General features: G+C 46.4%; 1 protein-coding gene across 1 annotated transcript; it reads left to right on the top strand.

Annotated features, from left to right (window-relative positions):
• Positions 1-16,068: 16,068 nt before the first annotated feature.
• On the top strand, positions 16,069-57,071 carry LOC138514729 (vomeronasal type-2 receptor 26-like). The gene is made up of 3 exons (XM_069630125.1): positions 16,069-16,086; positions 24,316-24,439; positions 56,152-57,071. The coding sequence occupies exons 1-3, from the start codon at positions 16,069-16,071 to the stop codon at positions 57,069-57,071; spliced, it is 1,062 nt and encodes a 353-aa protein (XP_069486226.1).
• The last annotated feature ends 15,018 nt before the right edge of the window (positions 57,072-72,089 follow it).

The raw sequence follows: 72,089 nt of genomic DNA, 5'->3' as shown, positions 1-72,089 counted from the left end.
ACGTTGGTACAGGCTGTATAGTGTTCACTAAAAAATACAATAATGCACATGTAAAATGCAGGTTAGCTAGCATATGTCCTATTTTGGGTACTAGACATGCACATTGTGATAATGTGTCGTGGGTGTGTGGTGTGCAGTGACTTTGACATGGCCCATTCACAGCCACCATGACCTCTGACCATTTCAGTACAACTCACACAAATGGAACTTGTGTATGTGCTATTATTGTGTTACAATGCAATAATACTATTATGCCCATGGCACTAAATCATAGATGTGTACTGCGAATCATTTCAAATACCAATCTGAAGCATATGTGACTGTGCACTTCGAACAGGCAAGGGGCCTGGCTAATTGGTGTGCTTGCCAATGGTGGTATGTGGGTGGGGACTTCGGATGCATAAGTATTCTCTGTCTGTGCATCAGGTGGTGTGGGTTTTGTTGACTGTGTTTGTAGTTCTGTTTGTTACTTTGGTGGGATGCATTGTGGTACATGTAGTGCTTTTCGTATTGGTGTACGGAATTGATGTTGTTATGCATGCACAGGATAATTTTCTTCAATTGAGACACACCTGTCAAGGCCTAGCACTCAGGCATACTATTACTGTGTTGCACCTTGATTTCCCCATCTACACTTGTACGTTCAATACACACATGCCATAGTAGGTTTGTCTCCCCTTACCTTTTTTATCATTACTTGTTGTACTGTTGTAGCAATTATTGATCCTTGCTCTAATTCATGGTCTTCTTTCCCCTCTACCCACCCTGTCTGCCCTCTGTGCGCTTTCAGAGTTGTTTGCTAATTGTATAAGAGCATAATAGTTGAACAACAAATAAATTAATGCATACACTGCGCACAGCCACTGCTGGTCGGTGTTATACATGCCCATAATTCAACAGCGCACATGCCATTGTAGTTACACTCACCCAGCAGCCAGGTAGGTTATGTGGCTTTCTGCCACCCCCCCCAATTCAACAGTGCACATGCCCTTGTAGTTACACTCACCCAGCAGCCAGGTAGGCTATGGGGTTTTCTGCCCCTGCACCCCAATTCAACAGTGCACATGCCCTTGTAGTTAAACTCACCCAGCAGCCAGGTAGGTTATGTGGCTTTCTGCCACCCCCCCAATTCAACAGTGCACATGCCCTTGTAGTTACAATCACCCAGCAGCCAGGTAGGCTATGGGGTCTTCTACTCCCCCACCCAATTCATCAGTGCACATGTCCTTGTAGTTATACTCACCCAGCAGCCAGGTACGCTGTCCACTGTGACGTGCCATGTACCCAGGCAGCATGGAGTTGCACAGCACCATGGAGTCATGGGTTGAACCAGTAAATCTGGCACAGCAGTGGTTGATGAGGTGGCGGGCCTCACACGCCATCTGCACGTTCAGTGAGTGATAGAGTTTTCTGTTCCGGTAGACTGCCTCCACAGGATGCCTGGCCACCAGCTCCACATGTGTCCAGTCCAATGCACCTATCATGTTTGGCATGCCTGCAAGAGCATGTAAGGCAATTTTACTGGCATTGACCTGGTCAGCAGTCCTGGGTAAGCTTATGTGGTCTCCAACATGACGCAGGAGTGCATCGATGACCTGAAACAGGACGTGTGAAAAACAGGCTTGCAACATCCCATCCAGTTCACCCACAGTGTGTTGATATGTGTCTGTGGCTAGGAAGTGTAGCACAGACACTACCTTGAGCAAGGGGGCGGGGGTTGCTGTACAGATATGTATCAGACTGACTAGGTCATCATGGATGAGGTCCACTATGATTGTGTTGGTGTCCCTGTCTGGCCAGTACAGGGTGTGGATCTGGCTTTGGCTCAGGTTGAAAGGTGTGACCCTTATGCGCGGAATTGGCTGCATGCAGGCTGCAACCTGATGGACATTGGGGTTTTGCTGGGACATGATGGCCCTTCTATTCCTCAAGTGCCACTGCCACATCCTCTGCCTCCCTGCATCTTCAAGTAGTAGGCCTGCATGCAGGGCCTCCAGCTTCAGTATTGCTACTGCTACTGCTAGCATGGTGGTGTTGGAAAGGGTGTGGCAGTGGTCGTTTTGTGCTGTTGAAGTGCTCATTGCAACCACCTGGGCTGATTATGGATACCTGTGGCATGTTTCTACACACCTGATTCTACTTAACGCCTGGTCTGTGATGCTGTGGTTTTCATGGTGCTACCACCATGTCCATGACGTATTTGCAAGTGCATGGAGCTCGGAATGTGCACTTATAAACACCATGCCGTTATCTGAGGCACGGCCGACGCGTCTCTCCTCAGATTCCAGCCACTGTGTTGGAGGATACGCTGGGTCACTTGCGGTGCCGGTGTTAGGAAATGGTTAAACCGTGGACTGACCTCTCCTCCCAAAAGATGGAACTTGACAAAAAATGCACAGTTCTTTGCAATGCTTAAGTTAAGAACCTTTGGGGTGTTTTTAAGTCAACAGAAACCCTTGAAATCTTCCATAAAGTAGCTGCGATGAAGTCATAGGGCTTCATCACGAGTTGGGCGGTATCCCAGCAGTATTCCCACCGGGATACCACCCATGCTAATAGCACTACCGTCAAGCGGTCCGGCGCTATTAGCGCCGGATCACAGGTTTGGCGGAATGGTAGTTCCCCATTCCCCATTGGGCGCATTCGGGAATTCCCCATTGAACTCAATGGGGAATTTTCTGCTGGATTACCGTCAGCACTATTACAGTGTGGTAATGGGGCAGAAAATCAGCAAATTCCTGGAGGATTCCCCTCTGCTCTGAGCTGGGGGTAAATCCTGCCAAACCTGTGATTTGGCGGACCCTTAAATGCAGTGGTAATAGCATTACTGCCGCATTTAAGGGTTACCGCCAAACTCGTGATGACCCCATAGACTTTCTATTGATTGCACAGTGTGTTAAATATGATTTGAAATTGAGTCTTTGTAGTATTTTTTAAAATGCTGATTTGTATATGCTCCCATAGCACCCATGGAACCATTTCCTCTGGCCATATTGGGATCTCTACATATTAAATTGCTATTTTATCCTCCATGTTATTCTTAGCCTTTAAACACAGGAAGCAGAAAAAATATAGACTGTCTTTTTTACTCACAAACTGACTTCCATATCTTTTCATGGAAGCAGTTTAATCCCAAATTTTTAGTCATGGAAGTATTGTGACCTCCGAACACGTGGAATAATTTTGTGGGTCTGTGGGTGGGGATTTTATGACTCCCAAAACGTTAACTGACACACTGAATTTTCTGAGTTAAAATAAATAAGTAAACAAAAATGACCCTATTACAGATCATACGGTCTCACCTCATATTCTAATGCTGGGGAGGTTGAGCCTCCAGCATAGTGATGACAGTTAACAGTCCTTCATAGGCGGGCCACTGGCACACCAACGAAGGATAAATTGTATTCATAACTGAAACTGTTCATAACATAACTCATTATCTTCATGCACAGAAACCACTGCTGTGTTTTATGCTTTCCTCTGCCCATATATCGATATGTATCCCATGATGTGAGTGAACCATAAAGAAAGTAGTGTAACAACATATGGGTAGAGTGCAGTACATAAATATATCACTTTTTCAATTGTTTGTTCCTCACTGTTAGTGAAGAAAGACACCTTGCCTGCTTATGGAAGTGAATAAAACAGAGGGAGCCACACATGTGATGTCATCAGTGATGTCATGAATGAGATTTGTGATGACATCTTTCATGTCTTGGGTGTTAGTCCTTGCAGTGTACACTGGTGGCATGAGTTATGGTTGCTTAGCTTACCATAACTGTCGAATTTCGCTTTTTTTCTCGGTTTTACTTAACCACAACGTCCCTTTAACAAGGTTTTGTGTTAGTGAATTTCATAGATTTTTTTAAGCACTTTAAGCATAATGTTGCTTTACGGTAGTTTGCTCAGTAAAGAGAAAAGGTTTTTAGTAACATATATAGGCTTAAACTAGCTGGCGTATGTGCAATTACACGGCAAGTATCCGTAGGACTTCATTAGTGTCTGCATGTCCGCATTTTGAAATGCACTTTTAAGTAATTGTGGAAGCACATAGGTCATGCAGTGTATGCTGATAGCACTGCCCCTGTCACCAGCCCTAAGTATTCATGCAGTAGGCTACTGCATTTAAAGTATTGCTGTCCACTTCGTGGGAGGCTCTGCAAACTTAGCAATGTGTGGCTAAAGTACTCCTAACTGTATAACACCCACTGCTAAAGAACAGCAACCTGCACTGTGACGTGGGCATGGTAAATTTGGCATTACCTAGATTTATCTGCTGCTTCCCTTTCCATGACCCGTGAAACTGATACATTGTGTGTGCACTAAGCAGTGAGTCGGAAAGTACGAACAGGTCACCTGCTGATTAGACAGTTGAAGAAAAGATATAGGCTGCAAGTGGGACAGTTTGCAATAAGGCTGCAAAATTGCAAATCTGGTGCACCTTCCGCACACACATACTAGTACATGTAAAGGCAAGTAAGGAAACAGCAGAATATACAGAGTGCAAATAAGCTTACTGGTGGTTGGGAAAGCGCTGTATGTGCATGGGTTGCACAGAATAAATGTTTTTGTGGCAAAGGTAAAGAAGCTATGGTTGGCATTGTTGTGAACATTCTTGTATTCCACAATGTATGTATATCCATGAATGGTACCGCTAACAGTAATGGTGTAGCATAAAGTGTTTGTACTGCATGTGATGACAACTCAAATTGAAGGGCAAATAAGCAGTGGGCCAGCTACTGCCTTTCAAGGAATGATGTTGGGTACTGTCATGTACAGCATTTGCCACACCCGCTGCGGGCAACAAGAGGGGCACTCTTGTAGGGCAGCAGAGCTGTAAAACAACCTTTCCAAAGCATATGCTGCCCTACAGACCTTTACCTGACAAAGGGCATTGTATTGTACATGTAGTGCAATGTGCCACTGTGCACAGGGAAGGTACATGGAAGTGCATTGCAATGGTCGTTACAGGAGCATTACAATGAGTACTGGCTATATAGGTGATGGCCACCCAATAATTCCATCTCCCGGCACGCCCCCTATAATGTCTAGGCAGGTGCTGCCCCTTCCGTACCAGACTTTTCCTGGCTTACCTTCATTTCCATGCATGAGAACATGATAATAAATAAAGATGCACTGGGGAACGAAAAAAGGTAAACAAAGAAAGCACCTTTCACAGATGAACAACGGAATTGCCAATGCACACTTGCAGAGCGGAGGCATGGCATTGGGGAGAACACTGTAGTGCAGTCGTTTAGAAAGGAGTGCGCTATAAAAGGAGGTTTCTTTATGTGTTGCAGAGCGTTTTGAAGACAGTCTCAGTGCAACACTTACTGCAAGATAAAATCACTACTTGCAAGAAAGGCACCAAGGCAATTTAGATGGGGTGTACAGAAATCGAGATAGCTGGCACAGAAAGTTGAACATTGCAGGTAGGGAAAAGTATTCGTGCTGTGAAACGTCATAATGGCATGGGCAAAGTATGCCATTGGCACATGACAAAGAAATGCACAAATACACTTCTTTGCAATGTACTATGCTGTTTCCATTGATGGACCAAATAGAAAATGATGCTGCCATATCGGAAGCTGCATAGTGCGATAGAAAGTTATGCAAGAGATCGGAAAGAAACGCATGAACTGAGAAAATGCCTCCTTCATCGCAAACAGCACTGAAACTCCTGTAACATGCTGTGCAATGTTCCCTGCACGATAAGCAACAGTAATGACGCCATGTTTGTGTATCACACACACAAACCAAAATCAGGCACTTCATTGTACCTAGTCCATAGCAGTACTCTTGTACATCATAGATTGGTAAATGAGTAGCGAGTGCACAGTGTTTTGCATTCACTTTCACTGAATGTATGTCGGCATACACTGAAATCTGCACGCTGTGCCTCGTAAAACACATACCCATAACAGCACCCTCAGCATTTCTGTGAACAAATACACAGTGTAGCTCTGTCAGGCCGTACACACCACACCCACAAACTTGATTGCCCAATCCCATAGCCTCCAAAGGCCCATTTCTATGGGTGCCATATGCAAAACTATCACGAAATTTGCAGCCTTTTTGGGCTGCGCAGGAGTGGGGGAATAACTTTGTACCAGGGGAGCACACGTGGTTGGGTGTGGTGGCTCTGACCTTTGTTTTTTTGTGTTTTTTTTTTTTTTTTATTTTTTTAAAGGTGGTGCTTCCTTAGAAACACTTTCTTAGCGGTTTTCATACGTGAATGTGTGTTTTGAACTGCAGTTCACAATCTTACAGTAGGGTCTTCAGTGCAGTTTGTAGATTGTGCAAGAACATTTCATTCCCACTGGGCGACAAAGACATGTCATTTCCCTTGAAAAGGTGTTTGTATCGGGAACCAGTGTTTTCATTCTCACAGGAGTACATCCCAGCAGCACTCAAGAAGTCACGTATGCTTTTGTTGATGAGACCCCTTCTGACCTCTGGCTGCGGACAGGAAGCATTTGAATAATGTCTGAAGATTCTCAGCAGTATACATGAGAAAAGCATCTTGGCAGTAGGAAAAATGCGCTGCACTGCTTTCATCAAAATAATCAGTTGACTGAACACACGGGAACAAGGCAACAAACCCAAAACAAAGCCTCCAAAATGCACGATCACAACATGTACAGTTGCCGAAGAGGCCACGCGTCGACATTCTAGAAACAGTCCACTGAAACAGCACAATTGCACACCACTCCACAAAATATCCACTCCCTCCAAACCTGAATTACTAGACAAGTCTTCTTGGAGGGCATACTCACACAGAGTAATCACCCACGATGAAAACTTTGCACCTTGCCAAATTTACCAGCCACAGTACACAAAGTTCTGGAAAAGTGAATGCCTCCCTTTCCTGTGACGCACACCCAGAGCACCTGATTGGCCAAAGGCCATAGCCCCATTTCTATTGGCCAACATGGTGAGAAGTGTAAAATATGGCATGTGCCTTCCCCCAATCACTGTGAGGAGGGTGCCCCGGTGAAGCAGGAGGACTTCTTCTCCCTATTGGTGCTCTTTTCTGTAACGTACACCCTGACCACCTCATTGGCCAAAGGGCATAGTCCCATTTCTATTGGCCAGAATGCTCACAAATGCAGAATGTGGCAAGTGCCTTTCTCCAGGTACCACCAGGGCCACGCCCCAGTAAAGCCGGATGAGTCCTTCTTCGTATTGGAGCACGTTCCTCTGATGCACACCCTGAGCAGCAAATGATAGGGCAATCGCTACAGTCTCATTTCCATAGTCCAACATGGTGAGGAACGTCGAATGTGGCACGTGCAAGTCCCCAAATACGTCGAGGGCTGGGCCCGAGAGAAGCAGGAATCCCTCTTCCTATTGCCGCACATCCTAAGCAATTCATTGGACAATCTCCACAGTTCCATTTTCGTGGCACCACCCGCAAAATCCTTGCATGTGACTTTCATGCTGCGTGCAGCCATGGGGGAATAACTTGCATCCAAGGCAGCGGGAGTTCATACTAAGGAGCGACACTTAAAAGAGTCTGTTTTTCTTTTTTTTTTAAATCCTTCTACAAAACACCTTTTTTGTCTGTTTTGAGTAGCTTTTGAGTTTTCTTCTATGCACATTAGTGTAGTAAACTCTTCACTGAATCCTGTAGATGAGCAAATGAAACTGCTTTGCCAATGTAGGAAAACAAAATGCAATTTTCTTGGAAACACTCAGCATGTCCACAAGTAATAAGGTCACTGTTACAGAAGAACATTCCACAAGTGGGCAAATAAGAGTACATGCGTCTGTTAATGTTACACCTTTCTTCGTCTGGCTCGGCACAAAATCCATGAGCAGTAGGCCATGCTCTTCACAGTAATGTAGTTGAGAGAAGGACCTTGGCGGTTGGAAAAACCATCCTCACGACACCCTGCAACCTCCTCAGTCTACGGGACAAATGTAAGGAAGGCAGGTAACCCACATGCATGCTGCTGTAATAAATTACGATAACATCTACTACTGGAAACGTGGCGAGGTCTTTGCAAAGTGCATGCATATCGACGAGATGGCACTCATACACAGCATTCCACAATGCGTCCACTCCTTCCAAACCAAAATTGCCATCCAGGTTTCTTTGCAGAGCACAGTTGTGCACATCTATTGTAAAGGGAGCACCTACAGGCAACACAATACGTTTCGCCATGTCAGTCACTCTCAGTACGCACAGTATAATCTGCAACCGTTTCACCTCCCCTTCCTGTTAACCACACCCACTCTACTTGATTGGCTAATCCCCACACTGCCATGGCAATTGGGCAAGGTGGTGTAAAGGGCAGATTTTGTCAGGTGCACCTCCCAAAGTAGTGCGTGGGCCGCACGCCTGTAAAACTGGAATAGTCCTCCATCCCTTTGCACTATTTTCTCTAGAGCTGTACCTCATTAGGTTATACTGGTAAACAGGCACACACGCACCCAACAATTGCATTAAAGGTGCCTTCATCGAACACTGTCACTGCTGTGCAACAATTGAAATGTACCGTTACACATTCACAGTACAAATGTGCCATTCTTCAAAGCACGTCCACTACAAAGTTCAATGAAAGTATGCATGATTTCTCCATCCGCATACATCCACATGGCCACCCGGAATGTGGTACGTGCCATTCTGAAAGTACCATATACTCCACTACCTTTTCGTGATAGTGAAGGTGGGGTGTGTGGGGGGTGGTAAACAATATGAAAGTTGGCAAGGGATTTAGTCTTCCAGCGTATATGTGTGAAAGTATTTTTTTATGGCCATGCAAGCACATTTTTTCTTTATTTTCTCTTTGTATGCGTTTCGGTTTGCCTGTCCTCACATTTTTACAACATTCTGGTCAATGCTTCTTGCACAATACGAAAGAAAACAGCATTGCCAATGGTGCGCAAATAAATGTCATTTCTACGGAACCACTGCATGTTTTGCGACCTCATGATCTCATAGTGGGTGGAGAACAGGCCAGCAGTCTGCATAAACCGACGCATAAATCTGTTTATAACACACCTTCCGACCGCTGGCTGGGGACAAATTACACCATCATGGACCCACAGTGCTCTTGGTGTGATGCATGAGAAAACCACCTTGGAAGTAGGGAAAATATGCATCACTGCGGTTAGCAACCTCATCAGTAGACGGATGAATTGTCCACACGACATGTATCCCAAATGTGCACTTGCATAGTGCACCACCACACAGTCCACGTTAGTGACGGACGCCACATATTTCCAAAGGTGAACCATCCCGCCAAAACTGTAGTCCCCCTGACAGACCCAGAAAGTGTCCACTCCTTCCAACCCGAAAATTACCAGCAACGCTTCTTTGCATGCAACACCTTTGCAGATGTCGCACAAAGATATCACTGAAGATAAGATGGTTCATCTCTCCATCTCCACCACCCTCACGACACAGTATTGTGATGAAATGGTAACGCCCCTTCTTATGAACTCCTAATTGTCTATTTCCCACAATTCCATTTCCATTTCCGCCCTGCTCATAATGGGAGGATGTGCACGTGCGCTTTCTCATCTATAGTGAGGGCCACGGCCCAATAAAGCTGAGCCAATAGTTCTTCCCTTTGCACGGTCCTTTTTGCAGCATTCCCCAAATTGGGTGTGGTCACATTTCAAAACGCTCATGCATGAATCGCATTCAAAACCTCCGCACTGCATACTGTCATTTCTGTACACCACTCTGTACACCACTCCTTTTTTACCGTTCAACACTCTCAATACACGTTCCGTTTGTTTGCAAAGCCCCTCCACCAGAAATGTCTGCTAAAGAAGGCAGAATTGCAGCATCCACAAACATCCTAACACGCCCCAGCACACCTTTAGGTATGCAGACAAAATTACAACCCTTTCCACACCCACCGCAACACTGCATATCCAAGCAAGCAACCACGTGGGCACCCAACATTATCCACAAATGTTACATACGTAGTGCCAGTTCTACCCATCTCCCTCAAACCATAAAACAACCATGCAGACAAATGTCACACTTATCAGAAGTCACAACCATAGTGCAGCCTGCACCACCCCTACGCACTACCGATCACACGATATTGTGTCACTGCCAACCTAAGCACACCACCTTCACAACATTGGGCCTACTTCAATAAATTTGCACACAGCAGAGTAACCAACCACATATAAGATGCCCTTCAACCATACCCATTTCCATAGTCACATTACATACGCACTGCACCTTGTGGCCACACTACCCAACTTCGCACTGCACCATCTCCTGCCACACACCAAATGTTGTGGCATGTTCCAACTATGACCACAACCATAGAATACACAATTCACGCTTTGCAACTCACTTGGTCTGATGTAGCACGTCAATAAAGTGCCTCATACGTATTTCCCAAACATCGCCACCCTGTGCGCATACACTGCCAAACTTGCAATGCTCCAGTGGGTCTGCTCCTTGCACACATTCCCCCCACCGTAATTGAACAATACATGTCAGCATATCACCAACTACCACTATGCACATATGCACCACTGGCATAAGCATTGCACCCAGTGCCCACACAGCGTGGCTTTTTTCTGCAGCAACTCCAACCACAGAGCACCGCCATGGAGGTATGCAGTAACAAATAGCAACAGTTACCATAATGTATAAACAAGACACTCTCTCTTGCATCCCTGTACACTTTCAATCTCATGGTATTGGTTTACCCACTACCATTCACAAACTGTTGTGCCACTGCCAACCTACCCACAATCTTTTTGCAACAGGGGCCTATAACGGCTAAAATGGCCTCCACACCCATTCCTTACATGTCACCACCCTCTAACATACACATTGAAAAATGCATTAATGGTGTGCGTACCCTCAAGGCCTAGGCTGTTCGGCCATGCATCCAATAGTCTAGGCCTTGAACACACTTACGCCAACCTAATGCCACCATGCATGTCTACATGTCAGCTTCTGCGACAATGCACATAGACACCACTGCCACCAACACTCCTTCCCATCCTATACACCGCCAAGGCACTACACGGCAGCAAATGCCAACAGTTAACATGATGGCCACGTGGGCAGCTACCATTTTGCACAAACATACCATGCTAGGCAACATGTATGTATGTTTATTCTCGCAAGCACTTATGTAACTAAGTAAGCCTTCAGTAACAGTGCTGCAATGCCTAAGGGCTGTTGTGTGCTTTATAAATGGAAATAAATAAATAAAACAGAACTACTGAAAGAAGAAACGCGATGGAGGCAAAATGTAATGAAAAAAGTAGGACAAAGAAACAATTCGAAAAAAAAGAATGGAAGGAAAGTAAAGGCTGGCAAAGGCTTGGGGACCTGGGCTAAGTCCATGTTTCAGGCTCTGGTCACACATTAAAGAAGTAACTCTGTTTAGAGAATGGTAAACTCATTCACGCAGCCTTACACTAGGACAGCGGTGAATGCGCATTGTATAGGAAGGCCTGTATTGCAAAAGTAGCCGAACATTGTGTATAGCAAATATTATAGGCACCTCAGAATGGGGCTAAACAATAGGCACAGGGTGTATGTCGAGAAATATTACTCAGTGATCATATATACTTTATCATCTAATTATCAACATTATGTATAATAGGAATTACGATTACACAAATCAGTGGTACTCATTTTGTTGACTTCGGACCGATGAAAGGCTGGACGGACATACAAGGAATTAAGGCTAATTGCAATCTCTGCAGTGGGTGTATGTATTCGTCCACTGAGCCTTCTAGGCCATTGGAAACAGTTGTTCCTATGGTTTCATGTCAATCCCGGATCTCAAGATTCAATTGTTTTAGAGATCTTCACTGTCTTGGGGGTTGACGATGCCCTTTCATCCTGTAGGTTCTTCGTTATTTGAAAAAGGTCCATGTTAAAAACAAGGCTGGAGAGGAGTTGTCTTTTGATGATGACGGAATCCTACAGAGCAGATATGACATATGGAATTGGGGATCCTTGGATAACAAGACGTTGACGAGGACCAAGGTGGGGTACTTCGATCCTGTAGGAGCTGCTGGAAGACAACTTGTCATTAACAAAAGTGCAATTCTATGGAATGATGCATTTGGGGCGGTAAGAAAAGAGTTTCTGCAGAGGCAAAATAGAGTGTGTGTTTCATAGAAGAGCTGTGGGAGACTAGACTTTCAAGTATATGCCAGTGCAGATGAACAATTGTCTCCATCTGATTGTAACCTTTTGGAGAAATTCTAAGAAATATTACACTGCATCCCCAGTCAGCACAGAGATCAGATACAAATTATGCAAGGTTTTAATATGTGGTTTAATAAGGTACTTAATTTGCCTGCTCAAGACCACCTAGAGATTTCAGAAGGGCTTCCTGCACCAATGAGAGGTACCTACAAAGCCATGCACTACAGCTGTTATAACACCATCTCTAACAGACCAATTGAGCCACAATACTGGAAAATACTGATTATTGGTCTGCTTGGTAGTCACTAGATGCAAAGAAAAAAAAAGAAATGCGCCAACACTGTAGGCCCGTGACATGATTTACACGTTTAAACATCTTCATCTGATGAATTTAATAGAATATACTCCGAATCTGTGGTGGTATTATGTAATATTTGATGCCAGCACATTGCAAGGTGCTGCCCAGAAACCTATATATACCATAAACTTATGTGAAAAGTGGCAGCAACCGTGAAAGAACAACAGTGTGCATGTAGTTGTCCGCACACATCCACAAAAGCAATTATTGTAAAGGTTATTTCGGGTGATGATTGCCATTGCGCATACACAGTGACGCAGGCATTCTTACTGTCATTACGTGACATCACATTCTCATGCATGCAAACTGTCAATTGCACATGGAGCCTTAAGGTTCAGACCTTTGTTAGGAAACAAGGAATCCACGTGACCCTTGCTAACCATCATATTAGCCTATCATGGCGGGAACTCCTCAGAAGCCCAATAGATAGTCAGCGATTGATCCCCTACTAAGCAGACACTGATTCAGACACCTCAGGCTTAGAGTCAGCAAACATGCTGGAAGTGGACAATGGGCCACCAAGGCAAGCCGAGTCAAGCTTCAAGCCAAGCTCCACGTCAAGTCATAACGGTTCCATGTGTTAAAATCGCTGCAAAAATGGCCGTTTACACAAAAAATCATGGCAAAAAGCACAGCTGTGTTTTTGCCACTGCAATCCATGTAAAGGATGCAGGGGAAAACCCCGCAACCCCCAGATCCATTATACCATTTAAGGGGGGCGGGGACACACCTGCAACCCCCGCCCCCCTTAAATGGTACAATGATGTACACCTTTACTGGGTCAAACCAAAGCATTTTTGCCACACATTTTTGCCCCTGCAACATTTTTGCCAGGATTTTATTACTGCATACCGTCATAACTTAGGAGATGGGCGCTGGATATCAGGTCTTGTCATATGAAGGGCATCCAGTTGCCCTGCTTGGAAAGCAGATCAGTATACTTAGCAAGCGAGGGAAGAGCAATGGAGGCAGATGTCATAAATTTCAGAGGACAGAACATCTGTCCCTCCAATTTAATTCTCTTACATCGGCTGGAATATAGTCACATATACACTTGATCTCTGAAAATGTTTCCATTTGCATGTTTGTCTTAACTTAGAACAATGAGATATAGTCCACAAATAAAATACAGTGAGCTAATGTTGATGGGTGTATTGATAATTTTGACTTCAAACTATAAGGGCTGAACTGGAAATCATTGAGATGAATGAAAGATGGGAGACATATAGGAGCCAAAATAGCAGAGAGTGGTCAAACAAATGTCAGTTTACCATTAACTGGGGATGTTGCTTAAAGAAAAACTGCTTCCACACGTTTCGTTCTTCCAAATCGATGCACTCACAATGACTGATATCTGTATTGCAATGTCTAGCAACAAACTTGGTAACAGATTGTAAAGCTGTAGGGATGGTGACTTTTAACAGAGTGCTGCTTTATCCACCAGAGAAGGGGTGCATTAAACGTTTTGAGGAATTTCATGCATTGAACGTCTTCCATTCACAATATAATGGCCTACACAGACACCCAGGTGTGCACAAGTATCTCTCCAGTGCCTTGCCATCTTGAGCGGTCATCATTATCAATTGGGGGCGGGGGGAAGCTGCCTAATGAAATGAATGCCTTTTCCCATAATTGGTGTGGGTAAGAGATGAAAATACTAAAAGCCATTGAATTCTACCATGCATCCAAATCACAGGGATCACACAAAAGTGTTACAGAGGCAATCTACAGAGGTAACAGGAGAAGAAGATCCGAACAATGATTAGCTGAAGACAATAGTTAGATAAAGCATTGCACAACAAAATGGGGCAAAAAAAGAAGCGATCAAAGAGACTATTTAAAGGCTATGCACAGTAATCATGAGACATATAGTAATTCTCCGATTTCAGAGAAAGGGAAAGGTAGCCATCAAATAATTGTATTTGTTTTTTACAGTGAAAATCTAGCTAAGAGGTGCACTGTAAATGTGTTGAGGGTAACATATAGGAAAGCGTGTGGTCACAATTGATAGTAGATATAGAAAGGGGGCTGCTTGTGCTACTGTGAACATTGTTTTAAGAAGTGAAATCTGAAAACAATCTTTTAAAGGTGCCTTTTCCTCCTATGCATCGTATCCCTGGAGCAAGTTACCAATGCAGATTAAACAGGCTTCTGACACGCTACTCGTCAGGAAGGACCTGAAGGTTCTCCTGTTCAAAGGACATCCCACCAATCGCTAATGGCCCCAATAATCCTCACTTCTCTCTCTCTGAAGATCCCCCCCCTCTGTACCCGATACCCATCTCAGCTATCTCTGCTACCCTACATCCTAGCTCTGGGCATTCATAAATGCCATGCACACATGATGATAAATGGGATAAGACAGAGTTAAACCTAAGGAAATATTGGATATCTTTCCAACTTAGACCTCCATGTCAAAGAGAGACCACACCATATATCTCTCCTAGAGCAGCACCACAGGTTACCTTGCAACGTTTGGTTAAGTACCACAAAAAAGGTCACATTATAATTTAAAATAAACTTAAGTATAATGGTAACAGCATAAGAGTTTGACGTGTGGAGAATACCAAGGTTTACATAATTAAGGTTGTCCAATTTCCTGCTCTAAGCAATGACAAAAGAAATGCTTTGCACAAAAATATGCAAACATTTCCGTTCCTTGATTGTGCAGAGATGTGCATAGGTTTTGATCTTGTTCAAGGTGTTTTGGCTTGGGCAACATTTACGAATTTAGCCTGCCAGTCACACGTGATTAACAGTGATTATGCCTCCCCTATGTTGCGATAAAGAATTATACGGAGATACCAGAAGTTGCAATGGTAGCTAGAACAGTAGCAAAAAAGAAGTTCCAGGTAATGCCTCAATACTATGTGAAAGGTACTTTAATAATGCCTTTCAGGAAACTCAATTCCCTTAGGAAATATATATTGTCAAAAAAATGTCCCTTCACTGTAAATTCTGAAACACAGAGAAAACTATTATAGTATAGGGTTTGCTCCTCTTAAAAGAAATAGTAAACAAAGTGCCTAAAGAAGGGTAAAGCATCCACAGCTAACAATGAAAATTAAATTAATGAAAAAGCAAAATATAAAGTAAAACAAAAAACAAAATTATTCAGAAATAGGAAATTGAGAGGTATCAATTGAAAAAGAAATGTGCAGAAATGAAATTATCACATTGAACCGTCAAGCTCACACAAATGTTCAACAACTTGATAATTGTTTTAATTGTTGAAATAGCTACAGCGTCCACGTCACATTTCAACAGACATATGTGGAAGTGATGCAGAGGGTATATGTGTAGTTGGTTTGAGATTAGAATTTAGCTTCATTGTTTTATTTGCCCCAGCAGTTACAATATATCAACTCTCTTGAGACAACACAGAAAGTGAAGGTTGGGAGAATAGCTCAGTGGCAACGCTTTTGCCTTGAAAACAAGACAATGCAGAGCAACACAGGTTTGAATCCTGGTCCCCTGCTTAGAGACTGCTCTCCAGTATTAAGCACTTAATAAAACATTAATTAATTAACTAATTCTATTAAATAGAAGGTATACCAATATGGCTAAAGACATCAAAGTAAGTGCCCACCAGTAGGTGAAATTGAAATGCTATATTTCAAATCATGATTGGTTAATTTGTTAGGAAGTGCATAGCCCATATTCTGGCACAAGGTCTGTTAAGTGATTTCTGAGACATCCTGATAACTTATGGACAGTAATACTGCACACTCACTAAGTGTCAATGACATACTACCCTCTGTGGTGAGTGATTCTGAGCACTTTAGGTCATGTCAATGGCATATTGACTTGTGACCGATGGTCAGTAATTCTGAGAGTTTTAGATAATGTCAATGGCGTCCTTGTCTGTGACTGGGGATCAGTGTCATGACCACTGTGAGGGGGCACAGGTTGTGTTCAAACTAGGTCCCATTTATCTACATGGGCCTTTAAATCCAACATGGAAGCACCCACACAGTCTAGTTCTAAGAACCAAGCCATGCGGTCTAGTATTTTGGGTGTGGCAGGCCTGGAACTACTTTCACTGGTACTACTTTACCTGGGCTATATAAACCACACCCTGACTGCAGAACACGCTTCGAGTTATTCTGCAACCCGCAGCGTGACACTCACCGTGTCCAGCTCTTGGTCTTCAGCATCTTCCTGTAATCCTGCAAGAACAAGAACAAGATTATCCTGCCTTACCTGAGTAAACACCATCCAGCACTCAGCATCTCAACTGGGCTGCAATCTGTGGAAACCGAGAGAAGCACAAACATCACTCACCTGTGAGTACTAGCTTAAGGACTTCCGGCGAACCGTTACCACAGCTGCTGTTCGAACATTGAGACCTGCAATAACGAGAAAGAGAAAAACAATATTAGAACGCGTGCTTCCAAAACATCGAATTCCATCAATCTTACCTGAATTCCATCGCGCTACGCAACGCCTCCATCCGGAGCACCACAGCAACATCTGCAAAGGAACAGAGACATATTCAGGTTCGCTTTCAGTATTAAACAACGGCACAGCATTTACCTTAACGGATTCTGGGGGCCTGTTTTTCATTGTGCTCTCATCCACTCACAGCACCACAGCGGCCTGTGAGGAGAAGAAGAAGAAAACATAGGTTAGGTTTGAAAGACAATAAAGGTGCGGCGCTTTGCACTTTCTCTTACCTAGAAAACGTGCCTCTCCATCCGGCATGCCAGCATCCAGACCTTCGACCTGAAAAGAAGGAGATAAAAACATTAACGAATTCCCACCATAAACATAACAAAGACTTACAATTAACAAACCTACCTTCCTACCAGCAGATTCGTGTTTACAGCAGGCCTGGGCCCAAAGAAGGCGTACTGCATGAGTGAAGTAACTCGGGCAGCTCGCAAACAAACGACAAGCGCCCCTGCACAAGAAATGCAGGACGGATAGCTCACCCTACAAATAACTAAGATTCATTATTCAACACTTGGCAACTACGCATCCAGGGTTACAGATCTCAGAGCCTTCCAGACACCCCCTGGGATATCAGGTGAGCGTAACAGAACTCGAGGCCTTTAAACCTTATCCACCTGGGTGTCATGGAGACATCTGAAACTGATCAGTTAGCCCAGCTTTTGGGACAATTACGCGCTGAAGTACACGCAGCCCGGCAGGAAACCAATGCCTTAAGGCGAGAGTTAATAGTCACAAAAGACTGTACTGATGAACTAAGCAAACAGCTACTACAAACACAGGCGGAGCAGGCTAAATAGCCCGGATTCGCCCCATCCATCACTACACCATCATCATTCAATCCAGTACAGATAACGTTGCCAGGAGCAGTACCCCTGGCACCACCAGAACAGTTTAATGGAGACCCCAGAAGGTACGCAACATTCATGAACCAGTGCCGCCTCCATTTTCTTTGTAGGCCTGCGGCTTTCCCAAATGACCAGGCGAGGGTGGCCTTCGTGTTATCATATTTGAGTGAAAGTGCCGCAGACTGGTCGGTACCTTTAGTGAGCTAGGCTGACCCATTACTGCAGAACTTCAAGGGTTTTCAGGAGTTATTTGCTCGACACTTGCATGGACAAGCTCTTGATAATGAACTCCTGCCCCTCCACCAAGGGAATCAAGATTTGCTGACTTATATTGCCACCTTTAATAGACTGGTTGTAGAAGCGGGTGGCCAGAAGATAAAAGAACCACGTTGTTTCATCAGGGCCTACGAGGAGACCTGAAGGATGTCCTTCCTCAAGTGGTAGACCCACCTAAAGACTGTGCAGAGTTTATCAACCTGGTAGTTCAGTTGGATCACAGATTACAGGATCGAAGAACATACCGAAGTAGACTCGAAAATCGTGCCATGTATGTACGTTCAAAAGATAATGTTCAACATCCATCAGAAAATACACAGAACCCATGCAGATTGGAGGAGTATGACCCCCTTTAACCAAGGGTGAAAGAGAAAAGAGGAGACAGCTACAGTTATGCCTATACTGTGGTAAATCGAGTCACTACCTCAACGAATGCCCAGTGAAACCTCCAAGGAAGGTAGTAGGAGCTACAGAGAAAGAAGATGATGGAAAGGAATCAGAAAACTACCAGGCCCGGCAAGCATACAGGTCTGCTTGTCGAGCGAAAAGGATAAGTCACAGACCTCACATTTCGCCCTACCAGTAACCCTGATCAATCACCAATAACTGTCACGGATGAATACCATAGAGGCATATATAGACAGCGGAGCAGTTGGTAATTACATAGATCGAGATCTGGCAACAGAAATGAGACTTCCCTTATGCACAAAACCAACAACTGAAAAGGTAACTACTGTTGATGGTACAGAAATTGCTTCGGGACCGGTAACCCAATGCACAACAGAATTAACCCTTCTGTGTCAGGATGGACATCAAGAAGCAATCACGTTTAACCTCATCAAAGCTCCTCAGTTCCGGTTGATCTTAGGGATGCCATGGTTAGTAACTCACAATCCCCACATAGACTGGCGTGCAAAGAGACTCACCTTTTCCGATGAATGCGCCTGCGCTTGCTACCCGAAATCTATACCACAGCCAAACCTGAAATCTGTTCAAGGAATAGCATCGGGATTGCGGAACCAATGGACACCTTACCAAAAGAATATCAGGATTATCAAGATGTTTTTCAGAAGGAACAGGCTAACACATTTCCGCCACATAGGCCCTATGACTGTCAGATCGACCTGATACCTGGCGCACAGGTTCCTTGTGGTCGAATTTATGCACTTACGGAAACCGAAAATCTCCACTTGAAGTCTTATCTGGATCAATACCTGGCTAATGGGTTTATCAGACCGTCAAAGTCACCGGCAGGCTCTCCCTTATACTTCGTACCCAAGAAGGAAGGAGATTTTAGGACTTGCAACGATTACCGTGCACTTAATCAAATCACAGTAAAAAAACGCTACCATTTGCCCCTTAGCCCGGAACTGTTGGACCAAGTCAAGGATGCCCAAATCTACACCAAACTAGACCTCAGATGAGCATACCACCTTGTACGTGTTAAGAAAGGGGATGAATGGAAAACCGTGTTTCGCACCAAGTATGGCATGTACGAATATCAGGTAATGCCTTTCATGCTGTGCAACGCTCCTGTAGCGTTCCAATACTTCATGAATGATGTATTACGGGAATTAATCGTTGTCTGTGCCCTGGTCTATATTGATGACATCCTGGTGTATTCCCCCTCCGAAAGAGATCATGTGGAACATGTTCGCTCAATCCTTGCAAAACTTCGCCAGCACAAACTGTACACTAAACTCGAGAAATGCTCCTTCCATGTCAGCGAGTTCTTCGGTTTTGTTCTCTCGCCAAAGGTAGTCAAGATGGATTTACACAAAGTAGATGCCATCCTTAATTTTCTGTTACCTTCTTCACTTAAAGTAACCCAAAGCATGCTCAGCTTTGCAAATTTTTATCGCCGATTTATTCCAGATTTCTCATGGATAGTCCACCCAATCACCTCGTTATTGAGAAAAAACAACAACAAATTCCAATGGACTGAAGAGGCGGAACATGCCTTTCAAGAACTCAAGAAAAGATTCACCTCCACGCCAATTTTACGACATCCTTGCCCTGATCTCCTCTATGTAGTGTACACTGATGCTTCCAGCGTAGCTCTGGGAGCAGTTCTCTCTCAAAAAGATCCAGAGACAGGCCAATTACACCCCGTGGCCTTTCAGTCACGTAAATTCTCACCACCAGAACTTAACTATGCAATTACAGACAAAGAATTGTTGGCAATAAAATCAGCCTTAAAAGCCTGGCGGCAGTACGTATTAGGTGCCAGACATACCATCACAGTAATCACAGATCACCGAAACCTTCAATACCTTAAGTCAGCAAAAGCCCATTCGTCATGACAGTTGCGGTGGGCTCTATTCTTCGCAGAATACGATTATGTAATAACATACCGACCGGGAGTTCAGAATGGGAAGGCCGCTGCCTTGTCTCTCATGGTGTTGAAGAGAAAATTAACAGTACCCTGGACCCTGTTGCCATCATCCCAAGTGATAACCTACTGGGACTCACCATCACATTGACTCTGAATGAACTTCAAGATAAGATTCGAACCTTAATGAACCCTGAGATCTTACAGACTTGAATTCCCAAAATGAACATCACACGGTTCGTGATGGATTACCCTACTTCAGGGAACGTCTATATCTACCAAGTAAAGATCTGCAAGAATTAGTCATGTCTGGTTATCACGATTCCCTGATCGATGGCCATCCCAGAATTGCTAAGGCTCTAGCCAAGGTTAAACAGAATTATTGGTGGCCAACCTGGCGTAAGGACATTGCTCGATTTGTTCTATCCTGTGGGATATGTGCACAGAGTAAATCACAAAGACAGAAACCAGCTGGCCTCCTACAACCACTGGATATTCCACCTGCTCCCTGGCATACTCTTTCTCTTGATTCTATTACGGACGTACCTCCCTGTCAAGGTTTTAATACCATTCTGGTGGTTGTAGACCTGTTCTCTAGAATGGCACATTTCATTCCATTCAAAGGACTTCCTAACGCTACCGGTCTGGCAAAAGCATTTTTTGAACAGATTATAAAACTGCATGGTTTCCCCTCAGTCCTAATCTCAGATCGTGGAAGCCAATTTATATCCAACTTCTGGAGGAAATGTTGTACCATGGCACAAATCGATGTTCGATTATCCACTAGCCATCACCCCCAAACGGATAGACAAACAGAAAGAACAAACCAGACATTAGAACAGTATCTACGTTGCATGCTGCATCAAGTGGAAGAGAATTGGAAAGACTTGTTATGGATAGCGGAATACGCATACAATAACTCAATACACACCAGCACAGGACAAAGCCTGTTCTACACAATATACAGAAGACATCCATGTACCTCTGAACTAGACTCCCCCATGACCTTGGAAATGCCAGCAGTAAAGACTCTACACACAAGCATAACAAAAGCCTACAAAGGGGCAAATGAACATTTACTGCAAGCCAAAGACAGACAAAAGAAATTCTCGGACCGGTATCGAAAGAAAGCTCCCGATTACCAAGTTGGAGACGAAGTCTGGTTGCCATCAAAACATGTGCCCATAAAAGGTACCCAGACATTTCGTCCAAGATATCTAGGACCCTATACCATCGAATTGGTGATAAATCCGGTGGACGTCAAGTTAGCCTTACCACCAAGCATGCATATTCATCCGGTGTTCCATGTGTCACTTGTAAACCTGTACAACCAGGAACCTGAGTCTTAACACCACCAAAACCTGTGCTAGTTGATGGAGAGCCTGAATTTGAAGTTAAAAACATCCTGGATTCGAAACGTACCAGATCTAAGCTGTACTATTTAGTGGACTTGAAAGGGTACAGGCCTCAAGACAGAACTTGGGAACAAAGTGAACATATTCACGCACCACGTCTGATTAAGAGGTTTCACATGGATAACCCCACCAAACCCAGACCGGACAGGAAGGATACAATGAGAGGGGCCTTGGTGGGGAGTCCTGTCATGACCACTGTGAGGGGGCACACGTTGTGCCACAAGCAGGCTCCCACCAGAACCATGAGGGCCTTAAAACCACTGCAAAAGGGCTCCTGGAGCCAGTCCTGGAGGCTTTGGCACCAGGCTCATTTGTAGGAAGGAAGGGCTCTTCAAACTAGGTCCCATTTATGTACATGGACCTTTAAATCCAACATGGAAGCACCCACACAGTCTACTTCTAAGAACCAAGCCATGCGGTCTAGTGTTTTGGGTGTGGCAGGCCTGGAACTACTTTCCTTGGTACTACTTTACCTGGGCCATATAAACCACACCCTGACTGCAGAACATGCTTCGAGTTATTCTGCAACCCACAGCGTGACGCTCACTGTGTCCAGCTCCTGGTCTTCAGCATCTTCCTGTAATCCTGCAAGAGCAAGATTATTCTTCCTTACCTGAGAAAACACCATCCAGCAAGATTATTCTGCCTAACCTGAGAAAACACCATCCAGCACTCAGCATCTCAACTGGGCTGCAATCTGTGGAAACGGAGAGAAGCACAAACATCACTCACCTGTGAGTACTAGCTTAAGGATTTCCGGCGAACCGCTACCACAGCTGCTGTTCGAACATTGCGACCTGCAATAACGAGAAAGGGAAAAACAATATTAGAACGCGTGCTTCCAAAACATCGAATTCTATCAGTCTTACCTTAATTCCATCGCGCTACGCCACGCTTCCATCCAGAGCACCACAGCAACATCTGCAAAGGAAAAGAGACATATTCAGGTTCACTTTCAATATTACACAACCGCACATCGCTGTACTTATCTTAACAGATTCCGGGGGCCTGTTTTTCATCGCGCTCTCATCCACTCGCAGCACCACAGCGGCCTGTGAGGAGAAGAAGAAAACACAGGTTAGCTTTAAAAGACAATAAAGGCGCTGCGCTTCGCGCTTTCTCTTACCTAAAAAACGTGCCTCTCCATCCGTCACACCAGCATCAAGACCTTCGCACCTGAAAAGAAGGAGATAAAGACATTAACAAATTCCCACCATAAACACAACAAAGACTTACAATTAACAAACCTACCTGCCTACCAGCAGATTCGGGGTCACAGCAGGCCTGGGCCCAAGGAAGGTGTATTGCACCAGTGAAGCAACTTGGGCAGCTCGCAAACAAACGATAACCGCCCATGCACAAGAAACGCAGGATGGATAGCTCACCCTAAAAATAACTAAGATTCATTATTCAGCACTGGGCAACTACGCATCCAGGGTTCCAGATCTCATTGTCTTCCAGACGCCCCCGGGGATATCAGGTGAGCGTAACAATCAGTGACTCTGGAAAGTGTAGGTAATGTAAGTGACATTCGAAAGTGAGACTAATGGCGAAAGGAATCCAGTGCTGTAACTAATAGTAGTATCTTCCCCCCTGAGAGAAATTGTCAGAGGCATGTCATGATGTCACTGATCATCAGTAACTCTGCACCCTGAAATTGAAAATTAGCAACATGACGAATGGTGACATGCTATCCTTTGACTCATGATAAATAACATCCTTCCCTTTGACATGTGTTGGGTCATCAGGAGCATCATGTAGTTTGACTGATACTCACATATGTCCTGTCCTTTAATCAATGACCAGTGTCATAATGCACTGTGACAAATGGACAGTGCTAACCTTCCTTTTAACTAGTGATCAATCACATCCTGCCTTGGGGCATATGGTAATTGGCATGTTGTCTTCTACTCATGGTCAGTGACATCCTGCCCTGAATCTAAAGTCAATGATACTCAAACTTTAAACTAATGGTCTGTGATACCCTATCCAAGAATGGGTGCCCGTGGCATCCTGACCTGTAAAATATGGTCAATGATATACTGGCCCATAATGTACTGTCAGTGATAACCTGATTTGTCGTAGAAGTCAGTGACGCCCTGCCTCATGAAAGATGGTCAGGGATAAGCTGTTTTTTCATGGATGTTCATTGACTCCATGTCCCTTCAAGGATGATCAGTGACATCCTGTGTAACTGATGGTAAGTGACATTGTGCCCCATAACTGATGGTCAGTAACACCATTACCTCTGACCTGACTGATATTATCAACATCACAATCAATGATATCTGGGAAATCGCATTATCTTCCTTGTCAGTTAGTTAGTGGCACCTCAGCTAAGACTGATATTTATATTGTGCGCCATAACAGATGGTGCATTCTATCCTGACCTCTCTATGATAAGTAGTGCGCCACCTCACTTCTATCAGAGTAGACAGCTTAACTGCACTTGCTTCACTATTTGTGTATTTTCCACTTAATAGACTCCTCGCTCAACCTGCACAGATGCCTGCCAGTTGGGAAACAGAAAGGTGTGGCAAGAGGGGCGCCCTAAATGCTGCTATGACTGCACGCAATGCCCGCTTGGAGAGATTACCAATCAAACCGGTGGGTACGAAATAATCTGTCACTGTTAATGTTTTGTTTGTTGCTGTTCAATTGCCATCTCTTCTTGAATCATTTTTGTAAGGTTTGGAACTTGTTCATGTATCTTTTACTCTGTTATTCTTTATAGTTAATTGCTCCTGCCTTGGATCTTCCTCTTTCATTTGCTCTCTAAACATTTGGCTCTATTTTTCTCGTTTTCTTTTCATTCATCTTTCACTTAAGGTCTATTTGTCTTTCTTTTTCTTTGTCCTCCCTTTTGACTCTGTACAGCTGTGTATGTCGTACCTCTTATTAGTCTTATCCTTTCGCCTGTTCTTCTTATTCTTGGTCTTATCCTTTCGCCTGCTCTTATTACTGGTCTTATCCTTTCGCCTTTGCTTCTTATTATTGGTCTTATCCTTTCGACCTGTTCTTGTTACTATTGGTCTTATCCTTTTACGTCTTCTTATTATTGGTCTTATCCTTTCGCCTGTTCTTCTTATCATTGGTCCTATCCTTTTGTCTGTTCTTCTTAGTATTGGTCTTATCCTTTCGCCTGTTCTTCTTATTATTGGTCCTATCCTTTTGCCTGTTCTTCTTATTATTGGTCTTATCCTTTCGCCTGTTCTTATTATTGGTCCTATCCTTTTGCCTGTTCTTCTTATTATTGGTCTTATCCTTTCGCCTGTTCTTCTTATTATTGGTCTTATCCTTTCACCTGTTCTTGTTACTATTGGTCTTATCCTTTTACCTCTTCTTATTTTTGGTCTTATCCTTTCGCCTGTTCTTCTTAATATTGGTCTTATCCTTTCACCTGTTCTTGTTACTATTGGTCTTATCCTTTTACCTCTTCTTATTATTGGTCTTATCCTTTCGCCTGTTCTTCTTATTATTGGTCTTATCCTTTCGGCTGTTCTTCTTACTATTGGTCTTATCCTGTTGCCTGTTCTTCTTATTATTGGTTTTATCTTTTCGCTTCCAATCATTGTGTCATGCCATTGCTGTGTTGACCTTGTTTTTCTCTTGTGTTCTATTCCGCTCGCTTTATCTATGTGGACAAAATGAATAAATAGCTACTTGTGCCATACATGTTCAAATTATAACTTGAAGAGCCGTGTTTTCTGCTTTTGGAAGAAGAAACTAGTGTGGCATTAGAAAATACTGTGAAATCTTGAATATGTCTATTTTTTCAGATAAACATTTAAATCTCAAAAATATGCTAGGAGAGTGCTTCTCTGCATGAACATAGAGAAGATTTCATCACAATGATGAGGCCGTCATATAAGTGTGAAATATATCAATGTATTTAAGAAACATATTGCATGTTAAATTTTGGAGGTTTACAAAAAAGGTGGACGAATGGATGACCACCAAACACCTGTTTCCTCTACAGAATACGGTTGTATACTAATGTATTCTGAAGACCCCAGATTCAGAATGAATACAGAATGCATGGCCACTGACTGTATGAAAATAAATGTTCTGCTCTTTGCTGTTCAATGGCTCACACTGTTAAAACAGGGGCAAGTGTGCAAAATGTTACTGCCAGTCAGGTGGCCGAAAAAGTGAAGGAAATGCATGAGAATTTAGAAACAGAGATAGCCAACATCACAGCCAGCATGCAGGAAACTAACGAGTATTGGTACAGATGATATTCTGAGGTACGATCTCTGCTGCAAAACATGGTTGCTCCCCCTTTGTTTGTGACTTAAAGTTGTGCAGAGTATTGCTAGGATGAACCTGCAGATTTAATTGTATTGCATTGTATTCGTCATTTATATAGCGCCTTTTCCCATTCGTATGGCCTCAATCCACTTTGTGGTTGGACGCCCTCAGGGACTGAAGTCCAGGTATGGGAAAGTTCTAAGAGGAGACTTAAGATCTGTGTGTGTATTTGGTCGTAATTAGGATTTAAGAGTGCTGGCTATGCTCCAGTAAGCAGCCCAAAAGGTCAGGTGCACGGGTTGGTACTGAGGGTGGTCATGTCAGAGCTCTAGTGCAGGAGACTCGATTTTTACCCAGCTAGACCAAATTTGCTATAGGTTGTCGCTGTATTAGAATGGCAGAGATGTTGAGGCAAGTCTGTCAGTGCAAAAAGTTATGTGACCAACTAGGCTGAATTTGTCATAGCCATAGCTGCATTCTGGAGTGCATGGATGGAAAGCCATGCCTGCAGCAGATGTCCAGAGAAGTGGGACATTTATACTTACCTTAAACTCAGAAGAAGTTTATCCTCGATGTCGATGTGTCAGATTTCTTTTTTCTTATTTTTGGTACTATGGGCCGGCTACCCCTTTGTCTGCTAGGGTTGTCCTAGAGCATCTTCTAGCAGACATGCTACCATGGAAAGGATGGGATCCTCTGAATGCAATAGGTATGTAAATTAAATAGACATAGCTACTACATGTCTTCCGCATTCTCCAGACGCTAACCAAGTAATCTAATAAACTCGATGTCGAGGAATACTAGCATATAAATAATGTGCGTTCCAATGGTTAACCTAAGCAGTTATAGGTGCAAAGGTGGTCATTCATGGAAGTGAAAAAAACAAAGGGTTACTGCAAATGACATTATTTGAATGTTGTACTATAGAACCTGTTCTCATCTTGTGTTTTTTTTACCATTAATTCATAGCCATGCTTCACGTTACTTTCAGTAAAGAAAATGCTTCATTAGGTATGGTGTGTAAGGGTGTGGAAGGAGGAGACTAACACACACAGGTGGCATGATTGTTAGCAGAAACATTTGTTCATAATAAAAAGAAAAGCAAAAACCCTAAGTAAATCCTCCAGTTTATGGAGGATAACACAGGGGCATCGCACTGGTCTTGGAAGCAAGACCAGGCAGAGCAACAGAGGTTTGAATACCAGATCTGCGATTAGAAACCGAACTCAGGGATAGTATTAGACGTATTATAAGAAATAAAATTGAATAGATAAACTAACCGTCACTATTACTAAAAGGGGTTTCCCTGCCTCAACTAAATACTAAGGAAATGTCAGAATATCCGTAGCTAAAAGTTCCACCGTCGTGTTTCCAAAACCTATTTTCTTCCCTTACATCTCTAACTAACTAAAATGTAAGTGAGTCTTCTTAATGCAGAAGAATGGATCCCTTCTTCAGTGGAGTGGAGAGTGGACTGTGATGCCAGTAAACTGGGAGGGGTTCTCCCTGACTCCCTTCCCAAGGTTGCAGTTCTCGTCAAATGCAGCACACAAAGTCCCGGACGGAAAGTCTTAATTCAAAATCAAAGTCCCTGTTGGAAAAGTACCTTGACACCAAGAGTGTGACTCCTGTCTCCTGGTCGTCTTGCACAATGTTTGCAAACCCCAGGGCGAATGAATCCCTTCCCTGGTTCTCTGTAGGCCTCTCACAATGTCAAGAGAATGACTCCCTTCTCTTGGCTGATGTTATAATCTTCACAAACACGAGGGGGAATGTCCTCCTTCCGCAGGCTCTCTTTATTCATGATCCCGTCCCCTTCAAGTTGCTTATTTTATCTTTTATTGGTTGAACAGCCAGGGAGAAAGATTAGACCCTGGGGAACACCACAGGTAGAGAGTGAGATAGAGGAGAGGAAGGACCCAAGTTGGACCTGGGAGGGGCGGTCCAAGAGGAAAGAGGACAGCCAGGCCGGGGCCTGATCAGTGATACCCAGGTTATCACAGCGCCGGTTGTGCAGGATGGCATGTTTGACTGTGTCAAAAGCAGAAGTGAGATTGAGTAAGATGAGGACAGAGGGGTGATTAGCATCCAGGTTAGAGAGCAGGTCTTCATGGATGTTCAGGAGAGCAGTTTCTGTGCTTCTGGCTGCTCTGAAGCCAGATTGATAGTCATGGAGACAACCAACAGATTCAGTGTGAAGATTAAGCTGGGAGATGGCCAGCTTTTCCAAGAGTTTGCCCAGGAAAAGAGTGATGGAGATCGGCGATAGTTAGCCGGAAAGGAGGGGTTGGCTGAGGGTTTCTTGAGAAGCGGGTGCACAAGAGAGTGCTTCAGCGAGGAAGGGAAGGTTCCAGCCGTGAAAGAGTGGTTGCAGAAGTCAGCCAAGGCCGGAGCGAGGGTGGAAGAACAGGGAAGAACCTGTTTTGATGAGACTTTAATAGATTGGACTCGTCTAGAAACCTTGTCAGAGGTGAACAGCGGAAAGGCAGAGAAGGGAGGAGGAGAGGTGGCCACAGGGATGCTGGAGGGAGAGGCGAGAGTAGAGGGAGAAGGAGGAGAGGACGAGAGGGTGGACAGGATATCCTGAGTTTTAGAGATCAATTGAGAGGCCAGGGCCATGCAGACGGCTTGGGAGGGCACAGAAGAGGTAGAGACTGCAGCAGGATTGGCCAGCACCTTGAAGATTTTAAAAAGTTTGGCTGAGTTGTTAGATGCTGCAGAGACACAGGCTTGGATGTGATCTCTCTTCTTAGTGAGGACAGAGAGTCGTTATTTCCTTTGGAGCAGGCGCCAGGCCAGTTTGTCAGATAATGCACAAGATGCCAGCCATTTCTTCTGAGCCACCCAACACTTGCATTTAAGGGTGATGAGGCCTGAGTTATACCAGGAGTTACACTTGGCTTTGGGCTTCAAGCAGAACCTCATGACAGGGGCAAGTACATCATGATTATCGGAGATAGAAGAGTGGAGCATGAAAAGGGCTGTGTCAGGACGTGAGTCAGCAGAGGTGGAGCAGGGGGAGAGAAAGAGGCAGTGAAAGCCTCAACTGACACACACTTCATGGGTCCGATGATGGAGAAGGTGGGTGGCAGTGTGTGGGTTGACTCCGCCTGAGGGGTAGCGAGAGATGAGAGGAGAAAGTGATCACTCCAGGAGAGAGGAGTGGTGAGAGGGTTAGAGAGAGGGAAGTCTGAAGAGATCAGAACATCCAGAATGTGCCCTGCAGAGTGAGTCAGGCAAGAGTTAAGAATGGAAAGAGAGAGAGATAGTCGCAGAGGTTGTGAAAGGAAGCATCCAGAAGGATATTGAAGTCACCAAGGAGGAGGAGTTGAGTGGTCGAGGCCAGGAAGGAGGAGGAGAGGTCCGCCCACTCGGAGAAGAAGGAGGTGGTCTAACTAGGTGGGTGGTAGATAGAAGCCATGGTGAGAGAATGGCCAGGAGAGAGAGAAAGCCTGCAAACAAGGCATTCAAAAGAGGAGTAGGCCTGCATAGGAATGATAAAGGCAGGAATCCACTCTGGGAAGATCAAGGCTACACCCCCACTGGAACAGTTGGATCTGGGCATGGAGAGGATCTTGTAGCCATCAGGAAGAAGAGTGTTGGAGCTTGTGACAGAGCTGACCATGAACCATGTCTCGGTGAGACCAAGGACATCAAAGTCAAGTTGTTCCAGGAGACGGCAGATGTCAGAGGGGTGTTTGACAGCTGAGCGAGAGTTGAGATTGACAATATGGAGAAGGTTGCCAGCCTTGAAAGACTTACGGGGTGGGGCACAAATCAGAGATACTCCCTGCAGAAGTGTAGAAGGAGCCCGAGGGGGGGCAGAAGAAGAAGGAGGAGAGGGCAAGATAGCTAAGGAGGAGGATGAGGGCGCCAATGAGGTGGCGGAGGGGGGAAAGGTGTTGTAAGGAAGGGGATACCGCATCTCACCCTTCGGTGTCCACTTCCACTCCCCGAAGACCTCCCATCCACACTGGACCACCCCCAGGAACTGGATCCAATAGCGATGGTCGTGTCCTGGCCACCTAATTGATAGATCCCCAGGGACAAGCGGGTGAGACACCTTCAGGTTTCTCACACAGTTAAGACAAACTTTTAAAAAAAAACCTTTGAAAATTATTATTCTCTTTACATAGCATACTGTAGATATGTAAATATTTTGATGTCAATGTTTACACTTTAGCCTCTTCATGTTTTAAAATAAACATGTCATATTCCAACGTGCTCTGTAAACCATTTAAATCATTTTGATCTTTTATTCAATTTGTGCTATTTTACAACGTTCATATGAAAATAACACATATTTACAATTTATCACTGTGTTGCTACTTTGGTTTCAAATTTTTTAATCTATTTTAAAACGTTTATTTTTACAAAGTTTAATAAAAGAACATGATTTGCATATTTTTGTTTCAGTGTTTTTCTTTATGTTCCATTTTACCTTTTCAACTTCTGGAACTGTGTTTAAAACAAATATGTACTTTGTTTATTGCAAATGCATGTATTCACAATGTAACTTTCACAAATATGTTTTACTGGTTTAGCCTATCTTTTGTGTAACAAAATGGATATTATACACAATAATGAAATTTGTATAATCAAAGATAATAAATATCAAGCATAAAGTAAAGTTACTCATATTTACCATACAAAATATCCATTTTTTTTAAAAAAAACATCCTAAGTACACCAGAAAATAGTGGGTACATTTTAGAAATGCCAATGCATAAAATGTAATCTTAGAAATATAAAACATATGTACATTTATTTTAATTTAAAGGATGAACATTACAATTGTATGCAATGCTCAATTAATTTTTTATAAAATATTACAAACCCCACTGACAGCTCAGTTTATTTACTCATGCTCTAATTTTGGTAATTGACCCACAATATACAACTTATTACTATTGTTATGATTACATAGAATGGTCTGAAACCAGTTAAACATATTGCTAGAACGCAATGTTGACAAGAATGCAAATGACAATATTATAATATAGGCTATTTACTATTGAACATCATTTTGGTCATTAAGATATTTATTATTGTATTGAAACATAGACCATTGTTACTTGTTTTCTGAACAATCTTTCCAGCTTTATTTAAATAGTAGTGGCTTAATTATTGATTCCAACATAGCCACCATTTCAAATAGGAGTTATTGCTTACGGCGCTTTGCGTAATGACGCCATTGTGCATTTCGTCTAACGTGATAATGTAATTCCGAAAACAAATACAAGGCCGTCATTGTGTTTTGCGGGTAAGTGTGCAATCAAATTTCAGAACTTTGTTTCTGGACTAGCATATGCAGAGCTTTAGAAGATATCAGGTAAGCCCCTGACCCAGATTTAGCACAAATCAGACATATAGTAAAGCGAAACCTAGAGATTATTTTCTCATTGCTTTTCATACTTTTGCAGATATCAAAATACACAGAAATATCAAGAAACGTATTAGAGAATATTTGAATCTCCCGAAAATACTGGAGATATTGAGAGCAACCTTTTGAACTTCAGACATCTTAAAAGGTAGGGAATCCTAGAAAAACAATCATAGCAACATGTCAATAACTGGCTTCAGAACCTTCTCAGATAGATTCTAATAGTTAAATTGTCATTTGTTATCATGATTTATCAGTGATTTGTTCCTTGAGAGCAATACTGCTGTTAGTATGAATAGAATTGTTTGCCTCGTGAGATATAACACGGATAAACAACTGTTTGATGCATCATAGTGTCCTTCGAAGTTATATATATACAATTTTGATATAAATGACTTAATTTATACTTTATACTCTATTAAATCTCTACAGATCAATAAATCCTCCTGAAGATCCGCCTTTATAGGTGGTGAAACATGTGTAGAGGAATAAACAAATTGATAGGAATAAGCAAATTGATTACATTGATTTAAGCAACTGAAATAATCAAATAAGGTATATTAAAATATCAATCACATCAAATAAAAGTCAAATGAAAAGGAAAACAATTTAAAAGTGTCTGCGGCATCTATTGTAATTTATACATTGTAACGGGTTATTTATAACATGCTTAACATACATAGGTTTCTAAGTGCGGACCCGGGGATTGAACCTGTGTTGCTCAGCGTTTCCAAGACGAGCGCGTTGGCCCTAAGCTATCCTCCCGAGGTCGAGGATATTCAAGTCAACACAAGTTAATTATATCATAGTTAAAAACCATGTTTGATAACCACTTCCCTGTTAAATCTGACCATTTTTGAAGGTTTGTGTCTAAATGAAATATCCTACAATATTACTATTATTGTGTTGTGACGGTGTTAAAGAAAACCTTGACAAAGAACATTATAAAATTAAAAACAGTGATGAATTCAGCATGTAAAAGCAAGTTTAGTCAATCAACAAAAACTACCCAGTGTTTCATTAGAAAAAAGGAGCTTTATTACCATTGTTTATTACAGCTGTTTAACTTTGGTGTACAGAATCTGAATTAAATGAAAACTGGAATAGTTTAGAAGCGGCATTTACGCATCAAGAATAAAAATTACTTGTCCTTCTTTTAAAAAGTATATTAAAATGCTTGATGAAGATATCGAGCTAGCAAAGATTTTAGGAACAGAAGTAGCTAAGGAAATGCAACAACCGACATCTAATCCAAATTCAAATGTAATCTATCCTCTTGGGCAACCACTACAAAAAAATGAAGCACAATTAGCAATGCAAAATGTTCTTGCATCAATGCAACAAGATCGCCAGCAGCTCGATAGTTTACAAGAACGTGTTGCTTAATTAAATGTAGAACAAAAGAAGGTGTTTCATGATTTTGTTGCTCACATTGACTGTGAGCTTTTACATGAAATTAGTCTTTGTGACTGTATGAACATTAAACAAACACTTGTATATATTAGTGGAGAAGCAGGTACTGGAAAAGTGGTTTAATTAAAGAAATATCGAAATTGGATACATTTAATAAACCATTTTTATGTGTTATAACAGCTCTTACTGGTCTGGCAGCTTATAACTTTTGCGGTTTAACACTACCTAAACTGTTTATGTTACCAGTAGAACATGATAAAAATGGACACCATGAAAAACAACATAATCAGCACAAGAGGTAGTAACAGTAAAAAAACAAATGTTTAAAAGCATTGAGGAAGTTAGCATGGTATCTAATATAATGCTTTAATTAATTTTTCTGCATATGAAATTTTAAAACATAATTGGTAAACATGTTATTTCTTTTCAGAGTGTCCGACGTGTGTGGCAAACAGCTATCTTTTTTTTTTTCTTTTTAATTTTTCAGCTGATAATATCAACCTTTCAAATGATCAGACATGAGTTAATAATACAAGTAACAATAAATATTTACAACAAATGTGGTAATCACAGTTCTCATGCTACAACTAAGGAAGCAGTGGAAACGGTGTCCTACAAGTTGAAACAATAACTAAAACAATTCTTGTTTTGTGATTTTAAGAGAATACTATAATAAACTTTAAACGAAACATGTGTTATTATTATCACTTGGCATGGGTAAAAAATGTGTTCAAACAACATATTTTCAGGTTAGATGAAAAGATTAGGAATTTGCAGGCAAAACTCAATCAAGAAAATGAACTAACACAACTTTCATAGCAAGCTTATGACTAGTAAAAATGTGTTGCCATAAACTCTCAAAATCCAATAAACGATGTATGTAGAGTGTATTTTTAAAGTATAGTTGGCGGTTTGTTATCAACGCAGGCAGATCATAATTAGATGTAGCGTTTCTTTTTGTGTCACATTAGAGAAAAATCGACAGTAGTTCTGATCTTTCGATATTTGGCCTCATCTGGCTAGGATGTCATTCGTATGCCATAGATTTAGCCTAAAACGTAGATTGAACTCCGAATTCGGAGTGATGGACATGTAACCAGCATGTCTGCCATTACGCCAAATCTCTTACAACCAAACGTAGCAATATTAAAATCTTTAAAGGCATTACCTTTCCCTTGGTTGCGGATCCAGTCGTGTTCAAATAGTTTAGTCTTAGCAAGGCTTGGATTTGCTAATCGGAGATCTATAGTTATAGATGCATCTAAGAGTGCATTCAAAATATGGGTGCGCCATTTACAAGGAAAATGATATTTGGATTTCAAAAGATGATATGCTGTTATGCTCAAAATGTTGTGTGCATGGAGGCATAACAAACATTTACGCAGCAATAAACAGCTCTCTTTTGATGCTTTGTTTATCACCGGTTTCTTTGGTGGGTGATACAGGAAAGGGAAAGTCTACTCTTCAGTGTGTATGGATCTCATACACACCCTGGAAATAGTGTGCATATTTGGGCAAAGAAGGCAAGAGAATACCCACACTTCAGCGGGAATAGCTCTCCTGCCCTGAGAAATTTTAATTTTAAAGTTGGCAGTCAAGCTCGCCTGCTCACCTGCTGCTGGTTAAATTTGTTGTTAGTTTTGGGGTGAGATTTGCAAAGGGGAGACAGAGTCGTACTCAGCATGACTCCACTTCCCCGACCAAAGATGGTGCTGCAGTGTAGCCACAGATGACCAGGTGTGTTGAGCAAAATAGAGGCAGCCATTTCACAGCCACAACATGTGGAATTATAGCATTTTCCACAAACAATACTACCCAGGAAACTGCACATAGCGCTTCTGAGCAGCTCATTGCTTCCAAAGATCTGTACCGATTGTAGGACACATTTACTACAGGAAAAGTGAGTTAAAAACAGAAAATACTGTATGCGATGTTATGTTTATAGGCGTGTGTATGGTGTGCACATCACCACCATTGTGGTCTTACATAATTGTCTCATTTAATTGGCCTCCCCAAACTACAAATTGGCATACTCATTAATTTATGATGACACATCTGGGGCCAAATTACAGAAGGTTTGCACGGGTGCAAGTGCAAAGTTGCACTGTATTAGCACTAGGGCAAAGTTTGCCCTATTTTTAAAAACAATGGGACACATTAGAAAATCATTGCACCATGACAAGTGCAGATTGGCATGGTAGAAGCACCAGGGCAACCATTTCCCTCAGGCAAAAAAAATACATTTTCACTGCATTATTGAAACAGGGCAAAGTTTGCCCTGGTGCTGATACAGCTAATACAGAATGGTATTAGCAGTAGGGCGGAATAGGGCAGCAAGACTTATCCTTGGCCTCAAGCCCAGGGACCACATCTCTCCAGCCCTAAAATCTCTCTGCTGGCTCCCGGTGGCTGCAAGGATCAATTTCAAGACCCGCTGCATCATCCACAAGGCTTTCTGTTGCCTGAGACCCCCCCTACATCCAACTCACTCTCCCTATATACCTCCTTGCTAGTGCCCTTCGGTGTTCTAGCTCCAACTCTCTGCAGATCAGACACTTCTCCAAGCAGAGAGTGGGGGTAGATCTCTCCCCTCTGCAGGAGCCTCCCTCTGGAATGGTCTCCCTGCCCCTCTCAGGCTTCAGCTAGATCACCTTAAGTTCCAGAAGCTCCTCAAGACCCTCCTTTTCTCTACTTCCTTCCCTCTCCCCCCCTGCTAATCACCACAGTGACTGGCTGCCTGGTTCCCTCTGAGTTCCATAGGGCAACACCCCCCGCCCACTCAACCCCCACTCCTCTCACTTATCATGTGGACCCTCACCCCCTGCACCCAAGCAACCCCTGTCACTTGTCCTTCTGGCCTCTGCTTAGCACTTGCCTAGCCCCTGTTTCCCTCTTGCTCCCCCTCCTTTTTAACTTGCACTCTCTCCTCTTTACCCTGCATTTCACTTCCAACCCTTCGCACAGAGCGGCACTCCCCCCCCTCTCCCTTGCACTTCCTGTTACTGCAGTTGCACAATCTGAATGCAACAAGGTCTAGTAGGATCGTTATTGTTCTCTTTCTCCCTTGTTCCCCACCCACATGTTGTGTCTTGTGGTGCCTTCAAACACCATTTGTTGTATAGGTGCAATACAAATATCCATTAGATAAAAAATAAAAATATATTATTATTATTATGGTTTTTATTGTGCATGGACCTAGCTTTGGAAAGCGACAGAGCGTTTCACAGAGGTTTCCAACAATGCAAATACATAATGGAGCACTTTACAGAGGTGTACAACAGTACAAATGCATAATTGAGTGCTTTTAATAGGTAACAACAGAACAGATATACAGCAGAGGGTAGGATACAGAGGGGCACAAAGGAGGGGTACAGCTGTACCGGGTGGTGTGGAGCAGAGGGACGGGCGGCGTCTAGCGACACAAGGGGCGACGTGATAGCCTAGCTGTTAAGGAGGAGAGATTCCTTGAAGAGTTATTTTCTAAATTGTAGGAGTGTGTGGTGACGGGGAGGAGGTTTCACATTCCTGGGGCGTAGGCAGAGAAGGCTTGTTTTCTGGTCCTTTACTTTTTGCAGGATCGGATTTTAAATCTGCACGTGTCCTGGCTTCTGGTGGTGCGCTGCCCGCCAGAGATGCTGAGTTTCTCTGCATGGTAGCTGGGTGACTTGAGGGTGACATCCTTATAGATGATGCAGCAAGACTTGAAGGTGATTTGCGCGTGCAGTGAGAGCCAGAGAAGGTTGATGAGGGCCGGGGTAATGTGGTCATAACTATGTAGACCCTTGATGAGGCGTGCAGCTGATTGTAGGACCCTCATCAGGGCACAAGGGAGGACGACAGGAGGCCTTCGAGGAGTGCATTGCCCCCATCCAGGTGGGACAGTATTGGGAAGGGGACAGCCCCGTCCCAGCCCTAGGTGCTTTAAAGTGAGGTCAGATGCATTTGAGGCACTGTGATGAATCAGGGGGAGGGAAATCAGTGAGAGGGACGCCTTCCCGTTCAACAGGACCCCATGTGAAAGTAATCAATTATAGTTTAACTACATGGTGTGGCCCAAGGCGCGAGCGGCATCACTATTTTGCATATATATAAGTAAACTTAGGTAGAAGGGAAGGCCTGCATGGTAAATGCGGTATTGCATGCACTAGGCCCAAATCCACAAGGCCACAGAAATCTCCAGTCATGCCCGTGCTCCCATGAAGACAGTTCACACCCCCACCCACCACAACGTCTATTCATTGTTCCATAAGTGTTGCAAAGATGTGTTTTTCACCAGAGAGGCATGTTCCCTACAAGGCCGCGATCATAGTCTAGCACCTGGTGTGCATGTTTTCTCACACTGGCAAAGCATGAACTGCCCCATTCTCGGGTGCCCACGAGTTATAGCCCATATAACTGACTAAACCCTAAAATCCCTGAATTCCATGGCACCAGGTTCCCTTTGGCCACCATCGCAAAGTAACAAGTCCTGAAATGTTCGAAGAGGATGGACACGGCATATCGTTGAAGCGACAATCGTGTGATTTGCATTGCAAGGTGCTGGGAGAGACACATTATAGTTCAAAACGAGGGTGGAGACCTTGGAGCCAGATGGCGTGGAGAGAGTGAGTGAAATGTGTGTGTGAAGGTTAGAGTGCCCCAGAACCTCCTGTGTGTCCGTCCTAAGGCCCAACAAGTCCACAATATGAGCGATAAAACAAAGCATATAGTAGGAGTATAATTAAATTGTTTTCTGACCTTCGACGTGAGAAAAAGATGAGCCCATCAGCTTGATGGAAGACGGACGGACTGGGCTGGGACCAATAAACTGCCATCCCTTCTGGATAAAGGTGGTACCTGTATAGGGTCCCTTCAATTAGCCACACCGGTTTTAAGTGTATGTATTGCGCCATCTATGACGATGTGTTTCTTTACAAGATTCTGCTTGTACTACTTTTCGGCAGAACGTTCTTAGCAGCAGAGTTCTTTGTTGTTGCTCTCATCTGCGTGTGAGATTAAAACTTGTTATCCTTACAAGATCTACTTGGGCCTTTCTTCCCTAGTGGGTTGTATTCTCTCTGGTGTGAGCATTCAGGGGCGTGCCTTAAATTGATGACCCTGACATGATCCCAGCACCACGTACCTAAAGAGGTTTCCAGGCTGCTTCTCCAGAATGAGCCGCACCCACCTACAGTGACTGGCCATGACAAAACACATGTTCCGAATGGTATAGCAGAAGCCATTTTAAGAAAAGCCCTCTCTGCTCTTTGAAGTGGCCGTGGCTCTGAGGATCGTACAGGCCGGCGTTGGAAGCCTGTGACAGAGGAGTTATCGTTGAGAACGCACATGTGAGTAGATAACAAGTAGGTGACAGATGCATGAGGTAGCGTGAGTGCGTGGAGAGCAAGGCAAGGCAGAGAGCCCCTCCTCAGAAGGGGAGAGAAGGTGGTACCACAAGGCAGTATATATTTAAAGGAGGTTTATGGAAATAAAAAGTAGTGGCCTCGTACAAGTAATAGGCCTGGAACAAGTAGTGGTTGTTACTTTAGCGTGTTGTTTTAATTTATGATGGTTGTGTTTTTGGGTGAAAAACAGGCACTATATGAGGCGGCAATTGTGTGTGTCGCGTTGTGCTGTTGTGCTGCCTGATTTTGTAGGTGCGATGTGTGTCCATATGGAAGGGTGAGAGAGAAGGGTGGGGGTTGAATTTGTTGTTTTCATGGTGACAAGCAAGCAGCAGTGTGCACGGCTTGTTAGAGAGACTATGTGGGGTCAGTAAGAGATAGATATCACTAGCATGGGGGGAGGAACACCAATAGAGCACATGTACAAGGCCCTGCCACTGTATCGTGACAGAGTGGAGAAATATCATAAGCAGTGGATCACGGAGACAGGAGGAAGGGGGATACCCTGACCATGGCCAGGGCAGGGAACACATAACAAGAGTATTTTGGAACACATGTCCACATTTCTAGTAGCAAAATATAAGGGGAAGCAGCTACAGAAGAGAAAGGAAATTATCAATCCTTGGCACATGTTTGAAGATGCAGAAGATTAAGGGTATGGAGTGGAGACGCAGAGATAGAAAGATGGGAAGAGTAGAAATGGAGAAGGAGAAGGTGGGGTGTAAGTGGAGGGTTGGAGAGTATGTCCCTTGACAATGTATCCCACAGAAGGGTATACTAATCCAAGCTATGCACCCACTGTAATAGGGACCCCTTCCACTGAGCAGGGTCACCCGCAGTGCCAGTAACCCCACAGTCTACCGCCCCTGCACCTCCTTATACCCACCCACCTGAAGTACCGGCATCTGCATGTTATAGGTCTAGGGAGTTTGAGGACAGGTTGACAGGATTACTAACAGAGCTAAGAAGGATACAGACAACCCCAAGATCAGTAAGGGACATAAGGGCATCAAGAGAAGGGTCAGGAGAATGGAAATCATGGGAAGTGCTGCTTAAAATGGATACTGAAGGAATAAGACATGTAGGTATTGAGAAAGAAGAAGCCCAGTGGGGTGGATCATCCTGGGAGAGGAGAATACGGTGAAGAGGGAGAATGCGGAGGAAGAGGATGCTGATACGTTTACTGAGGATCTGAGTGAAGGAGATGGGAGGGGTGGAGAGGCGGCTGAAAATACCCCCCAAGTAGAAGGTTTATGGGTGGGGGCAGATTAAGGAACTGGGCCGGACGGATGGCAGTAGTAAAGAGAAGAGGAGTTGTGAAGAAGGGTGTGGGAAGTAGGACAAAGATGCAGATGCCCTTCATACATAAGGGGGCAGGGAGGGCACAGTATGTGCCCTGGCCCGAAATGGATAAGAATAATTTTAGTAAGCTGCTCCTGCAGTTCACACCAGGGGTGAACATGTGGATATACGAATTTGAAAAGCAAAAAGCAGGAGTGACCCTGGCAATAGGGGATCTAAAGAACCTGCTTGTGAGCAGACCGGGGATGTGTGGGTTAAGGCCGGAGTCCCGTGAGTAACCCTGGGGGACAATGCACATGATGGAGCACATTTAATGGAGTTAGGGCAATGGTATTGGACGCACTATGGAGGGCCTTCCCGGATACCCCCGATTCAGTCTTTGATGCAGTATACCATGGGTGATGATGAGTACCCAGCTAGATTTTTTCCTAAAATGCAAGAGAAGTGGAGAGCTGAGACGGGAGGGCTGTGGGACCAAAAAATACCATTCCTCTATTTTATTGTAAAGATAGGCTTGCCGAAGGACGTATACCTACATTTCACTGAATACAATTTCAACGAATGAGAAATCTTTGATAACAAAATGTCTTCAAATTTGGTTGGGTAAGAAGTTCAATTTTAAAACATAGATGGGGTGGGGTAAGGGTATAGGATAAGGTAGGGGGAAGTGGTGGGGGGCCCGCATGCAATTGTTTTAGAAGAAAATTCAAAGATTTCACCTTTTGGTGAAGTGGTTTTGGTGAAATCACATACATCTGCCAAACTAAGAGCAGACGGTACTGGATGAGATTGTGGGTAGGGAGCCAAACGGATGGCTGGAAATACAGAGTATAATAGTGCCTCATTGTAAAAGGATTAAGGAGCAGGAAATGTAAATGGCCCAAAGACATCAGGGGGATTAAGTGAAATTGGTGGGAAAAAATTGGCAAAGGTAGCAGTTCAGGGGCCTGTATTGATGCCAGTACACGTAGAAGGAACAGAGAGCACCCAGCAAGTCGTGAGTACCACTATTGTGGTGCTCTGGGCTGAAGGAGGACAAGGACAGTGGGTGGGGGGGCAACAGTACCCCAGCCCACAGTGGCAGCAAGGGGCACCGCTGTGAGGGAGAGGGGAATTTCGAGGCGCAAGAGGAGGAGACATTTGGACACAGGGGAGGAGAGTTTGGACAGTCACAATGTTGAAATTGTTTAAGGTTGGGGCATTCTGCAAGGGAATGCAGGGTCAGGTCTTCAGTGGGGTATAATTATGGGCCGCAGCAATAGGGCCAAGGACCCCAAGGACTAGGGTACCTGCAACATGGTCAAGTGTACCAGAATGAAGAGTATCCCTGGGGGAAATACCAAACCTATGATCAGCAGCCCCAAGCACCGGACACACAAGCGCGGCACCTGCCACAACAACAGGGTTCTGCTGCCCCGGTAAACAGGGTACCAGGTGGGGCTGCTGCTCCTTTAGTAGGAGGAAGCCCCTTCCCGTTCCCTGGAAGGAACACGTATCCTGATTAGAACAGCCTACAGAGAGCACTCACGTGTCTGGTCTTGTCAACGACTACCCACCCTGAAGAGGAACATTTGATGGGGGCAGAGATAGGAAATAAGCAGTTCATATTCATGGTTGTGTTACGCTGACCTGGCTCCCACAGGGGCGTCGGTCGGACCCGGACAGCTGCGGTCTCCACCCACATGATGCGTAGTGCAGCGATGACTGACTGGATCTGCCCTCCTAATCTTGTCTGCTTAACCCGTAGAAATATTCTCCTGGAAGTGGAGAGATGGATTTAGCCACTTGTGGATTCAAGTGATGGCACCCCCACAGTCCTCCCCATCTAATCACCTCCGAAATGCCCTCACAGCAATCTCCTCTTATATTCTTGAAAGATGAGCTCTCCTTCCTGCGTGACTTTGCAGGGGCGCGTCGATTGCAGTTACTTCACTGTTTTGAAGGCTCGGGAGAGTTCCGGAGAGTATTGACTCTGAGGTTCCTGGTGAGGACCAGTAAGTATTAAGTTCATAGAGTTCAATATGTCCGATGTTCACTCTTGTTCCCCCCTTCCTTTCTTGTCTTGCAGCTGGCTCGTGAAAAGATGCTCTTGTGGCAGCTGGTGGCGCTCAGGTAAGAGTCTGTATTACCCGGCGCTGTCCGGTAAATGTTGCACGTGGAAAACGTGTTGTTTTGTCTCTCTTTACAGACGCGGCACGTGAAAATATGGAGAGTCACAAAAGGATGCCTCCGGTGGTAAATCAGGTAAGTCTATGGTGGTAAGAATTATATTTGTTGGTTCCCTCGGCTCACCTTGTGGTTTTCTTTTGTCTCCTAGGTGACGAAGTTCGGCGAAGAAATGATGGAGGCAGCGCCGACCCGAAGGATGCTGTGAAGACTGGTGAGTATGGCGCGGCGCTGCAGCTGGAGGTGCGGCACGTGTAGAAATTATGTTCTTTACAGGTCGGGAGACGAGATGGATCCAGAATCAGGTGTGGAATAGAAATAAGTTTGTTTTCTAACCTTGTCCCTTTCTTTCCTCTTTGTTTTAGGAGCTCCGGATTCGAGGCGGGCGTGGCAGAAGACTGGATGCAGGCTGCAGGCACGGTGAGCGTTACGCTGCTGGATGCAGAATAACGCGAAGCGTGTGTTGCTGGTCGGGCGTGGTTTAAATAGCCTTAAAAGTAGTCCCAGGTAAGAAGTCCCTAGAACCACACCCGAGTAAAAAATAGTCCCCTGCTGAGGTTTTACTAAATGTCTAGATGCCTGCTCCCGGGGCTGATGGACTTGGTCCGGATGCCTGGGGGTAGGCATCATGACAGCACTCCCCCCCAAGCCCCCTCCTAAAGTTGTTCTTCCCCTGGGCCCTGGTTTGTCTGGGAAGTTCCGATGGAATCTTTTCACCAACCGAGGTGCATGGATGTGGTCACTAGGTTCCCATGACCTTTCTTGTGGTCCGTAGCCCTTCAAATCGATTAAATAAAAAAGTTTTGATTTAACCATCTTGGAGTCCAGGATATTTTTTACCTCAAATTCAGGTTCTCCATCTATCAAGATGGGGTTGGGTGGTTTGGTTAATCTTGTTCCTGGTTGAACTGGTTTTAAAAGTGAAACATGAAAGACAGGATGAATGCGCATATTAGAGGGTAATTCCAATTTGACGGCTACCGGGTTGATAATGGCCTTTATAGTGTAAGGTCCCAAATATCTAGGGTTAAAAGTCCGAGTTCCCTTCAGAGGTATGTGTTTTGTAGCCAGCCAAACTTGATCCCCAATCTGGTATTGTGGAGTTTCACTTCTATGTTGATCAGCATTTTTCTTATATTTCTCTTTTGCTTGTTTGAAATGTTCTGTTGCCTCTTTAAAGGCTTGTGTAATAGTAGAATGCAAATGACTAACTGCAGGCATTTCTAAATGCTGAGGCGAATCTAGTTCTGAGGTTCGAGGGTGATGTCCATATATGGTATAAAAGGGGCTTTGTCCGGTTCCTGATTGTACAGAGTTATTTTATGCATACTCGGAAATCCATGAAATATCTTTCCAATTACTTTCGGTCTGGTGTAGCATGCAACGTAGGTACTGTTCACGGGTCTGGTTGGTCCTCTCCGTCTGACCATCGGTCTGGGGATGGTGATTGGTTGATAACCTCACGTCGATTTGCGCCAGTTAACAACATTTCTCCCAAAAATGTGAAATGAATTGACTACCTCAGTCAGAGACCAATACGGAAGGAAATCCGTGTATTCGAACAATGTTTTCGAGGAACTCCTTGGCCAGAATTGAAGCAGAAGGTAAGCCCTTTAGAGGAATAAAGTGGGCAATCTTGGAAAAAAGATCCACAATAACTAGAATGGTGTTAAATCCATTACATGGAGGTAGATCTGTAATAAAGTCTAACGATAAGGTGTGCCATGGTGTAGGTGGAATATCCAAAGGTTGTAAGAGGCCAGCAGTTTTTTTCTTCTGACTTTTGTTTTGGGCGCAAATGCCACAAGACATTACAAATTACTTTACGTCTTTTCGCCAGGTGGGCCACCAGAATTGTCTCTTAATTTTAACTTCAGTTTTTGCGATACCTGGGTGTCCTTCCATCAGGGTGTCATGATAATTGGAGATGACTAGTTCTTGTAGTTCCTTGTGTGGTAGAAATAGTCGCCCTTGATAATAAGGTAGGTCATTGATGACTGAGTAGTCCGGGCCTTTCTTCACCCAGTCCTGCAGGGCTGTTGGATCGAAGAGTTGTTGGATCTTTACTTGAATATCCTCCAGTGTCTGTAGAGTGGTTATGCCAAGAATTCTTTGTTAAGAAATTATAGGCACCGGTTCTGGGTTCGCATATACTTCTCCGATCCCTATTCGGGATAAGGCATCTGCCTTGCCATTTTTACAACCTGGTCGATAAGTGATCACGAAATCGAACTCGGCAAAGAACAATGCCCATCGAAGTTGACGCGACGATTGGGCCTTGGCTGTTTTTAAATACTGCACCTGTCATGATGGGGGTAGGCATCATGACAGGTGGACTCTGGTGCAACTAAATCATGTTTCATGGAAGGAAACTTTCCACTATCAGGAACATATATTGATGTGCAGGGGTTCTCTGGGGCTATTGCCAAGGTTCCATACACTGAGGTGTTAGACGTGATGATGGGAGGGAAGTTAGTATGGGCACCCTCACTATATTCTGAGAGTTCCCCAGTCAATTTACTGGGTAGGAACCTGCTCAGTAAGTTAAACATGACCAAATCTTTTACAGATCATGGTGTAGTCTGTTCCACTCCTGGGATTTGCGCCATGAGGGCAATGTTGCTAATGTACACAATGACAAGGGAGTTGGTAGTCTGCAGGATTGCCGTAGACCCGTATATGTTTTTCTATGGTATTACAGTTCTTGTGAAGGTAGTGCCCCAGATTGCCAAACAGTTTTGGCATGTGGTCACTGATTTTATTTTTCTTCCGGCAGTGTCACCCGAGGTGGTGGCTGGAATGATATTATCGCTGGACCTCCAGGGGTTGTTGGTTTCGGACAAGAGGGTTGTCCTATTGGGAATGGATAGGGGCGGTTTTGAGTGGCGCACAGTGCTCTGTGTAGATCCAATAATGCAGCTAAAGGAGATGACGGATGACAAATTGTTTGGGAATAATGACAAAGAGGGGAAAATAATCCTAGAGATCTGCATCCCATGTGACATAATAATACAGTACCAAAGAGTGCAGTGTCCCTTAATGGCAGCATTGACTTCATCCACATTTTTTTCGATGAAGATTTACAACATGTGTCTTCACAGTTGTGAACTACAAATCCACATGATGTAGGATTATTGAAAGATGTAACACCTGTGCGTATAACACTGAAGCCGGTTGCAGTGCAACCGAGGGTAAGACAATATCCACTATCAAGAGAGATGGAGGAGGGTATTAGAAAAACAATACAGGCCCTACTGGACCAGGTGATTAAATGCCATCTTACCTTGATCCTTACCTTTGGACCCTTCTCTTCCCATCGATAACCTGGCAGCCTGGGCCTGTGTCCGGGATATCAGGGCTGTGCACAGATCAGTTCGTCTACAGCTACTTAGTGCCCAGTAAAGGGCAAAACAGTATGCTGACCAGCATAGGGTTCCCACTCCCGCTTACAAGGTGGGCATGAAAGTGTCGCTTTCTACACAGTACTTGAAGATCCCTGGAAAGCATATGCTTTTGTGGGTCCGTATCATGTTGCGGCGGTGATCAACCCTGCGGTGGTGCATCTTTCTTTGCCCTCCTTATGGAAAATACATCCTGTATTCCACGTGAGTCTGTTAAAGCCATGTCTTCTCGCTACTAGGCTGCCTCCTCATCCGCCTCCTGTACGAGTGGACGGTGATCTGGAATATGAGGTGGCCGATATCTTGGACTTCCGGATGCGCAGAGGTTGTCCGTTCTATCTAGTTGACTGGAAGGGTTACGGCCCTGAGGACAGGTTATGGGAATCTTTACGCAACATTCATTCGCCCTGAGCTTGTGCATCAGTTCCATGCTCGCAGGGGGTTAGTGCCGCTATTTGGGGATAGATGCTGTTACACTTCGCCCCTTGGACCCTGCACATCGGGGCTCTCTCATACACCACGGCAGACAGAATCCATCAATACAGAACGTGTGCAGAATCATTGCCATCCGTCCTGGAGTACGACGATTTACCTCTCCACTTTACGCTCAGTGGAAGCTGCCGTGGAGAAGGGGGCAATTCTGACTACATTTCCCATGAGACCTTGTTAACACGTGAGCCACTCCACCAATCACTGTGCATTTGTGATTCCCTTCCTGCTCACTTTCAATAAAAGCAGCTGTAAGCTTCTGAACGCTGCTTCTGTTTGAAGTTGCAAACCCGGCTCCCCGAAGTTCAGTCTTCGTTCCTACCTTATTGTTACTTCCGTGTACCGAACCCTTACTTGTAATCTGGACTTCTCTGCCTTCCTCCCACGTACCGACTCTTGTTATCTGTCTTAGGGACTGCTAACTGCCCTCCCGTGTACCAGGACCTTTTGCTTGCCTTGCGGATTTCTTATGCCTTTCCTTTTATACAAATTGCTTTTAGCTCACATACCGAAACTCTGGTCAGCTCTACGGATTCCATCTGTTTTTCGCTTTATACCAGACACAGTCAGCCGTGCATTTGACACCTTGCTGCACACACAGACTCCTACTACCTGCAGGTGATGGTGTCCCGCCAGTCTGCGTGCAGGGTTTTCCAGTTTCCCGGACTCGCCTGCTGCTCTAAACTACGTAGCGAATGCACCTCCCCCGCTACAGCTTGGTGAGTTTGTTACGTTCTGTCTGGTGTGTTGGGGGAACGTCTATCAGCCTGTCCTGCATGTAGTCCCTTTTGGGATTACCGACCTGGTGAATTCCATTCCACTGAGCCTCCTGGGGGTATCCACTATTATCTCTTCTGAACCTTGCTACCTGGGAAAACATACTCCTCATTGCTGTGTCTATTCTACAAACTGTATTGGGATTATGTTATCCACATATCCTCAAGTGCACAAAGGGACGCTTTAAAGAGTGTGCACCAACCCGAATCTAGTGCGCTCCTCGTGCTGTCCGGGGTTAGTACCCTAACTAACTACCCTGTTTGTTATTTTGTACTGTTGTTGTTTCCCTCCTTGAAGCTGGTCCCAGTAACAAGTGGTAAACACCTCTCCTTAATATCATTTCCTGGTGATTCTATAGACCTGTATATCTATTCTCTGTACTTGTAGGAGGTATCGTTGTGTCCTTCGTGAATAGCCCGAAGAGTGTTTTCAGGTAAATTGGCTTAATTTTTGGTGATTGTTACAACTCCTACACCATCAATATATCATTGCTTGTTCTTTCTTTGCAGCTGGTTCCGTGGTGGTGTGTTCTCCCCGCCCTTTTAAGTGATCGGTCTCTTTGCCTGCTTTTACATACAGCAAAGAGACATATCATAGAAAAGATCTTTTTCGAACATAGAGAGGAGGCTCGGGTGAAGGCTCCAACCTGAACTCTTCAATCAACAACCCAGTGCTAGATAGACGTGGTCTACTGCCTCGGTCATTCACCGTCTGGTGAGTAACACCTACGCATTATTCTGCATAAGCGGGAGAACTTTTGGAACTCATTGAAGCACTGAGAGCGTCACAAGGGTGCCATGTCACAATATATTCTGACTCGGCGTACGTTACAACAGCAGTACACGTTGGTCCCTCCTGCTGGAAAAGGAATGAGTTTCAGAGGACGGGGTGGATGGATCCCCAGTGCAGCATCCGGAACTGCTAGAAATACTGATACAAGAATGATCGCAGCCATCTGTTGTGGCGGTCGTTAAGTGCGCCGCCCACACTCATGGGACAGATGAAATATTGATGGGGAACACAGCCGCCGATGCGGCAGCCAAAATGGCAGGTATCTGCCAAATGAAATACCCACTGAGTATGTAGTGATTGCCCCACTGGCAAGCAAGCATCCAGTAACTTATACAGTATTGGCCATCTCCTAGATTATCGACCTACAAGGAAGGGCAACTGAAAGGGAGAAAGAGAGGTGATTACCGAGAGGCTGTAATCAGTCTCTGACAGATCTGTTTTGGAGGCAGGAAAGCTCTGGGAAGATAGTAATGCCCCAGGAACTGGTAGCCATAGCCTTTGAACAATTACGCTACCCGTCTCACAGTTTGAAACAACACATAGCTGCAGACATACAGGAGGACTGGTTTATGCCAAACATCCAGCACTACAGAAATGGTCATACATTGCACCACATGTCAAAGTTTCAGTATAGGGATGACACTACAGACGGTAGAGGTCACCTTGCCCTGTCCTACTGGGCAGTTCCTTGAATTACACATAGACTACGCTGATATGGGTGAGCATTGTAATGGATCGAGGTACTTCAATGTAGTAGTCTCTCCTTTCTCAAGGTGGGTGGAAGCAGGGCCATGTGTGCACCCGGATGCCAAGTGTGCTGCAAGGTTTTGAATGCAGGAAGTTTTCCAGCACTGTGGTGTTCTGCAATGTTTTAAGGTCAGATAATGGCACACATTTCTTCAATGCGTTATTCCGACACGTTACCGCAATACTTGACATCAAACATCGGATGTGTTCAATTTATCACCCGCAGGCCAATGGCCTTGTGTAGAGAATAAATGAGCTCCTTAAACTTAAAAGCATCTGTCCAAACTGTGTACCACATTGAAGAAAAACTGGGGGCACTGTTTACCCCTGGCCCTTTTCAGTCTATGCATGCAGCCAAGCAAAAAAAATCTGTCACCTCACAAAGTGGTCACTGCCCGGCATATGGATACTCACATATCCCGTGCAAGAAGGGCTTCTGATGCACAGAGGGCTGCTGCAGTGTTAGAAGAGGAATTCAAAGAATATTTGACTACACTAACTCAGGCCATTAAATGTTTCTCCCAACAGATTACATCTCCCAGGATTTTGACTACAGAGATGCCAGATTCTGAACCTATTATGGTGACAAATTCTGAGCAAATAACCACCGACCACTGCTTCCTGGGGACTATATCTATTTTCTCAATTTTGTACGCAGATGAAACAACTCTCGTTTCCATGGACCTTAAAAGGTGGTGTTTTGTACTCCGCTTGCAGTTAAAGTAAAAGAATTACGCTACTGGGCCCACCTCTCTGATGTTCGAAGGGCACCTCCAGAAAGCACACTGGTGCATCAGTTATCTTAAAACAAGGGGTAACCATACTTGCACCCTGGCCTGTCCAGGGGTGATGCAGGTGTGGCAGGCCAAAGCTCAGCTGCTAGCTCTGTATTTTTCATTTTTCCTGGGAGCGCTTTCATTCTCTCTCTCTCTCTCTCTCTCTCTCTCGCTTTTCTCTTTTCTCGTTCTCTCTTTTTTCTTTTCTCTCGCTCTCTCATTTCTTCTTCTTTTGTGTACACAGTACATCTTGTACATTTCTCCCTTTTCGTTGTCTTGTGTGTATGTGCTTCTATTTCAGGAAAGAAAAAGATTGATGCAACTAATATTAATCATTTGTTAAGTGTGGACCCAAGGTGGAGATGCCCGAATGAGAGACTGTGGACATTTATCTATTATTGTGGGTCATTCATTGCTGGAGGACTATGGGCCTCATTAGGAGTTTGGAGGTAACCATGGCGCTAATAGCGCCATGGCTGCCTCCAAACCCTTACCGACTCCGCCCTGGTGAATGGAGCTATTACCGCCCATTCCAAGGTTGGCGGGGGCGGTAATTCCCCATTCACCAGGGCCCTTCCCCATTCCCATTTGAGCCCCCATAGGGCTCAATGGGAATGGGGACGGTGCTAATAACGGTACCGGAAACTGCGGTACCGTTATTAGCTCCAAAGTCCCTTTGCGGGTCCTGTCCTTAACGCCTGGAAAAACCAGGCGTTAAGGGAGGACCCGCAAAGGGAACTCGTAGTAGGGCGGTAAGGGATTACCGGCACTGGTGCCCTTACCGGTGCCGGTAATCCCTTACCGCCCACCTCGTAATGAGGCCCTATGTGTGATGTTGGCAGAAGTAGAAATGTATATTATCCAAATGTAACAATACATATAGATATTAATAATACGAGCGGATTTACATATATTAGCACTAATGTGAATACTAGCAATAATAATGGGAATTAATTTAATGTTTCTAATATGCATACTATGTCCATGGGGGAAGCAGATAATAGGCTGTTTACAGTAAGTAGGGGATTTTCTACCACTATGAATCGGTATAATGTTACTTTTGACAGTACCGCTAATGCGGCCATCCTTGTGTATAGAAGAAGGAAAAGAGAAGTACAACAAAAGTATGACACATATCAAGGGCTGGGTTTTCATTTGATTGAGGATATTCATCACCCCGAGTTCGCTAATTCCTGGTACTCTGATATGAGTGGTGTGGGGAGAAATGCTGTGAACGGGAGCTGTTATGGGTGTTCACTCAATCCAAATGCGTCAGGGGCTCCCAAGTTGTTAGTACCACAAGCAGTCCCAATTATAGAGGCACAATGCCCGGTTCATCTTGCGCTATGCAGAATAAAAGGAACATTCCTGGCACATAGTGTGCAACTGCAAATGGTGGGCGCAGATTTTGTAAAATGCACTGAAGACCCAAAATACATCAAGTGTGTCGAGCTACCACCTATCTGATGGTGAAAGGGTGGAAACATATCAATAATAACTGGCAGGACATCACAATACGTTGCTTGGCTCAGGGACTGGTAACATATAGCACGGAAAGGATTGCATGAGTATTCACTTTCTGTGCGCAAATCTGGACAAAGCATATCACTAAACTGACGTGGATTGCAACGATGGAGAAGCCGTTGCGAGTGCATAAGGAGAACAATAGACTCTGTTTTCGCAGAAAAGGTACGGTCTTTGTTGGCACAAACAAACACTGTAATAAAACTCTCTTGATCACAGACATGAAGAAAGGTATGGCAGCGCTGATGGATTACTACTGGGTCTGCAGCTGACAAGCTTACTTGCACCTCCCACCATCATGGAGGGGCTGTTGTTCGGTGGCCACATTGCTCTCAGTGCTATTAGTAATCCCAGAATAACATCTGAAGGGAGAGAACTGGCTGCAGAGGGTCCAACGAGTTTCCCCATCGTCAAAAATGAAGATAAGAAAGTGGTACCCACACAAGAGCCCCACATCCTGCTAGGAAAAGGACAGCTCCATCAACCACAGAGGATGAAAGATTTAATTATATATCCAAGGATTCTGCTGCATTGCTTGCTGAAATACCAGAAGAATATAGGCTTTTCAGCTCAACAGAATCCTTTTTCACATCTTTATTGTTACCAGGAGTGCGGGCTGTAGCCAATGCCAAATGGTTGCAAATAGTGAGATGGGAAATGGCCCAGCTTGCAAAGGACAGTGAGGATGGGTTGAACGTGATCAAGGTTGCAGGCACTGAGACCCATGACAATGCAAATTTGCTACATGCTGGACATGTTAACAGCGATGGAGGGTGGGCTTTGCAAAAAATATGGCGATTCCTGCTGTACATTCGTTCCTCCAGAGGATACAGAGAACGTATCATTATACCACATCATTGCAGCTGTCCATGGCCTGGGTGTTCGCTTGAAGGAGGATTGAGGAATACAGGACAGTGATTGGCTGAATATGACATTTAACTGGGCCCCGGCATGGCTAGGAGCTATCGTGAAGATGTAAATGTCCATCATTGTGTTCATTCTGGTCATTTTCTGCACTTGTCAGCTGGTCCTTCGATGTTGTGCCGAATTGTGGGACCTGATAGTGCAAGAATGATGATGTCAATTGGGAGGGGGGGGCAAAAGCACCTTGCAAAACAAAGAATATTGAAATACAAACTGATGTCCCACAGGGTGGACTGAATTATGAAATGTTCCCATCCCGTATGGAGATTAAGTTGATCCTTTATACCACACTATCATTTCCCCACATCCTGACCCCAAAATTACACAGAGGTTTGGATGGATCTGATGGGGGAGAGGGATGCATTTACATGACTTGTTCACTTGAAGAATACGCGCGTAGGGGAGAGTTTGCAATCAGTGTGTGGGGCTTGGGGGCGAATAAAGCAAACTCAGCTATATGTGGATGTAGACATTGGGGAGCGGGAGGGCAGAAGCATTCCAGAATTCATTACTCCGTTAAACAGGACCCCATGTTAATATAATCAATTATAGTTTAACTACATGGTGTGGCTCAAGGCATAGGCGGCATCGCTATTTTGCATACATATTAGTATAACCAGGTAGAAGGTAAGGCCTGCGCAGTAAATACGGTATTGCGTGCACTAGGCCCAAATCCACGAGGCCACAGAAATCTCCAGTCATTCCCGAACTCCCATGAGGACAGTTCGTACTCCCTCCCGCCTCAGCGTCTATTCAGTGTTCCAAAAGTGTTGCAAAGATGTGTTTTTCACCAGAGAGAAATGTGCCCTACAAGGCCACGATCAGAGACCGGCGCCTGGTGTGCATGTTATCTCACACTGGCCAAAGCATGACTAGGCCCTTTCCCGGGTGACCACGAGTTATAGCCCATATAACTGACTAAACCCTAAGATTCCAGAATTCCATGGCACCAGGTGCCCTTTGACCACCAACCCCAAAGTAACAAGTCCTAAAATGTTCAAAGAGGATGGACAGCATTATATAGTTGAAGTGATAATCGTGATCTGTATTCCAAGGTGCTGGGAGGGATAAATGATAGTTCAAAAGAGGGTAGAGACCTTGGAGTTGGATGGCGCAGAGTCAGTGAAATGTATGTGTGAAGGTTAGAGTGCCTCAGAACCTCCTGTGTGTCCGTTTCGAGGACTGCCAAGTGCACGGTATGAGTGTCCATTCAATGAGCCACGCAGGATTTTACTATAAGTATTGCATCATCTATGACTATGTTTTCCTTTATAAGATTCTACTTGTACTACTTTTTGGCAGACGTTCTTAGCAGCAGAGTTCTTTGCTGTTGCTCTCATCTGAGATTAAAACTTGTTATCCTTACAAGATCGGCTTGGGCCTTTCTTCCCTAGAGGGTTATATTCTCTCTGCTGTGAGCATTCAGGGGCGTGCCTTCAATAGGACCAGTGCTTGAACGGTGGATCTAAAGCTGTCTGGAGGGAGGGAGGGCTAGACTTTCCACAGGAGGGAGAGCTGATACCAAGCTGTCTGAGTTTTCTTAGGTATGTGTGTCTTGAAGGAGAGGTGTTCGTTGATGTGGAACCCGAGGTATTTGGCGCAGGAGTTTGCTAGCCATGTCTGTATGTCTGGGTGTTCATTGGTGTTGGTGAGGAGTAGGAATTTGCTCTTGGAGAGCTTGAGCTTCAAGTATGCACTAAACATCCACGACTGGATCAAGGAGAGGCAGATTTTGAGCCGATCAATGACCTCCATAGAGTCAATATTGAGCGGGAGAGGAGAGCTGTAGTGGTGGGAAGACAGTGCAGTGATGATTAGGTTGGGAATTCTACCTTTCTCGTGTGTTTGGTCTTTCGTGTGCTGTGTGAGGCTGAGGGTGTCAGTGCCGGGGAGGTTTTAAGTCACCTAGGAAGATGTTACTGGTGTGCGTGAAAGTCCTGCCGCAATCTTGGATTTTGCTTTCCCCTCTGTAACCCTCTGTGGTGTTGCCTACCATCAGGTGGAGTTGCTGTGGTCCCCCCAGCATTTGAATTAATACTAGTGTACAGGTTCGATTGGATAGCTCTGGTACATTTTTGGGCTCAGTGGAGATTATCAGGGGGGTTAGGCAAGGATGAGCACTGGCCCCCCTGTTATTCAATCTCTACTTGGGCGACTTATCCCGACGCCTGTTGGCTGTAGACGGATGGCCAATGAAATTGGGCACCAGACACATTACTAGCATATTACATGCAGATAATCTTGTCTCGCTCGATCAAACCATTACCGGGGTAAAGAATACATGTAAGGACCTCATTGAAAATGGAAAATTTTATTAATTAACTATTAATATGAGCAAGACAAAAATGATGGTGGTGGCCGGACACAAGATTAATAGGGTGATGCTTGGAGTTGACTCATATAGCATTTATTATGTGAGCAGCTATCGATACTTAGGGCTTGAAAAAATGGCTAGTGGGGGCTACAGTGTAATTATTGAAGGGAAGAAACGAACAGCCTGACAGCTCACCTTTTCAATCAATACATTTTCAAGACAGTAGAAGGGATTATCAATATTGTATGGCCTGAAAGCCTTTGCCATGAGTGATTTGGGATGGCTAAACCTTATTGGAGGACAATTTCGGAGGAAGCTTTTGACCTGCCACGCCAATGGCTTTCTTTCGATTAGAGCTAGGAGATTAATATTTCTGAAGAGTCAAGTTTTGATCTGTAGAGATCTGCGCTATATAAAATCATGGGGTGCACCTAAATGTCTATTGCTGAAAACTATGGGACAGATAACTGATTCTGCTCCATGTTGTAGTACTGGGTCCCGTACTGGTGATAAGCTAAACAAAGAATGGCTCACTATAATTGAGTGGTAACCTGATTTTAGACGAGGCACTGAGTACGCAATCTTGAAGAGAATAAATAAGACTAAGTCTGAGCAATACGATTGGATTAATAATTGTACTCATCTGCAGACACAAGATAACTACTAATACGTGGTTAAAATTACTCATTGCTACCTTAAAACACAGAAATATCTTATGGAATGCCCTAGTTTGGCAGTGCATGGTTTTATACTATGCCGTCCGACTAACCAACTATCTTTACTTGCCTTACAAGGTGCTCATACAAAGATATCCAAGGAAATGTGAATATGTAGAATTTGTAAGAATTGAATTAGCATTGAATCCCCTAGACATGTATTGACGATGTGCCCTAATTTAGGGCCCACCTATACAAGTGTTTGGACAGTTTTTGGGAAGGTACGATGCAATTAAGTCTGATGAATATTTGAGCTATTGTTTCAACTCTGATTCAGACTCAGTTCATATAGCACTTTATCGAATTTTGAAAGTGGTATCTGATTATTTGAAGACATAAAGCCTGTGAGGGACAAAGGTTCAGTGCTATTTCATTGATTTGGGCCAGCATTTTTGCAAAAGTGTATGATATTTAAGGATTTTAATATGTATTTGATTTTTTTTAAATTTAAATATTTTAAAATGTTGGGAATATTTTGAAATGTTTTAAAAATATTCTCAGAATTTTGGTGGTTACAATAACGCTTTGTGTGATACTGTTTTTAGAAGTGTTGTGTTTTACAACTGCGTTTTATAACTGTGGTAAGTCTGAATCTATGTGATCACGGTGCCGCCTGTAACTGCGCAGACAAAAATGTCGACGCCAATTATAGTGCGGCGCAGTGATCAGCTAGATCACTTTTGTCCACTTGCCCCGCAATACTTCAACACCCACCCCGCCCCACTTACCTCTACTGCGGCGCACTTCTGTGTGCGCTGGCGACTGTCCTGTACCCCTGCGGCGTCAGATCTTCAAACTTAAATGGGGCGGTGCTGACGCCGCTGGGTCCCTTTTTAACTTCATTCTAATTTTTCTTTCCTATCCCCCGCTTACCGTAATGGAAAGCGGGGGACGACCCCCGACTCCTGTTACTGTGACCAAAGAGAGCGGGGGACAGCCCTGCAACCCTCGCTCCACTTCGCCGCAGTAATGAGAGTGAGCATTTTCTAAAATGATGACAGTGCAGTAAAAGCGCAGTCAGCATTTTAGAGTTGCAGTGATGGGCTGGTTACATAAATCTGTGATTAATTGTGAAATATTGTAAAGGTTATTTTATGAATCAATACAGATACATAAATTAATAATTAAGATGTTATGAAAAATTGTGGTAACCATAGAAAATGCCATTTCTCTTTGAAAAGCATTTCTGAGCAGGGACATCGAAACACTCTATACCACTTCTTGAAATTCATATGAAATGACTTTCTTTTGTAGTGTATTTTGGATTTGCAAATGTATAAAAGAAATCATTGGCTACACCGGCTGGTTGCTGGGAAATCATTTTCCTTAATTTGAAACGTATCTATTTCTAAGCTGGTATTTTATGTCTGGTTATTGTTAGCTGACCTTATGGTTTGCTATCAGTACTTGGCTAATGGGGAGGTCGTTTCCACTGTGCATGTCCACTGCTTTCGAGCGGGGACTCAGACATGGTCATCTTGGGATCCCAATGTACCTCCTCCAGATCTAGCGTCCTCCTCTAGCTTGGGTTGGCACCTGGCACATTGGACCGCACTCGGACAGCCCCCAAAACCAGGCAGGGAACTTTGTTGCATGGGCTAACAAATACTTTGAAAAGTTTCATGGCAACATAGATCTGCCGGTCCCACTTTAAAAGTCACATATTGACAGGAATCAGACCGCTTTTGGGAGGTGTGCCTCGGTATATGACAAGCAAGAATGCAAAGCATGAATTAGAATATGTTACATCACCCAGCAATTTGCGATTGTCTGAATGACTCTGCTACAATGCTAACACATATTTAAAAGTTCACGTCTTGCAGAAAATAGCCTCATTATAAAATAGACCAATATGGCTATCTGTCTGTGAATGCCGCCATAAGTACCATGCTACACGTGAACATGTGGCGGCATTGAAGTGATAACAGTCTGTTAACAGTAGCCATCTTCTCTTTCACAGATATGAAGAGCTGCCTGAAGTGCCCTGAAGATCAATGGTCCAATGAGAAGAGGGACATGTGTGTCCCACGCATCGTCGATTTCCTGGCCTTTCTAGAGCCCCTGGGTGTTGCTTTGACTTCAGTCGCCATCACATGTGCTATGATCACCATTCTGGTCTTGGCGGTATTTCTGAAACACAGAGACACACCAGTGGTGAAGGCAAATAACCGAGATCTCAGCTACGTGCTCCTTCTCTCCCTCCTGCTGTGTTTTTCCTGCTCTTTGCTGTTCATTGGCCACCCGGGGAAAGTGACCTGTAGGCTCCGACATGCTGCCTTTGGCATTGTCTTTGCAGTATCATTATCATCGATTCTGGCAAAGACTATCACAGTCATTGTGGCTTTCAAGGCAACAAAGCCCGGAAGCAATTTAAGGAAGTGGGTGGGATCTCGAGTGTCCAACACTATTGTTGTTTTCTGCTTACTGGTGGAAGTAATCATCTGCATGATATGGCAGGCCCACTTTCCACCCTTCCCTGACTATGACATGAAGACGGAGATGGGGAAGATGGTCCTGCACTGTAATGAAGGCTCTGTCATCGCCTTCTACTCTGTGGTTGGCTTCCTAGTCCTTTTGGCTCTTTTCAGCTTCATTGTGGCTTTCTTTGCACGCAAGTTGCCAGATAGTTTTAATGAGGCTCAGTTTATCACCTTCAGCATGCTGGTCTTCTGTAGTGTCTGGGTCTCCTTCATCCCTGCGTACCTGAGCACCCAGGGTAAATACATGGTGGCTGTGGAGATATTCGCCATCCTGGCTTCCAGTGCTGGGTTGTTGGGCTGTATATTCTTTCCCAAATGCTACATAATCCTATTGAAGCCTGACCAAAACTCAAGAGATTCCTTAATTAAAAAGAACCCTGCTAGAAAAAAAGCTAGATAGGGCTCTTCCATTAGATGCTATCTATGGAAAAACAAAGCCTTTGGCCAGGGAACTGATGGTGTTGCAATGTGGTTGTCTGTGCACTGTTGATGATTGACTGCCGTCAAGGTGCTGATTCAGTGATCAGGTGACTAATTTGCATTAGAAGAATATCTCTCTATTGGGCCCACTTTGTTTCCAAATAAATGGTAGTTTTTAAGGTGCCTAATAGTTTATCCAGCTTTAATGGGTGTTTCTCAATGTGGCTATTTTTGTTTAATGATTGACTGGGTTCAAAGATTTTTTAAATGAAAGTGATCATTTGAATCCAATTTGTGTTTCCATCAACAGAGCCTCGTTTGAATTTCATCTCAGGTCAGCGGTGTCCTTTCAGAGCCTCATTGTTGAATGCGTTCAGTCTTGGACTGGCCTAGAGGGCAATAGGGCAAAATGCTGGGGTCTGCCACTTCTATGGTAAAGCGGGCCAGTTCGGTGAGCTACTTCTATGTGCAGCTGGCAGTTTTGACCAGTTTACTAAATAAATATTCTTAAAAATTCATAGTTTGCAACACGCATTTAACCAAACGAAAGCCTTGGGTACTCCTCAAACAGCCTGTCACAAAAGGAACAAACTGCAATTTGCGACTTTGGGACACCTTTTTACCTTACTCATTTTATGACCCAGTCCGTCCATGCACGAGTGATCAATACTCAGCCGCCTGTTACTGTGCTAATTATTTACAGATGTGATGTCTCTTGCAATGTACCAAAATATTGGTAATGGGTAGTCCTATGATATATTTGATATTTTATTTATATCGCGCTTATACACAAGTGTTTTCAGTCCTAGTCTACGGCTGAGCGATGAATGCAATGTACATGACTATTAAATTAAACTCACAGCATGATCCTTTGTGTTTAGCAGAGTTGGAAGGTTCAGACCTTTGAGGCACAATATCATTTGGATGCTGTTTTCATCAAAATGATCTTCAGCATTTACAAGTTGCTGTTTCAGATATGTTGCATTCATTTGTGGGGAAATGTTTTAGAGTAAAAGTCTCAAAATGTGAAAAGGGATCAAAAAAGTGTGAGTGCAAATCTCCAGTGAAATCCTAGGTCTGCACTCACACTTTTAAGTACTCCCTTTCATATTTTTGATGCTTTTCTTCGAAAGCATTTTCCCACAAATCAATGCAACAGATCTGAAACCGACTACCCAAATAGCGTAGTAACGTTAATACGTCACACGTTGTGATGTCATCATGTTTTGATAACGACACGCGCCTGAAAATTGACAGTGGTTTTTGACATATTTAATTTCAGGCGCCACTTTTTTTCCTTTGGAATGTTGTTTTCCTCCACCTGAGGATTACAACTGCATGTACTTGAGCCCCTCCTACCCCGCCACCCACCCCCGTTATGATGAGGATCCCTACTGCACACTGGAAGTGCAGCACAACTGATCCCTGGAAGATGACTGCCGCCGCACCAACCCCACTGTGACGCACCCTGATTGGGCAGATGCTCCTCTTAATGAGGAAGTGCGCCTGAGCCGAATGGCGCAGCCGGCCGAGAAGCAAGGCTGATATTTCAGACCTGTGTTGGTCTCTGCTGGTCTCTGCCGTAGCGACCCTCCCCTCTCCGTGCCTCACTCTGCCAACTTGGTTCCTTGCCGTCTGTTGTTACGGGCAAGGTAAGCGTTGCATTACAATGCGCACAAATCTCCCCCTGCCCTCCATCACCCACCTCTCCCAGGCTCTTACCTTACCCCTGTCTTCGCCCACCCCCTTCCTGCTACCGTTCAACTCCTCTGCTCAACGAGCCACGCAAACCACATACGTAAGCAGCAGCCCACCCCTGACTTCGGCAACCACTTCTATACCCTTGCCCAGACGCCTCAGAAAAGGATGGCAGCATCGCCTAATGCTCAGAAGTGCTGCCTTACTAGTAAGGCTTGCCTACGCACCAGAAGTACCCCCAACATACCTGACTCTGTGCCCGACTTTGCCCCAACAGGAACTTCATCCACCCCCAACCCTTCAGAAACACTTACCTGGCAAAAGCAGGGTGCTGCTCCTAAAACCACTACCCACACAGCCAATGCACATACCACAATGGTGGCCTGTACTGTGCCCATGCACTGCAAGACTCACATTTATGAAACCACTGAGCTTGATACACCAGTTAATGTACATTTTCTACATTGCACCCATGCCTATTGATGCTCCCTTGGATGCCCCCTACAATGCCAACAATGCTTCTAATGTGAATGCCATTATGACTGATCGTATTGCACCCATGCCTATTGCTCCCTTGGATGCCCCCCCCCCAATGCTAACAGTGCTTCTAATGTGAACGCCATTATGACTGATTGTATTGCACCCATGCTTATTGCTCCCTTGGGTGCCCCCCACAATGTTAATAATGCTTCTAATGTGAACCCCCTCATGAAAGATTGTATTGCACCCATGCCTATTGATGCTCCCTTGGATGCCCCCCCACAATGCCAACAATGTTTCTAATGTGAACGCCATTATGATTGATTGTATTGTACCCATACCTAATGTTGCCCCCTCTGATGCCCCATCTAAAGACTACTTTGTTTTAAAACTACCCACCACCAAAAATATCGTGCTTTCATCAACACCAGATCCATCCCAGCACATTCTCTTGACATTCACGACCTTGTCACTACTAAAAAACTTGACATACCGGCACTCACAGAAACTTGGCTCCATAGTGCCACAGGCCCCTCTCTCTCCCTAGCAATACCTGAGGGATACACCATCATCAGGAAGGACAGAACTAAGTCAAGAGGTGGCGGAGTAGCCACCATAGCAAGGGATACCCTTAACATCAGACCAACTGACTTTGTCATTGATAACTGCAATAGCATATCCCTCAAACTGACCTCCTCCCCTACTTCCACTATCACCATCCACATCATCTACCGAGCCCCTGGCCCCACATGTGCCTTTGAAGGTGACCTTCTCCTAACCATCAACAACAACCTCAAACCACTCGCTCGAATCATCCTCCTTCAAGACTTGAATTTGAGACTCAATGACCCCCACGACCAAAGGCCCTCTCACTTGCCGACTCCCTAAATGTCCTAGGATTCAGCCACTGAATCAATGCCCCCACACACTCCAAGGGCTGCTTGCTGGATTAATCTGACATCAACTGATTGATCTCCATTACCTCCAACACTCTGTGCCTGTGGTCTAACCACCACATTCTCGTCTCCCGTCTCCCGCTCGCCTACCTGTCCAAACCCCCCCACCACCTCCCTCCCCTCTACCTTGGCCCATAGCTCCCGCAAACTCACCAAAGACAGCGTCTTGCCCCACCTCGATCCTCTTAAACAAGAGAATCTACAGTCCACAGACCCCAAGATCCTAGCCAACCTATATAACCCTACCCTCACTACTGCGGTCGAACTCATCGCCCCTTTACTACCCAAAAAAGCCAAAACCCACAGGCCAAACCAACACCTGGTTCACCCCAGACTTACTTGTACTCTGCTCCAGTAAGCGTTTAGCAGAAACGAATTGAAAAAAAAAAATCTCTGACACCCTCAGACTAGCCAAACTGACAAAACAGCATAAACTTGCTATCAGGTGCGCGAAAGCCACAGCCTTCCACAGCAGAATAGCCAATGCCAAATCCAATTCTAGAGAACTTTTTACCATCCTCAAGGAGCTCGAAACACCCAATACTCCGCCCTCCACCCGGTGCACAAACAGTTAGACTGCAATGTCACTAAAAATGGACTCTCTACACAAGATAATTCAATGCAAATGCCTGACTCTGAAGCCCAATGTCCCGGCCATTGTTGCCCGCAACCCACCTAATGCCAGCAGCCCGAACATCCTCTTGTTCCATTTCAACACAGTCACTGACCTAGAAACCATGGACATCCTGAAAAGCCTCAAACCATCCCAATGCAAAGGTGATGCATACCCAGCCCCACTCATAAAAGATTGCGCAGAATCGCTCAGGCCGTTCATCACCAACTTCATCAACGCCTCCTTCCAGACCAACACAGTAACCTCCTACATCACGGAAGCCTGGGTCCTTCCATTACTCAAAAAAACAACTCTCGACCCTGCTCTACCTAACAACTATAGACCTATAACCACTGTGCCCTTTCTGCTAAAAATCCTAGATAGAGCAACGTACTTACAAATCCAACGACGTTTGGAAGTTAACCTCTTCCTAGGAACCGACAATTTGTATTCCGCCCCGGCCACGGCACAGAATCCAGACTTATCAACCTTAAAAACCAGATGGATGAGATTAGAGATGAAGGAAAACCTGCACTCCTCCTCCTCCTCCTAGACTTCTCTGCTGCATTCGACCTAGTCAACCACAAAATCCTTTGCCACCACCTGACGACATCAGCGTCATTTTCCCCTTAAGTCACCATGTGGATCACCTCCTTTCTTGACAGCAGAGTAATGAGAGTCTTCTCTAACACATCCAATACCTCCCCCATGCCAATAAACTGTGGGGTACCTCAGGGTTCCTGTGTGTCCCCTACTCTTTATAACATTTTCACCAAGCCCCTATTTGATCTCCTTGACTCACTCGCCATAGCCTACACCAACTATGCCGACGACACCCAGATCCTCCTACCCATCCTGCAACTACGACAAGGACACAGAATCACTCAACAACGTCTATGCCACCGTCCAAGCCTGGATGCCAAGGCACGGCCTCTGTTTTAATGAGGAAAAGACCAAACTCCTCCTAGTCGGGCCCACAATGGTCCTAAAAAACATGACCCACAATACGTCACCTAGCAGCAAACACGCTGGGAGTCTACCTAGGCTCGACACTATCCATGACCCGCTAAGTCAATGCATCTCCTACTCAGCAGCATACACTACCAAATTGATCATTGCGGCTATACCCTTCCTGTCCGCTGAAAGCTGCATCACAATTGCCCGTGCAGTCGTAGGTGCCAGGCTGGACTACTGTAATGCCCTCTTTGTGGGCACCTCGACACACAACCTGAAGAAACTGCTGACCATCCAGAACAACTCGCTGAGAGCTGCCCTAAACATACCAAAGCACAAACACATATCAGCAACCTGCAGAGCTGCCCACTGGCTCACCATCTATGAGGTAAAATATAATAAGGTTATTTTTTACCAGCATGTAGTGGCGTTTTGCCAATATGTAATGTGGCGGGTTCTTTTTGTTGCCAATGTGATATGTAGTGTTGTTGGCATGCAAAGCACAGGATTTACAACGCAGCCAAGCCCAATTTAAAACTGAAGACATTCAGAGCACACGTAGAAACTTACAGGGTAATTCATAGAATTTCGCAGAAAAGTGTCGCAAGCGGCTGGCGCAGAGTGTCCGCGTGCGATTGTCTCCGCCAGGCATGTGCGCTAAAACCGATTTCCGCGCACAGCGTATTCATGGATTTTAGGCTCCCAAACCAGCCGTGGCGCAGAGTATCGCAGCGACCCTGCAGCAGCGCCAGTAACGCCCCCAAGAACGCCCTCGCGCAAGGAAAAGCCATCAAAATCGCTAAATCATCGCAAAGGGCTGCGCTAACCCTGGACCAGTTTACAGGGCTGCCAAACAAGGAACGCAAAGCGGGTAACGTGCATATCAGGGGTACGCGTGAAGTCATACACGCGATTAGCCAGGGTGCCAGGGTACGTGTATTTCAGGGGTGCGCGGGAAGTACAACACGCGATAGTCCAGGGAACGTGTATTACAGGGGTACGCGGGACGTTCAACACGCGATTGTCCAGGGAACGTGTATTACAGGGGTACGCGGGAAGTTCAACACGCGATTGTCCAGGGAACGTGTATTACAGGGGTACGCGGGAAGTCTTACATGCGATTAGCCAGGGCACGTGTAATACAGGGGTACGTGGGAATCATCACACGTGATTTGGCAGGGTACGTGAATTACAGGGGTGCGTGGGAATTATCACACGCCATTTTGCTGGGTACGTGTATTACAGGGGTGCGTGGGAATTATCACACGCGATTAGGCTGGGTGGGTCCTCACAGGTGTTCCCTGTACACCCTCCACGGCCCCTGCAGGCAGCCCACAAAACAGGGGACTACCCTGCACACCTGCTCATGTCCCCCTGCACCCCCACCCCCCAGCCACCAGGGGCACCCACCACCAGGCCCCCACCCATGTCTCCTACCACCCCCACCCCCCAGCAGTGCAGGGGCAGCCTCCACCAGGCCCCCACTCATGTCTCCCACCACCCCCACCCCCCAGCAGTGCAGGGGCATCCTCCACCAGGCCCCCACCCATGTCTCCCACCACCCCCACCCCCCAGCAGTGCAGGGGCAGCCTCCACCAGGCCCCCACTCATGTCTCCCACCACCCCCACCCCCCAGCCACCAGGGGCAGCCTCCACCAGGCCCCCACTCATGCCCGACTCATGTCTCCCACCACCCCCACCCCCCAGCACTGTGGGGCACCTGCCAGCAGGCCCCAACCCATGTCACCCACCACCCCCACCCCCCAGCAGGCAAGGGCATCCTCCACCAGGCCCACACTCATGTCCCCTATCACCCCCACCCCCCCGCCACCAGGGGCACCCTCCACCAGGCCCCCACTCATGTCTCCCAGCGTGCAACGTGTATTTCAGGGGTGCGCGGGAAGTTCCACTCGCGAATAGCCTGGGCGCGTGTATTTCAGGGGTGCGCGGGAAGTTCCACACGCGAATAGCCTGGGCGCATGCATTTCAGGGGTGCGCGGGAAGTTTTACACGCGATTCCAGCAGGGTACGTGTATTTCAGGGGTGCGCGGGAATTCTCACACGCGATTTGGCTTGGTACGTGTATTACAGGGGTGCGTGGGAAGTTACACACGCGATTAGGCTGGGTGGGTCCTCACAGGTGTTCCCTGTACACCCTCCACGGCCCCTGCAGGCAGCCCACAAAACAGGGGACTACCCTGCACACCTGCTCATGTCCCCCTGCACCCCCACCCCCCAGCCACCAGGGGCACCCACCACCAGGCCCCCACCCATATCTCCTACCACCCCCACCCCCCAGCAGTGCAGGGGCAGCCTCCACCAGGCCCCCACCCATGTCTCCCACCACCCCCACCCCCCAGCAGTGCAGGGGCAGCCTCCACCAGGCCCCCACCCATGTCTCCCACCACCCCCACCCCCCAGCAGTGCAGGGGCAGCCTCCACCAGGCCCCCACTCATGTCTCCCACCACCCCCACCCCCCAGCCACCAGGGGCAGCCTCCACCAGGCCCCCACCCATGTCTCCCACCACCCCCACCCCCCAGCACTGTGGGGCTCCTGCCAGCAGGCCCCCACCCATGTCACCCACCACCCCCACCCCCCAGCAGTGCAGGGGCAGCTTCCACCAGGCCCCCACTCATGTCTCCCACCACCCCCACCCCCCAGCCACCAGGGGCATCCTCCACCAGGCCCCCACCCATGTCTCCCACCACCCCCACCCCCCAGCAGTGCAGGGGCAGCCTCCACAAGGCCCCCACTCATGTCTCCCACCACCCCCACCCCCCCAGCCACCAGGGGCATCCTCCACCAGGCCCCCACCCATGTCTCCCACCACCCCCACCCCCCAGCAGTGCAGGGGCAGCCTCCACCAGGCCCACACTCATGTCCCCTATCACCCCCACCCCCCCGCCACCAGGGGCACCCTCCACCAGGCCCCCACTCATGTCTCCCAGCGTGCTACGTGTATTTCAGGGGTGCGCGGGAAGTTCCACTCGCGAATAGCCTGGGCGCGTGTATTTCAGGGGTGCGCGGGAAGTTCCACACGCGAATAGCCTGGGCGCATGCATTTCTGGGGTGCGCGGGAAGTTTTACACGCGATTTCAGCAGGGTACGTGTATTTCAGGGGTGCGCGGGAATTCTCACACGCGATTTGGCTTGGTACGTGTATTACAGGGGTGCGTGGGAAGTTACACACGCGATTAGGCTGGGTGGGTCCTCACAGGTGTTCCCTGTACACCCTCCACGGCCCCTGCAGGCAGCCCACAAAACAGGGGACTACCCTGCACACCTGCTCATGTCCCCCTGCACCCCCACCCCCCAGCCACCAGGGGCACCCACCACCAGGCCCCCACCCATGTCTCCTACCACCCCCACCCCCCAGCAGTGCAGGGGCAGCCTCCACCAGGCCCCCACCCATGTCTCCCACCACCCCCACCCCCCAGCAGTGCAGGGGCAGCCTCCACCAGGCCCCCACCCATGTCTCCCACCACCCCCACCCCCCAGCAGTGCAGGGGCAGCCTCCACCAGGCCCCCACTCATGTCTCCCACCACCCCCACCCCCCAGCCACCAGGGGCATCCTCCACCAGGCCCCCACCCATGTCTCCCACCACCCCCACCCCCCAGCAGTGCAGGGGCAGCCTCCACAAGGCCCCCACTCATGTCTCCCACCACCCCCACCCCCCCAGCCACCAGGGGCATCCTCCACCAGGCCCCCACCCATGTCTCCCACCACCCTCACCCCCCAGCAGTGCAGGGGCAGCCTCCACCAGGCCCACACTCATGTCCCCTATCACCCCCACCCCCCCGCCACCAGGGGCACCCTCCACCAGGCCCTCACTCATGTCTCCCAGCGTGCTACGTGTATTTCAGGGGTGCGCGGGAAGTTCCACTCGCAAATAGCCTGGGCGCATGCATTTCAGGGGTGCGCGGGAAGTTTTACACGCGATTTCAGCAGGGTACGTGTATTTCAGGGGTGCGTGGGAATTCTCACACGCGATTTGGCTTGGTACGTGTATTACAGGGGTGCGTGGGAAGTTACACACGCGATTAGGCTGGGTGGGTCCTCACAGGTGTTCCCTGTACACCCTCCACGGCCCCTGCAGGCAGCCCACAAAACAGGGGACTACCCTGCACACCTGCTCATGTCCCCCTGCACCCCCACCCCCCAGCAGTGCAGGGGCAGCCTCCACCAGGCCCCCACCCATGTCTCCCACCACCCCCACCCCCCAGCAGTGCAGGGGCAGCCTCCACCAGGCCCCCACTCATGTCTCCCACCACCCCCACCCCCCAGCCACCAGGGGCAGCCTCCACCAGGCCCCCACTCATGTCTCCCACCACCCCCACCCCCCAGCACTGTGGGGCACCTGCCAGCAGGCCCCCACCCATGTCACCCACCACCCCCACCCCCCAGCAGTGCAGGGGCAGCCTCCACCAGGCCCCCACTCATGTCTCCCACAACCCCCACCCCCCAGCCACCAGGGGCACCCTCCACCAGGCCCCCACTCATGCCCGACTCATGTCACCCACCACCCCCACCCCCCCGCCACCAGGGGCACCCTCCACCAGGCCCCCACTCATGCCCGACTCATGTCACCCACCATGCCCACCCCCCAGCAGTGCAGGGGCAGCAGGCAGTCAGGCAGCAGCAGGTGGGAGCGTGCCCGGGCTCTGGGGGGCAGTAGTTCGGCCTTCCGGGCAGGAGCGTGGTATTCCGTTTGCGTACGCATGGCCAGCTTGGTACGGAGTGATTTGGCACGTGAAAATCCTGCACGTCAGCGTGAAAACTGAGGAAAGGCCCTCAGCGCGTAAGCGCGTCTGTGACGTGACCCGCACAGGTGTTTCCCACACAGCATGTGATGACAGAGCACACGTGGAAATACTGCACGTCAGAGTGTAATCGCGTGTGATTGGTGGAAATGGCCCTACACGCAGAAGTGACAAAGCGTGTGATTGGTGGAAATGGCCCTAGCGAGTACACGCCGCGTAAGTGACGCTGGACGTGTGGGCCTGTATAAAAGGTACGTGTAGAACACGTTTTCCTTGTACGTGCTTTTCGTGGAGAGCGAGTGGGTGAATTCTGTACTTCTTGTCGTTTCACACGCGATTTACTTCACAGCGTTTCAAGTTCGTATTCCCTGTTACCTCTGACAGCTTTTTCTCTTTTTTCTCTTTTACTGGTTTACCTGGGCCTGTTCCCTCAAACAGTGTTCCCTTCTACTGTTGTCCTGTCTCCTCAGACAGCGTACAAATCTTCTTTTGGCGGGGGTGTTGCCAAGCAAACGTGCTCCTTTTACACGCTCGTTTACCAGGCAGACGGTGATTCACGCACGTATCTAACATCTGTGCTTGCCCCGTGGGTAGCCTACCCCTTCAGAGGTCATTCTAGGCTGCGTGTGACACGCATACGTTCATTCTTGTGTTACTGGGTGCCACAGCGTAGTGCAGGTTTTTCTTTCTGCACACGTGGTCTAGGAGGGGTTGCATACACGTCATCTCCCTTTTTTGGGCCTCCTGTGCGTTGCGTGACCCGTCATCTTTCCCCAGGGGTTACATTCAGCCTTGCTAGAGCACTAGGGTACAATTACCATCTGGTACCCAACCCCTTTGACCCCCAATTGCCCAGGACAATAGTCTACATCCACTCCCATACGCACATTAACATCAGTGCCATGGCTGGGAGGCGAGGATTCCGTAAGGGTGGCAAAGGTGGAAGAGCCACAAGTGGTGGCCGTGGTGGATCCGGTAGGGGACGTGGTCGTAACTTGCAGGGTGAGCCTGTCCCCCCATGTGTGGAGGACCAGTCACGGGCACCCATAATCCCCACCCCTCCCCCCTCACGTTGAGGCTGATGTGGCTGACACCATCCATGCTCAGCCCTTGTTGGACCAGCCCATTGTGGCACCAGGCCTGGCTGACTCCATGGCTGACTTCCAGGTCAGCAGGGCTACGACACGTGCGCTGGTGCACGTTGATGCCATCATGCCACGTGCATCTGGGGCAGCAAGGTCATCTGCTGCACCAAGGAGGCAGGGCGGAGAGGCTGCAGGGGCAGCTGCGGCTCCATCCACCCCAGCCCTCACACACCCAGCCAGGACAGTGTCGGTCCTAGTCCATGCTGCTGACATTCCCCCTGACACCATCACACTAGAGCCAATGCCTGCACCAACTCCCATGCTGAGTGTGCAATCCCACACTCCTGATACAGAGTCCACCAGGGCTCTTGCCCCTAGTGTCCAGAGCGGCGCAGGACACTCAGGATCACCACCACCTTCCAAGCGGAAGAGGAAGAGTGCTCGTCCGGCACAGGCTGATGCCCCAGACACGGCTACACAGTCCGGCCCGTCCAGGAAGCCCAGCTTCACGGATGACGAACTGAATGCACTTGTCGAGTATGTGTCCGCACATGACAACGAGATGGTCATTGTTGCAGGATCCAAGACCAAACCTGCACAACGCCAGGCACACTGGCAGACCGTTGCGGACATCGTAAGTGCCCTTGGAATCGTGAGGCACACAGCCAATGATTGCTATAAGCGCTGGAATGACCTAAAGCGCAGGGCAAAGAGTAAGCTGGCCTCAAGTCATGCCGCAACTCTAGTGACTGGAGGTGGGTCTCCAGTAGTAGACATGGAACTCACTCCACATGAGTCAGTCGCTGGGACCTACGTCACGGAGGAACAGATCCAAGGCGTGGGAGATCTGGCTGATTACGAGGCATTGTCCGGTGAGTGCACATGCATGTGTGTGTCATCCATGTGCATGGTGTGTGTGTGAGGGCTTCTGTTTGTGTGCCAGGTGAGAGTGTGTGCGCCTGAGTCGTATGGGTCAGCCATGTGCTTCATGCAATACTTCCTGTGCAGCTGCATTTGGCCATAGCAGTATCCCTTCTGCCAACAGTAGACATCTAGCCCAACTGCACGCCAGTTGCCCTTGAAGTGTCACCTTGCCACAACATTGTTGCTTATTTTTCACTGTTCATTCAGTCAGATTGTTTGCATTCCCCCACTTTTACTAGCCATGTCGCTGTCCACTAGTCACATGTCTGACATGGCTATGGTGAAGTGGAGTGACTTTGTTACCTGGATATCATTTGTACACACATGTCCCTGTGCAATTGGACCATTTCAGACTGGCAGCTCCAGGTGAAAAATCTGACCTGTTAGAATTAGAAAAGCAATTACATGCGGGAACTGGACTGAATGAATAGGTGCTGCCCTCCTCTCCATCTTCACTCAATAGCAATGGTACATGCCATCTGTGTGATGGCATGTGTGTTTCACCTGGCAATCACAGGCCAATGTGTGATGCCACTGCCAGGCAGCATGCAGAAAATGTGTTCATTTTCCATCTTGGTGTCATCAGTGTGTGCCATTTGCCTGCACTTCATACGCAGTGAGGGTGCATGCATGGGAGGGTTTTAGTCATGTGGGACATGTGTCAATCAAGTACTGGTTCTCTTGCTTCTCAGCCCTCATTGTGTGCCATGGTGCTAATGCCTGTTTCCATTTCTTTGTTTTCATGTCTTTGCAGGGGAAGACGCACCTGATACTGCTGGGGTTGTGGAGATGGTGCAGACCCAGGAGGGGTCCGAGGGCCGACCAACCACCAGTGAGGGACGTGGTGTGGTGGTGGGGGAGAACCCACAAGTGCTGCAGGTCGTGCTCTCAAGGGGTGTCTCTGGCTGCACCTCCCCCGAGCTGTACTCAGGTGTTGATTCGGATGAGACCTACGTGCCGTCGCAGGTGAGTGTTCCAGGGAGGGATTCTGTTCTGTCTCACCCACCTGCACCAGGGTCAGAACCCTCCATGGGGATGTCAGTGTTGGCAGCTACGCCTTTGGTGGTTACGGATGCAGGGTCACACTCCGCGACATCTGATCCTGTTCCTGGGCCAGCAGATCAGAGGGGGAATGCAGTCCTGCAGCCTCAGGCAGTGCCGGCACAGCAAGGCGCAGTTCGCCTTGCCCCAGACAGGTGTGGTGCCCGCCGACGTGGTGGCCGTACGCCACCTGGCAATACCGCATGGGAGCAATCCATTTACGGTATGGCAACCCAACAGGCTGCATCATCCGAGATGATGGCTCAGGCCATGGATAGGGTGGCCACTTCCATTGTCCCCCCAGAAAGGCTGATGGAGCGACTAGAGCAGGCAACCGACTCCATCTGCCAGTCACACAGGGAGGACATGTTGGGGTCCAACAGGGACAGGCGGGCGGCACTGGCGACTCTGCAGGAGGCCATCTCCATTGAGTCCCAGGGCCACAGGGAAGCCCTGAGGCAGGAGCTCCTTCACCTCAGGACGACTCTTGTTGAGCTTGAGGCTTCAACACACCAAAGGACAGAACAGCAGCTGGAGCGTCTCACCCGTACGCTCTCAGCTGAGATGCAGGCAACGAGGGCGGAGGTCCGGGCATCCCGTGAGTTGTTGCATGGGGACCTCCGCACACTCATCCTCCAGAACCAGACCTACCACACCCGCATGCTTGCAGCCATGGAGGAGCAGACTAGGGCCTTGCGTGGGCTGCCTCCCATAGTGCAACCACCTCCCGATGCAGCTGCACAGGGTGATAATAGCGACAGCAGTGATACTCCCACAATAGGGTAGCCGTGTGGGCCATGAGCCCATGGAGGTGTTTTATTTTCCCAGGATCCACGCAGGTGGGTTCTGGTGTGCATCCTGTCCTCAGACCTCCTGGGTGGCCTCCCCAACCACCCCCGGCCCATCAATGGCCATTTTTGATTGTTTCCTATTTTTATTTTTATAGTTATTTTTTTTATTCCCTATTTTTTTGGGACGATTTGTTGGCTTCCGTGGTTCCTGTGGGCATACGCTGCATTGTGGCTGGGCACATGCAGGCTTGTAATGTATTTGGTTCAGATGCTTGGGTTTGAGTCACACACACCCCTCCTGCTTCCCGTTTCCATGGGCTTGCAAAGGGTGTGCCCAAGTGACAGTGAATTACACAGTGACGTTGGACTCCCATGAGCTGTGTGGGCAGTCTGTAGTCAATACTGTGTATACATTCCTAGTGCATATTGCTGTTGTGTTGTACACTGCATGTTGCATTGATGTGTAACTCATCTTCTGTGTCTACCTCCCAATTTGCAGGTCCCTTCCTCATGTCTACACAAGGACCTCTAGTCTGGAGATGGGGTCCATGTTGGCAGCAGTGCACCTACAACTCTACATGGCGCCAACACTGCACAGTTGGTGGTGGTGGGAGTGCAGGCATTTCCATGTGGTGAGACTACTAATATGTAAAATTTGTGATGTCATGTTAATGGTAGTACGTGCTCAAGTATGTTGTTGGTCCGGCATTGCTGTGAGCATTTCAGGTGTTGCAGGTTTCTAATAGGGACACTGTACATAGTGACACTAGTGTCATGTTGTGGGGATTACTTTGTTTACCTGCAAATAGAATGACATGGTACGGTGTGTCGTGTGGCGGTGCTGGGGTTGGGTTGGCTGACATGGCACTGTCCTCTTGTTGCATTTTGCAAGTGGGTATTCTTTTTAGCTGCTTGAATGTGTAACTCCACAAAACTGCATTGGTGGTGTCTGTGTGGGTAGGGATGCACACACTGTGACACTTCCAGGTGAACAATCTCAGGCTGATATGGTATTCACGGTTCATTCTCCAGACATTCAGGATCAGTGTCAGGTTGAGTCATCATTGATTGTCAGATGGAATGTGCCAGGGCAGTGTGCACTCCACAGGGGTGTGATTTCTATGTGAAGTAATTAGCCACTAGCTGTGTACGGGCTGCCTCCCCACGTGCCCTTTCCCCTCCCATGCGAAGCGGCTGTGCATGTGGTTGGGGATGTGGGGCCACCACCATGTCCACGGCCAGGCCCCGGCGTGTTGCAACGTTGTGCAGGACACATGCTGCCACTCTGATCCTGCACACTACTGGGGGAGCGTATAACAGCTGCCCGCCAGAACGGTCAAGGGAGCGAAAGCGTGACTTTAGCACTCCGAATGTGCGCTCCACTATGCCCCGGGTTGTAATGTGGGCTGTGTTATATCTTACCTCGGGTAGCGTGGTGGGGTTCCGAATTGGCGTCATCATGTGGGGGCTGAGAGGGTAGGCACTGTCCCCTGTGGAGGTGGTGATTGGTATCATTGGTGGGGTTGTGACCTTGCTCAGTATCCAACATGCATGCATGTGCAGTGGCATACATACTCACCAAGCAGCCATGTATCGCCATGCCGCCCAGCATCTAGGTCCCGACATAGGGTGGACATTCGGTAAATGAAGCTGTCGTGGGTGGAGCCGGGATAGTTGGCATATACTGAGGTG

This window comes from Ambystoma mexicanum, chromosome 12 (genome assembly GCF_040938575.1).
Source record: "Ambystoma mexicanum isolate Mex_15411 chromosome 12, UKY_AmexF1_1, whole genome shotgun sequence".
Taxonomy (NCBI): Eukaryota; Metazoa; Chordata; class Amphibia; order Caudata; family Ambystomatidae; genus Ambystoma; species Ambystoma mexicanum.
The sequence above is the reverse complement of the archived record's forward strand: the minus strand, read 5'-3'. Positions and strand labels throughout refer to the sequence as shown.

Excerpts from the sequence above, each read along its gene's own strand:
- LOC138514729 (XM_069630125.1), top strand. Across the intron at positions 24,440-56,151 it reads AGAGATTACCAATCAAACCG|ATATGAAGAGCTGCCTGAAG; the intron begins GTGGGTACGAAA and ends TCTCTTTCACAG.